This window comes from Castanea sativa, chromosome 11, assembly GCF_040712315.1.
Source record: "Castanea sativa cultivar Marrone di Chiusa Pesio chromosome 11, ASM4071231v1".
Lineage (NCBI taxonomy): Eukaryota > Viridiplantae > Streptophyta > Magnoliopsida > Fagales > Fagaceae > Castanea > Castanea sativa.
Genome location: NC_134023.1, coordinates 20,264,213 through 20,336,301, shown reverse-complemented (window position 1 = coordinate 20,336,301; position 72,089 = coordinate 20,264,213). Strand labels below are relative to the sequence as shown.

General features: G+C 34.4%; 2 protein-coding genes and 1 pseudogene across 2 annotated transcripts; all 3 read right to left on the bottom strand.

Annotated features, from left to right (window-relative positions):
• Window positions 1-36,561: 36,561 nt before the first annotated feature.
• Window positions 36,562-37,374, bottom strand: LOC142616200 (uncharacterized). The gene is made up of 2 exons (XM_075789084.1): window positions 36,852-37,374; window positions 36,562-36,755 (listed from the first exon to the last, which is right to left on the bottom strand). The coding sequence occupies exons 1-2, from the start codon at window positions 37,372-37,374 to the stop codon at window positions 36,562-36,564; spliced, it is 717 nt and encodes a 238-aa protein (XP_075645199.1).
• Window positions 37,375-37,551: 177 nt separating this feature from the next.
• LOC142616199 (uncharacterized) lies at window positions 37,552-38,130 on the bottom strand. Its single transcript, XM_075789083.1, has one exon. It carries the CDS (start codon window positions 38,128-38,130, stop codon window positions 37,552-37,554), a length of 579 nt encoding a protein of 192 aa, XP_075645198.1.
• A 3,510-nt stretch (window positions 38,131-41,640) lies between these two features.
• LOC142614653 (cytochrome P450 CYP72A219-like) lies at window positions 41,641-46,971 on the bottom strand (annotated as a pseudogene).
• Window positions 46,972-72,089: the final 25,118 nt, after the last annotated feature.

Below are 72,089 nucleotides of genomic sequence, written 5' to 3'. Positions count from 1 at the left end.
TCATTAGATGCTCCTCTTGAGGAAAAACAGCGATATGATCGTTGGCAGAAATCTAATGAGTTGGCCAAGTGCTACATCCTAGCATCTATCTTAAATGTTCTACAGCATCAAATGCAGGATGTAGAACTAGTTTCAGACATAATGCTTAGTCTGAAGAAGATGTTTGGTGAGCAAGGCCGTTCTGCAAGGCAAAAAATCATGAGACAAATTTATAATACCAAAATGGCTGAAGGAAGTTCAGTGAGGGAGCATTGTCTTAGGATGATTGCTAATCTGAACACATTAGAAGTTTTAGGTGTCGACATTGATGGAGAATCCTAAGTGGATATGATACTCCAGTCACTACCGGAATCATTCAAGGAATTCAGACTCAATTATAATATGAACAAAAAGATTTATTCTTTGTCTGAATTAATGAATGAGTTAGTGGCGGCGGAAGGCATCCTTGGTACTTCTAGTGTTGAAGCCAATGTGGGTGAAGCTTCTACTTCTCAACCTAAGTCGAAAGGCAAGGGTAAGAAGAAGAAGAAAAAGGACTTCACTAAGAAAGATGGTAAACAAATTGCCTTAGGGGTTGCCAACAAAGGAAAGAAAACCAAAGGAAAATGTTTCCATTGTGGTGAGAAAGGACATTGGAAGAGGAATTGTCCAACATACAAGGCTGCCAAGAATAAAGGTATGAAAAGTTCATTTCTTCTTGAAATATGTTTGGTACAGAATCCAACAGATTCCTGGTGTGTGGATTTAGGTTGTACTAATCATATCTGCAATTCTTTGCAGGGGTTCCAGGAGACCAGAAAGTTGAATGAGGGAGAACTATTTCTTACTTTGGCTGATGGGAGCAAGATTCCGGTTGAAGCTATTGGAGTGTTTAATTTGTGTTTTAAGTCTAGAGTTTTAATATTAGAAGACTGTTTGTATGTACCTAATGTTCGTAGGAATTTAATTTCTGCAATTTACTTAGGTAAACATGGATATTGTGTTATCCTGAAAGACAATGTTGTAATAAAGAAGGATAAAGTGGTTATCTGTTCTAGCAATATTGTAGATGGTCTTTATATTTTAACTCCTGATAAGCATGAATTATACAATTCTGAATTAGATAGTAACTCTCATGTGAAATCATTAAAGAGAAAGTTTCCTTCTACTAGTGATGCATATCTATGGCACTTGCGTTTAGGTCATATCAATTCAAGTAAGATTCAAAGACTAATCAAAGATGGACTTTTACAGCCCATGGACTTTGATGGTTTTCCAGTTTGCGAATCTTGTTTGGAAGGTAAGATGACCAAACGACCTTTTAATGCAAAGGGTAGAAGAGCCCAAGATTTGCTAGAACTAGTGCATTCAGATGTATGTGGTCCTATGTCAATCCAAGCAAGAGGTGGCTATGAGTATTTCATTACTTTCACTGATGATTACTCTAGATTTGGTTATGTGTACCTAATGAAACGGAAGTCCGAAGCCTTTGAAAAGTTCAAAGAGTTTAGGGCTGAAGTTGAAAATCAATTGGGTAAACACATAAAGGCCATTCGATCTGATCGAGGTGGCGAATACCTTCTTGGTGATTTTAAGGATTACTTGACTGAAAATGGGATTATATCCCAATTAACCGCACCTGAAACTGCACAACAAAATGGTGTAGCAGAAAGAATGAATAGGACTCTTTTAGATATGGCTAGGTCCATGTTGAGTTATTCGACTCTACCAATTTCTTTTTGGGGATATGCCTTAAATACTGCAATGTATCTTCTGAATTTAGTACCTTCGAAGTCTATTCCTAAAACACCTGTAGAGTTGTGGAATGGGCGTAAGCCTAGTATGAGACATCTCCACATTTGGGGTTGTCCAGCACATGTGTTGAAAGGAAAGTCTGACAAGTTACAGTCTAAAACAGAAGTGGTATTTTTTGTAGGGTATCCAAAATGAACAGTTGGAGGTTTATTCTATAGTCATAAGGATAATAAAGTGTTTGTTAGCACAAATGCCAAATTCTTGGAAAATGACTATATGAATAATTTTACTCCTAGAAGTAGAGTTGTCTTGGCTGAAATGAATGAACCTGTGGTTGAACAACCAATGGATGAAACTAGGGATGATGTGGCTGTATTAGATACACCACAAGATACTACTTATGAGATGTCTAGTACACAGGTGCCTCGTCGTAGTGGGAGAATTGTTCGGCCTCCTATAAGATTCATAGGTTTGGGAGAAACTTATGAGGCTATCTCAGAAGAGGCTGAATCGGATCCTTACACTTATGATGAAGCAATGAGTGATATAGATGCACATCATTGGGTCCAAGCTATGAAATCTGAATTGGATTCTATGGATTCCAATCATGTATGGGATCTTGTAAAGGCGCCTAACGGCATTAAACCTGTTGGTTGCAAATGGGTTTACAAGAGAAAGAGAGGGATAGATGGAAAGGTTGAAACCTTTAAAGCAAGACTAGTGGCGAAAGGGTACACACAAAAAGAAGGTATTGATTATGATGAAACTTTTTCGCCAGTAGCCATGCTTAAATCTATTAGGATTCTCTTATCCATTGCTGCTTATTATGATTATGAGATTTGACAAATGGATGTTAAGACTGCATTTCTTAATGGCAATCTTGAAGAAGAAATATACATGTTGCAACCAGAAGGTTTCATAGCAAAGAACCAAGAGCATATGGTATGCAAGTTGAATAGGTCCATTTATGGACTTAAACAAGCATCTAGGTCATGGAACATCATATTTGATCAAGCAATCAAGTCATTTGGTTTTGAACAAAATCTTGATGAACCATGTGTGTACAAAAGGCATCGAGACAAAGTAGTAATGTTCCTAGTGCTTTATGTTGATGATATTCTACTCATTGGAAACGATGTAGGGGTAATGTCATCGGTTAAAGTTTGGTTGTCAAGCTAATTTGATATGAAGGACTTGGGTGAGGCTAACTTTATTCTAGGGATCAAGCTTTGGTGAGATCGCAAGAATAAGATGTTAGGCTTGTCACAAGCTGGATATATAGATAAGGTTCTAGAACGGTTTAGCATGCAAAACTCCAAGAAAGGATTGCTTCCTTTTAGACATGGAGTTCCTCTGTCTGATGACCAAAGACCTAAGACTCAAGAGGAAGAAAATATGATGAGACAAGTTCCTTATGCTTCTGTAGTGGGAAGTCTCATGTATGCCATGCTTTGTACTAGACCAGATATTTGTTATTCAGTTGGCATGGTCAGCCGATATCAATTAAATCCAGGACCAAAACATTGGCAAGCTGTAAAGCATATTCTCAAGTATCTTAGGAGAACGAGAGGTTATATGCTTGTTTACCATAGTGAGGATTTGATTCCCATTGGCTATACAGATTCAGACTTTCAGTCAGATTTAGATTTTAGAAAATCCACTTCAGGATGTGTTTTCACCTTGGGAGGTGGAGCCATAAGTTTGGAGGAGTGTTAAGCAATCTTGTATTGCGGACTCCACCATGGAAGCCAAGTACGTTGCTGCTTGTGAAGCAGCAAAGGAGGCTGTTTGGCTTAAGAAATTCCTTTCTGATCTTGGTGTTGTAAGAATGGAGCAACTTCCCATCACATTGTTTTGCGACAATAGTGGAGCGGTTGCACAATCCAAAGATCCAAGGAATCACAAGAAAGGAAAGCACATTGAGAGGAAGTACCATATCATTCGAGACATTGTTGCTCGTGGAGATGTTGTGGTAGCAAAGATTGAAAGTGCAAATAATCTAGCAGATCCTTTTACCAAAACCTTGCCTCAAAGGACTTTTGAGTCACATTTGGAAGCAATGGGAGTTAGATTAGTGCACAATAGTCTTTAAGGCAAGTGGGAGATTGTTAGGATTAGTGCCCTTAAATCCTATTGTATGATGCTATGTATGATATTATGTATGACATTATGTATGACATGATGTATGACATGATGTATGACTTAATATTGTGATTGATAAAGTTATTTTATTATTATCTAAAATAATGGTAACATGAATATGAGACATTATCATATAGTTCATGAGATGCATTGTATGTGATTTATGTGAAAAGTCACAGAAGATGTAAATCACAAGTTCTTTGTAAACTCAGAATTTATAGTTCGTAGTCGGTGATGAAATTGGGCATTTCATCTGCGAAGACTATAACATGACAACTAACATGATTTGTCTTGATCATGGAAGTGGAAACTTCTAGTTGATATGTTGATATGTTTTAAGAGTTGAAACATATTGAACAGGACCGTTGTGAGATTTATTATTTTCCTAACGACTGTCAAATGAATAATAAATCTCACAACTTCTATTTGCATGAACTCTTAATCTTGAGAGAATAATGGACCTGATCATGAAGTGTAGGTTGCTTTGATATATCAGGAGTGAGATCTAAAGTTACGGTCAAAACCTCAGTATGTTGGGCAGCCACATTTAGTGTTGATGGAACATATATTCTCAAGATGGAATTCACAGTCTCTTGATGGAGATATAAAATATTCCCTTGAGATAAGTTTAATGGGTTCAGTTATTCAAAGAGTTAGGCCTAACAACTTTAGTAAGAAATTGCTAAAGTATATATTTATGAAATTGGATTTCATAAATATATAATGAATAACTTTAAAGAATTAAACCGGGTACTCAAGGATAAGATGTAGTAATTTACAAAGTGGCAGTCTACATTTATGACTTTGTGTTACTACGAATATTTTATGAAGGGGTTACGTGTATAATAAAGTCTTGGGATATAATTTATTAATATGGCCTAGAGTGCAATTATATTTATATAGTGGTATTAAATATAATTAATGGTAACTTTGGACTTGTCAAGAGTTGACGGAAAAGTCCAAAGCCCATTGGAGCTAGTGTCTTATTGGTCCCTTTTGGTCCCACTCCAAGCCACACACTAAAGCCCAATTGGAAAGGCCCAATAGGCCAGCCCAATTAGATAATAAGTTAGTTATAAAGGGAGAAACATACAGAATTTTTATTAGAAGAGATTAGAAAAGAAAAAGAAATGGTGTATGAGAGAGTGTGAGACACACTTTCATTCTCCCTTTGAAAAACTGATTGAGAGACCACACATCTTGGGCGTAAAGTGGAATTGGAGTGAAGATTAAAAGTGTTCCCAAGTGCTTCTAATCTTTGTTTTGAATTTCTCCACACCAAGGTACGCCATCTTGTTCTTAAATTCTGAAATTTACATTGTGCACGTTATCAATCATGAATGAAATAGACCCTAGTTCGTCGCTTCCGCTGTGGGTTTTGTATGAGATGCAAAACCAGAATTTTTCCTTCACTTACTACATCCTTCAGCACTCAACACTCCCCCTAACAAAAATGTCCCTATACAAACTCTCCCTAAGCATGACTACTCTCATGTAACCCAAAACTACTTCCCTTTTTTGTCACGAGTGACAAAAGGTAGAGTGTCAAGTAGACATCTCATCGGTAGAGCTAGCATCTCCATCATCATCATCATCCGAAGCATCATCGTCATCACTATCATCATCCCCAGACATGAAAGCCATAGGAGGTGGTGGAGGAGAAGCCTTAGGAGCAAAACCACCCATGGTTGCCTGTCGCCTAGCAATGCGACCAACACGAACATTCACCTGATACAACTCTGTAGAGAGAGCATCGAGGTGAGCATCAATGCGCTGAAGCTGTGCCATGATATCTCCTAGTGACACATCGCTCGTAGAAGAGGAGGGAGCGGATGAAGCACGAGCAGATCTGGATGGAGAGGAATGGGAGGAGGGAGTGATCAAACCTATCTGACGTGACCGAAACTGTGCCTCACTACATTTTACGGTAGCGGCATCTATGGCAACCATAATAGAAAAAGGGTCAGAGACAGGAAAAATGATAGAGAAATGGCATAAAATTCTCGTGATTGTGGAAGGAAAGATGAGCTTATCACGGGTAGCCGTATCCTTATACACATCTAAGACAGAAAAGATGAAATGTGAAGGAAAGTTAATGGTAAGATCCTCAATAAGAGACAACAGAAAACGAGCACAAGGCTCTGTAATAGAGTTGTAGTGAGAAAGAGGATGCAAAACAAACGTCATTACCATGTTCAAGAAACGAGGACCTTTAGCAAAAGGTCAACATGACGTATACTGGCGCTCACCCAAATCAGAAGGGCGCTCACAGAAAGCAGAAATCATCTTGTCTTTGGACACAGTCCTTAGACGCTCACAACCAGGGTAGTCAGGATGCGCAACCCTCGGAACATGGAGCACATCGGATACCAACTCCGTTGTGACGACAATGCGCGTACCTCGAACGCGAGTGATAAAGAGAGGTACTGAATAATCAAATCCATGCATGTTTGAGTAAAACTCCTGAATCAGCACAGAAGGACAAGTGACCGAGACGTCACACAATGACTCCCATTCCCGTTTGTGAAAGACATCGGGAAGGTTAGTGTCGGCAAAGTCTGCCAGAACAACGTGGTGTTCCGAATGAACACCTCGTTTAGAGAAGTTCTCCAAGAAATCCTGATGGGATTTCTTATCATGGAACCGAACAGAGATAGGAGTGGAATTAGAAGATGAAGAGGCCCTAGAACGAAGAGGGTTTTGGGTCGGAATAGACTTACGTTTAGGTGCCATAGACACTATTAACGCAACCAGAAAGAGAGGGGGAAGACAGAAACAATCAAAAAAGTCCCAAAACAGTTCAAATATAACAAGTATATTGAAAAGAAAGGACGTATGCATGGGGAATGCATGAATATGGGACATGCACTATGAACATCATCATGGGCTCAGCCCAATCCAATCCTACCAGCACACAAACATATTTCACACATCTAAATGCATGAAAATACAGTTATAATGCGAATGTGATGCAATGCATGGAGTTTTTAAGATAAAAACTACAAAACCCATCCCAAAAATTTCAACAAAAACTTATCAATTTTGAAAAACCCCAAAATTTTTCAAAAAGCCCAAAATCTAGGTTTCAAAAACATGAAATGCATGTAGAATGATGAATAAGAAGCTTACCAAGTGAATAAAAACTTGAAGAAGCTTTGTGAAACCTTGAGAAAAGATTTGGAGTGAGAGAGAGAGTTTGAGAAGTTGAAAAGACAAATCTGTCGAGAGAGAGATCGAGAGAAATGAGAACCGGATCGCACAGAACCTTTAAATAGAACATCAGTAAATCTCTACAGATGCAGGTATCGAGAGGTGTCGAGACATCTATCGAGGTAGGTGTCGAGAAATACAGGTCAACAGATCCAGCTATCGAGAAGGTGTCGAGAACCAAACACAAACAAGAGAGCTGAAGCTCGATCAATCCACCAAGTGTCGAGAAGCTATCGAGAGGATAGAAAGTTTCTCGATCAATCCAGAAGGTGTTGAGAAGCTATTGAGATTGTGATAAGAAAAAGCTGAGAAGCTCGACCGACAGCCAGGTATCGAGGAGGTGTCGAGGCAACTTTTCAAAACAGTTTTTCGAGAAGGGAAAAACACAAACATGAATGCAATCAATCATGCAACTCAACCGATGATCCAATCAACATATAAGACTCTCAAAAACATCTCTCAACAACAATCTTCAGCACATGGATCTCAAAACATGCACTCACACACTAAACAAGTCTAACCAATTTTATTTTTAAAAAAAAAAGTTAAGACAGTTTAGTGAGCATACATCAACGCATGTAAACCTTGTGATGGACAAATCACATTGTACCTGCACATGTATCAAAAGTAGCAAAGAATATTGCGTGTTATGTGTGAAAAACATCGCAAGATTGCACAAGTGTCTCTATCTTTTGACGATTTGAGATATGAGAAAATCACTTTAACTCACACACAATCATGACTGTTTGATGGAGACTATCACTTTTGAGGTACATCCTATAACTCCCACATCTCCTAGACAACACGCTTGCAATCATATTTAAAGCATTTTTGATCGTTTTGCTTTTATTTTTTTTGCATATTTTCTTTTTATTAAGCAAACCATGCATGGGTATATAAACGAGAGAGAAGAAATACCTAGTTATGTTAAGCTTTTGACATTGCACTTTTGCTATGCCGAAGCATACAGATGTCATATAATGATTGGCGAGTAACAGTGGTGAGATAGTTATTTATGCATTTCTCTTAGGATTTTCTAGTTCAACCCGTCAAAAAGAGTGATACGAGTATTAAGTTCAAGAGATCACTTAACCTTACTCATCACAAATAAAGAGCTACAAAGCTCACTTGCTTAGTTGTGCATAGAGAAATGCTCATCTAAGTTACAAGAGATACAAATTTTAGAAAACGCTGTTTCAATGGCCATTTTAAGGTTCACAAGAACCGATGTACACAAAACACACACTGTTTTTGTATTTTTCTGATTTTTTTTTTCAATTTTTTTTTTAATTTTAAACAAAACTGAAAACACACAAACAAAAACATATTAAACAAGACAAAACAATGCATATAACTAGACTGACTCAAAAACATTTAAGCAAAACACACAAGTAATGCAAAACAAAAACAAGAAGGGGAGAGAGAGAAAAAGTGAATAAATTACTTGGAACCTTTTTCCTTCCACACCTTGGAAGAACCTTTCCTCTTAGCAAATCCTTGAATCGAGGATAAGGGGGAAGGATTGAAACCGTTCAAGTTCGAAAGGAACATAAGGGCTTTGAGAAGATATTCAAGAGCAAGAGAGGTTTGAAGCTGATTCTGGTTCCCAGATCCTATCATGCCATTGCTCGGTTGGGTGGCTAACCACTTATAGCAATTTGGTCGAGTATAACCGGAAATATCACAATGATGACAGAGATGCTGCTTCTTCTGTTTAGACTTTTGAGAGTTAGCCTTCTTAGTCATAGGGTTTTTAGTGTCCTTCTTCTCAAGTTTAGGGGGTGCTCCTAAGATAGATTTACCTTTATCTAAGTTCTTACTAGCTAATTCAGTTTTAACATCATTGTTCTCAATTTTAATATTATTAGTAGGAGGAACACAAACAGTAATACTAGCAGAAGCAATATTAGAAGAAGAGAATTCATACCTCAATGCTATTCGATCAGAAGCAGATTTCTAAATGCTGAGCATCTCATCCAGCTTCGCACTTGATACCCTCTCCAATTGAGCTCTAACTTGAAATATCTCCGCTTCAAGCTTCTTGATCTTCTCAGCCAAGAAGTTGTTCTCAAATCTTAGTGCCCCAATAGTTTGATTAGCTTCATCAAACTTTGTGGAAAGTTCCTCATGGTTAAGTTCCACATCACTGAGCTTCTTGGTGGCTAGCCTATAGAGTTTCTCAGAAAGCTTGTACAGTTTCTCATAAGCTGTATGGATATCATCTTGATCATCCATCTTTTCAAACTTGGATTCCACAAATTCCTCTTCTTCATCCACATCTTCAACAATCCCTTCAGTAGGATTGACAGTGGCAGTGAAGGCATTCAAAATTCCGTCATCTTCATTGTCAAAATCATCTTCTGGCTTAGTGTCGCTCAAAGTAGTAGCTAATGCCTTGCTCTTCCCAATGCTCTTGAGATATGTGGGACACTCTTGTTTCATGTTACCGAAGCCTTGACATCTGAAGCACTTGAGTCCTGTGGGAACAGTGTACTGACTGCCATCCCTAGCATCCTTCTTCCCTTTATCTTAGCTCTTGAACTGAGAAGAACTAGATTGCCTACGGTCCTTGTCGAAGCCTTTTCCATTGGTATTTTTCATGAATTTCTTGAATTGCTTGGTGATGTAGGATTTCATCTTAGAGTCTTCATCGTCTGATGACTCATCTGTCTCACTGCTCTTGCCTTTTAGTGCCATGCTTTTGGTTTTTCCCGACTTGCCAATTCTTGTTAACCCTAGCTCATAGGTTTACAGATTACCAACTAGCTTAGTTAGAGGAATCTTGTCAATATCCTTTGATTCCTCTATCGCCGTGATCTTGGCATGGAATCTCTCGGGTAGAGATCTAAGCACCTTTCTCACAATCTTGGATTCAAGAATGGTTTCCCTAAGATTGAAGGCTGAGTTCACTATGTCCTTGAGCTTGGCATAGAACTCATCAAATGACTCATCCTCCTCCATCTTAATTTCTTCGAAGCTTGTAGTGAGCCTTTGTAGCTTCGAATCTTTGACAGCCTTTGTTCCCTCATAGGTTGTCAGGAGGATGGTCCGTGCTTCCTTAGCAGTTTCAGTGGAGGATATCTTCTTGAACTCCTCATTAGTGACTGCACTAAATAAGGCATTCAATGCTCTGCTATTGAAGTTTGCCGCCTTGATCTTGGCTTCATCCCAATCGGCCGGCGGTTTTTTAGGCTTGGTCCAGCCTATCTCCACAGTTTGCCACACCTTCTCATCTAGAGACTGCAAGAAAGTTTTCATGCGTACTTTCTAGTATGCATAGTTAGTACCATCAAACAAAGGAGGTATAATAAGAGACTGACCTCTATCCATGACAAATAGGGGTCAATGGATCACACACAAAGATAAACCCTAATCAGAGTGTGCCTGCTCTGATACCACTTGATAGGCTAAAAATGTATTGACCTCTTGTGATGGATTAATTGATTAATCAAATTAACATGCAAACGAGTGATAGCACAAACAAATCACCAATAAACTAAAGTATGCAGCGGAAAATGAATGACACGGTGATTTGTTTACGAATGGGTAAAATCTACACGGCAAAAACTCCACCGGGTGATTTTAAGGTCACCACTCCCGAAATTCCACTATTATCACAACAAGTGGTTACAAGTAAAGGAATCCCAAGTACCTTACCAACCTACAGTTGAACCCTTACCCCAATACCTAATTGGACTTGTTCTGTAGTGACAATTTCTCCTTTTGATGCACGGCTCCCAAGTATGTGACTAACCAATTGCACGGATCCCAGTACGCGACTCCAATCACCAACTAGAGAAGATTTGTTGGCTGCAAAGTTCTTCAATTCATCCACACGATGAAGATCAAGAAGATGCTTGGTTACAAAACCCTATGGTGCAAAGACACAACAACTTCTTCACAAGAAAGATGAACTAGGGCAAGAACTTCGTCTCAAGTTACAATTTGCATGAACAAGGAATTCTCAATGCTTGTGCAACTTGCCACACTTTGACGGCCCTTAAAATAATCCTTTTATATGTCTAGGGTTAGGAGAAAAGAAGGCCCAAAGACACATCCATGGATTGGAATTTAAACAGAACTAGGAATCTGTTTTTCTTAAATCTCAACAGCTATAGGTGTCGAGGCGCTATCGAGCAGCTGTCGAGCCTTGGGGCTAGAACAACTTTTTAAAGCTCGATAGATGCAGCTGTCGAGCTTTAATGAAAAGCACTTCTCAACTTGTTTCTTAGACAGACCTGCATGGCTTTAACACTTGATCTTGAAACCTTGTTTCTTGAAGCGTTAACCTCATCCTAAATCTACCCAATTATAAGTAAAGTGCGTTTTGACAAAGGATTAGCCAATTACATAAATAATGAATGACATATGTTCTAAACAAGTGAAACACATATGTCCTAACAACATGTATAAAGAAAATGATCCAAACTCTTTGATATAAACCTAGGCGTATAGATGTAGGCCTAGACCACAAGATCTAGATCTACACCCAACCTAAAGGGCTAAAACACAAGAAAGAGGTACATCAAGAGACAAAAAGGCTATAGAAGAACATGGCATAGCAACCAACATGTAGATCTAGACACATGAACATGGCATGGAGCACACAAAGATGTAGATCTAAGCATAAGCACAACAAAGAGCACATAAACAAGTAGATCTAAGCATAAACATGGCAAGGATCACATAAACATATGGTCTTAGCATAAACACAATATTTAGGCATATCCTAGCACAAGAAGGCTAGGCCAACATCATTAAAGTGATAAAATATGATAGAAAGTAAGGAGACATGCTAGAAAAGCTATAAAACATGCTAGGAAGCAAGATAAAGCAAAGATATACTATGGAAAGCAATAAAACATGTAATAAAGCAAGATAAAGAAAATGGTGTAGATTGTAGCCAAAAAGCTACATCTACATGAAGGAAAAATTCTGGTTTTGTATCTCATACAAAACACATAGCTGAAGCAACAAACAAGGATCTATTTCATTCATGATTGATAACGTGCACTATGTAAATTTCAGAATTTAAGAACAAGATAGCGTACCTTGGTGTGGAGAAATTCAAAACAAAGATTAGAAGCACTTGGGAACACTTTTAATCTTCACTCCAATTCCACTTTACGCCCAAGATGTGTGGTCTCTCAATCAGTTTTCAAAGGGAGAATGAAAGTGTGTCTCACACTCTCTCACACACTGTTTCTTATTTCCTTTTTTCACTAAATAAAAATTCTGTATGTTTCTCCCTTTATAACTAATAGATTATCTAGTTGGGCTGGCCTATTGGGCCTTTCCAATTGAGTTTTAGTGTGTGGTTTGGAGTGGGACCAAAAGGGACCAATAAGACACTAGCTCCAATGGGCCTTGGGCTTTTCCATCAACTCTTGACAAGTCCAAAGTTACCATTAATTATATTTAATACCACTATATAAATATAATTGCACTCTAGGCCTTATTAATAAATTATATCCCAAGACTTTATTATAAACGTAACCCCTTCATAAAATATTCGTAGTAACACAAAGTTATAAATGTAGACTGCCACTTTGTAAATTACTACATCTTATCCTTGAGTACCCGGTTTAATCTTTTAAAGTTATTCATTATATATTTATGAAATCCAATTTCATAAATATATACTTTAATAATTTCTTACTAAAGTGGTTAGGCCTAACTCTTTGAATAACTGAACCCATTAAACTTATCTCAAGGGAATATTTTATATCTCCATCAAGAGACTATGAATTCTATCTTGAGAATATATGTTCCATCAACACTAAATGTGGCTGCCCAACATGCTGAGGTTTTGACCGTCACTTCAGATCTCACTCCTGATATATCAAAGCAACCTACACTTCATGATCAGGTCCATTATTCTCTCAGGATTAAGAGTTCATGCAAATAGAAGTCGTGAGATTTATTATTCATTTGACAGTCATTAGGAGAATAATAAATCTTATAGCGGTCCTGTTCAATATGTTTTAACTCTTAAAACATATCAACATATCAACTAGAAGTCTCCACTTCCATGATCAAGACAAATCATCTTAGTTGACACGTTATAGTCTTCGCAAATGAAATGTCCAATTTCATCACCGACTACGAACTATAAATTCTGAATTTACAAAGAACTTGTGATCTATATCTTCTGACTTTTCACATAAATCACATACAATGCATCTCATGGACTAGATGATAATGTCCCATATTCATGTTACCATTATTTTAGATAATAATAAAATAACTTTATCAATCACAATATTAAGTCATACATCATGTCATACATAATGTCATACATAATATCATACATAGCATCATACAATAGGATTTAAGGGCACTAATCCTAACAATCTCCCACTTACCCTAAAGACTATTGTGCACTAATCAAACTCCCATTCCCTCCAAATGTGACTTGAAAGTCCTTTGAGGAAAGGCTTTAGTAAAGGGATCTGCTAGATTATTTGCACTTTCAATCTTTGCTACCACAACATCTCCACGAGCAACAATGTCTCGAATGATGTCGTACTTCCTCTCAATTTGCTTTCCTTTCTTGTGATTTCTTAGATCTTTGGATTGTGCAACCGCTCCACTATTGTCGTAAAACAATGTGATGGGAACTTACTCCATTCTCATAACACCAAGATCAGAAAGGAATTTCTTGAGCCAAACAGCCTCCTTTGCTGCTTCACAAGCAGCAACGTACTCGACTTCCATGGTGGAGTCCGCAATACAAGATTGCTTAACGCTCCTCCAACTTATGGCTCCACCTCCTAAGGTGAAAACACATCCTGAAGTGGATTTTCTGAAATCTAGATCTGACTGAAAGTCTGAATCTGTATAGCCAATGGGAATCAAATCCTCACTATGGTAAACAAGCATATAATCTCTCGTTCTTCTAAGATACTTGAGAATATGCTTTACAGCTTGCCAATGTTTTGATCCTGGATTTGATTGATATCGGCTGACCATGCCAACTGAATAACAAATATCTGGTCTAGTACAAAGCATGGCATACATGAGACTTCCCACTGCAGAAGCATAAGGAACTTGTCTCATCATATTGTCTTCCTCTTGAGTCTTAGGCCTTTGGTCATCAGACAGAGGAACTCCATGTCTAAAAGGAAGCAATCATTTCTTGGAGTTTTGCATGCTAAACCGTTCTAGGACCTTATCTATATATCCAGCTTGTGATAAGCCTAACATCTTATTCTTGCGATCTCGCCAAAGCTTGATCCCTAGTATAAAGTTAGTCTCACCCAAGTCCTTCATATCAAATTGGCTTGACAACCAAACTTTAACCGATGACATTACCCCTACATCATTCCCAATGAGTAGAATATCATCAACATAAAGCACTAGGAACATTACTACTTTGTCTCGATGTCTTTTGTACACACATGGTTCATCAAGATTTTGTTTAAAACCAAATGACTTGATTGCTTGATCAAATCTAATGTTCCATGACCTAGATGCTTGTTTAAGTCCATAAATGGACCTATTCAACTTGCATACCATATGCTCTCGGTTCTTTGCTATGAAACCTTCCGGCTGCAACATGTATATTTCTTCTTCAAGATTACCATTAAGAAATGCAGTCTTGACATCCATTTGCCAAATCTCATAATCATAATGAGCAGTAATGGATAAGAGAATTCTGATAGATTTAAGCATGGCTACTAGCGAAAAAGTTTCATCATAATCAATACCTTCTTTTTGTGTATACCCTTTCGCCACTAGTCTTGCTTTAAAGGTTTCAACCTTTTCATCTATCCCTCTCTTTCTCTTGTAAACCCATTTGCAACCAACAGGTTTAATACCGTTAGGCGCCTTTACAAGATCCCATACATGATTGGAATACATAGAATCCAATTCAGATTTCATAGCTTGGACCCAATGATGTGCATCTATATCATTTATTGCTTCATCAAAAGTGTAATGATCCGATTCAGCCTCTTCTGAGATAGCCTCATAAGTTTCTCCCAAACCTATGAATCTTATAGGAGGCCGAACAATTCTCCCACTACGACAAGGCACCTGTGTATTAGACATCTCATGAGTAGTATCTTGTGGTGTATATAATACAGTCACATCATCCCTAGTTTCATCCATTGGTTGTTCAACTATAGGTTCATTCATTTCAGCCAAGACAACTCTACTTCTAGGAGTAAAATTATTCATATAGTCATTTTTCAAGAATTTGGCATTTGTGCTAACAAACACTTTATTATCCTTATGACCATAGAATAAACCTCCAACTGTTCTTTTTGGATACCCTACAAAAAATACCACTTTTGTTTTAGATTGTAACTTGTCAGACTTTCCTTTCAACACATGTGCTGGATAACCCCAAATGTGGAGATGTCTCATACTAGGCTTATGCCCATTCCACAACTCTACAGGTGTTTTAGAAATAGACTTCGAAGGTACTAAATTCAGAAGATACATTGCAGTATTTAAGGCATATCCCCAAAAAGAAATTGGTAGAGTCGAATAACTCAACATGGACCTAACCATATCTAAAAGAGTCCTATTCCTTCTTTTTGCTACACCATTTTTTTATGGAGTTCCAGGTGCAGTCAACTGGGATATAATCCCATTTTCAGTCAAGTAATCCTTAAAATCACCAAGAAGGTATTCGTCACCTCGATCAGATCGAATGACCTTTATGTGTTTACCCAATTGATTCTCAACTTCAACCCTAAACTCTTTGAAATTTTCAAAGGCTTCGGACTTCCGTTTCATCAGGTACACATAACCAAATCTAGAGTAATCATCAGTGAAAGTAATGAAATACTCATAGCCACCTCTTGCTTGGATTGACATAGAACCACATACATCTGAATGTACTAGTTCTAGCAAATCTTGGGCTCTTCTACCCTTTGCATTAAAAGGTCATTTGGTCATCTTACCTTCCAAACAAGATTCGCAAACTGGAAAACCATCAAAGTCCATGGGCTGTAAAAGTTCATCTTTGATTAGTCTTTGAATCCTACTTGAATTAATATGACTTAAACGCAAGTGCCATAGATATGCATCACTAGTAGAAGGAAACTTTCTCTTTAATGATTTCATATGAGAGTTACTATCTAATTCAGAATTGTATAATTCATGCTTATCAGGAGTTAAAATATAAAGACCATCTACAATATTGCTAGAACAGATAAACACTTTATTCTTCTTTATTACAACATTGTCTTTCAGGATAATACAATATCCATGTTTACCTAAGTAAGTTGAAGAAATTAAATTCCTACGAACATTAGGTACATACAAATAGTTTTCCAATATTAAAACTCTAGACTTAAAACACAAATTAAACACTCCAACAGCTTCAACTGGAATCTTACTCCCATCAGCCAAAGTAAGAGATAGTTCTCCCTCATTCAACTTTCTGGTCTCCTGGAACCCCTGCAAAGAATTGCAGATATGATTAGTACAACCTGAATCCACACACTAGGAATCTGTTGGATTCTGTACCAAACATATTTCAAGAAGAAATGAACTTTTCATACCCTTATTCTTGGCAGCCTTGAATATTGGACAATTCCTCTTCCAATGTTCTTTCTCACCACAATGGAAACACTTTCCTTTGGTTTTCTTTCCTTTGTTGGCAACCCCTAAGGCAATTTGTTTACCATCTTTCTTAGTGAAGTCCTTCTTCTTCTTCTTCTTACCCTTACCTTTCGACTTAGGTTGAGAAGTAGAATCTTCACTCACATTGGCTTCAACACTAGAAGTACCAAGGATGTCTTCCGCCGCCACTAACTCATTCATTAATTCAAACAAAGAATAAATCTTTTTATTCATATTATAATTGAGTCTGAATTCCTTGAATGATTCTGGTAGTGACTGGAGTATCATATCCACTTGGGATTCTCCATCAATGTCGGCACCTAAAACTTCTAATGTGTTCAGATTAGCAATCATCCTAAGACAATGCTCTCTCACTGAACTTCCTGTAGCCATTTTGGTATTATAAATTTGCCTCATGATTTCTTGCCTTGCAGACGGCCTTGCTCACCAAACATCTCCTTCAGACTATGCATTATGTCCGAAGCAAGTTCTACATCCTGCATTTGATGCTGTAGAACATTTGAGATAGATGCTAGGATGTAGCACTTGGCCATCTCATTAGATTTCTGCCAACGATCATATCGCTGTTTTTCCTCAGGAGGAGCATCTAATGAAGGAAAGTTAGGACATGGTTGAGTAAGCACATATTTGTGCTCTTCAGCAGTAAGAACAATGTCCAAATTTCTTTTCCAGTCAACATAGTTGGATCTAGTCAGTTTGTTTTGGTTAAGAATAGAAACAAGTGGGCTAAATGATGCCATGATAAAATCTGAAAATAATAAACATGAATATAATAAGCAAACTGGACATTATCAATTTAGCATATAAGCATATAATATGGAACCTTAATAAAACCATAAAATAATATATGCAACGACAACCCAATCTCATATTTAATATCCCTCACATAGAGTGAACATAAAATACTATAATTGATTGAGAACTATTCTCATTATTAGTGTTATCATGATAACTCTTATCAAACACTAATAATATGCCATTTTTCATTTAGTCTCTAAGTAATAATAGTAAGAACTCAGCATAGAGGATACTATAATACTTAGTCTAGTGTATACCATTGTCTTGAATCATGTGTAACCACATTTCATCCCTTTAACAGGCTTATTTTGTAGTACCACGATAAAGCACCCTCTGCATGGAATGCAAAGCTCGAAGCTAAGACAAGGTATTTATCAAACAACTATAAACCAGGAAATTCAATCTTGTAGAACCATGAAATAAATACTCTCCGCATGGAATGCTAAGCTCGAGGCAAAGACAAAGTATATATTTCACACTACTATGAACCAACAATGGAGGCCGTGAGATCCAACCCTTGTATCTCTCTCCCACTAGATATTTTAAATTAAAGGTTTTTAAGACGAAGAACCATAATAATGCTAGACACGTGAAAAACATAATCCTTATCTCATTAAGAATAAATTTTATTAAACTAGCATTAACATATATAAATATATATATAACGTAATAAAAAAAAAACTCATATATTACAAAACTATATTATATTATATTATATATATATATAATACAATATATAATATATGATTATTATATTATATATATAACTTACTGATTGTTGACTCTTACTTTAATTCATGCAAGATGGCCAAATCAAATATATATATATATTCGTACAAACCAAGCCATGCAAATTAAATCCAAGCCTTACAATCACACTCCAAGCCATGCAACAATATGCAAGCCATAAATTGAAATCTTAGCCATGCAATAAAGTAAGCCATGCAATAAATTTTCAAATGATGCATAAGTCTTATACCACTTCCTTATACACGGATTGGATGAACATTTATTGTTCCCAAGTGATACAATACCATCCAAGCGGTGCAAAAGCATTAGCATAGCACGGTTATTCATTCAATAACCATATCAAGAACACGGCATCTCCATATGCATATATTAAACATTTATAATGATGCCGACTTGGTGTGGATATGGAATCGAATAGAAACAAAAAATATATATATATATATATATAACAGCTATTTCAATACCAATTGAATAACTACATATCATTGGCAACAATAACTTTATGTAGAAATTTGAAACTACAAAGATAACGGTTTTCTTAGATTCTGAAACTCAGTCACACGCTATATAATCATGATATGAAAACTTGGCTCTGATACCAATTGAAGGAAAAATTATGGTTTTGTATCTCATACAAAACACATAGCGGAAGTAACAAATAAGGATCTATTTCATTCATGATTGATAACGTGCACTATGTAAATTTTAGAATTTAAGAACAAGATAGCGTACCTTGGTGTGGAGAAATTCAAAACAAAGATTAGAAGCACTTGAGAACACTTTTAATCTTCACTCCAATTCCACTTTACGCCCAAGATGTGTGGTCTCTCAATCAGTTTTCAAAGGGAGAATGAAAGTGTGTCTCATACTCTCTCACACACCGTTTCTTATTTCCTTTTTTCACTAAATAAAAATTCTGTATGTTTCTCCCTTTATAACTAACTGATTATCTAATTGGGCTGGCCTATTGGGCCTTTCCAATTGGGCTTTAGTGTGTGGCTTGGAGTGAGACCAAAAGGGACCAATAAGACACTAGCTTCAATGGGTCTTGGGCTTTTCCATCAACTCTTGACAAACCCAAAGTTACCATTAATTATATTTAATACCACTATATAAATATAATTGCACTCTAGGTCTTATTAATAAATTATATCCCAAGACTTTATTATACACGTAACCCCTTCATAAAATATTTGTGGTAACACAAAGTCATAAATGTAGACTGCCACTTTGTAAATTACTACATCTTATCCTTGAGTACCCAATTTAATCTTTTAAAGTTATTCATTATATATTTATGAAATCCAATTTCATAAATATATACTTTAGTAATTTCTTACTAAAGTGGTTAGGCCTAACTCTCTCAATAACTGAACCCATTAAAGTTATCTCAAGGGAATATTTTATATCTCCATCAAGAGATTATGAATTCCATCTTGAGAATATATGTTCCATCAATACTAAATGTGGCTGCCCAACATACTGAGGTTTTGACCGTCACTTCAGATCTCACTCCTGATATATCAAAGCAACCTACACTTCATGATCAGGTCTATTATTCTCTCAGGATTAAGAGTTCATGCAAATAGAAGTCGTGAGATTTATTATTCATTTGACAGTCATTAGGAGAATAATAAATCTCATAGCGGTCCTGTTCAATATGTTTTAACTCTTAAAACATATCAACATATCAACATATCAACTAGAAGTCTCCACTTCCATGATCAAGACAAATCATCTTAGTTGACACGTTATAGTCTTCGCAGATGAAATGCCTAATTTCATCACCGACTACGAACTATAAATTCTGAGTTTACAAAGAACTTGTGATTTACATCTTCTGTGACTTTTCACATAAATCACATACAATGCATCTCATGGACTATATGATAATGTCCCATATTCATGTTACCATTATTTTAGATAATAATAAAATAACTTTATCAATCACAATATTAAGTCATACATCATGTCATACATAATGTCATACATAATATCATGCATAGCATCATACAATAGGATTTAAGGGCACTAATCCTAACACTACACCCTTAGAACCTCAAATCCAAGGTCCTAAGACCAAGGAAAAGGCAAATAGTGCAAGAAACCTCTTGATTGTTGAGAAAAGATAGAAATCAAAGGTTTTTTGGTGTGTTTGGGAGATAATTTAAAGAGGAAAAGAGAGAGAATCTACCAAAAAAAGTGCTCTAATCTACCCAAAATCTAGGGGTTTGGGAGCATTTATAGGCCAAAAGTGGCCTTTCAACTTTTGGCGTCCACTAAGCCGCTAGTTGGGGTTGGCAACCCTTCAATGGTCGCCAGGTCTAATGCTAATATCTGTAATCTTGGCTTCTTCCCTAACTTGGCTTCAGATGCATATTTGAAGGCCTTATCAAACTCCAATTGAGCTGATCCTGATGTCCCTGGAAAGCTCTAGATGTCTAGTTTTCATAAAACTAAAGAAAATGAAATTCTAATGGTTGGATCAAAATTTTTGGCTCGAGAAGTGAGCTGACACGCTTTGCACGATTTTCAGGATATCTCAACCGTTTTAACTCCAATTTATTCCCTACAATCAGCTTGCTAGTGGAAAATGCATACATGACTAACAATTTGCACCATTGGCATGCCCGATGTTAAAAGATAAAAGAAGATACTAATGTGTATAAATTTTAATGGCCACATTAGTGCTTAGATGACAATCGAGTACTCGAAGAAACTACAAGATGGTCGTGTTGGACAATTGGATTTTGTAAAGAAGGCACATAAGCAGATCAAACACGGTGTGATAGACTTCTAGTTAAATTACGTCTTGTCCCAAAAGTTCAAGCTGTTGGAAAATGGTAAATTTAATCATTTATCAACATAATTCTAAAACTCCACCTCAAGTGTGAGCCGAAACTACCATTTTAATAGGTGAGGCCCAACACGTGGGATATTAAATGGGAGGTAAAGTGGAGGAGATGGGGATCAAACTCAGGGCCTCCTACTCTGATCTCATGTCAAATTACCGATTGTCCCAAAATCTTAAGCTATTGGGATATGGTAAATTTAATCATTTAACCACACAATTCTAACACTTCCGTATGCTTAACTTTACTAGTTGGTGCAGATTTTTCCTATGTATGATGTTAATTTTTGTATGGGAAAGCCCAGCTATGTGGCTAGTCGAAGCTTTCCTTTCAACAAGGTGAGATGGTGATGGAATTGAGACATGGGTGAACATAAAAGAATGGTCATGGTTTCACATGATCCAAAGCTTCTGTCGTATGCTTCCTCAGCAAATGGGGAATGGAAGAATGTTTGCAAAATGACTATAAATATTTTCACAAATGTCCACATGGTAGGCTATGAGTGGTGGATAATTAGTAGTAGGTTCATGTAAAAGTGAGAAGTAGTTAGTCTCAGTCTTCAACGAAAAATAGTTGTGACAAAAGCTGTGGCTTTTATATGGTAATATTTCTTGTGATCATATTGACAAAGATTGGTTATAGTGTGATTGATGATATAATCATATAGTTCATTGTGTGGACAATGTTGAAATACAAATGTGTTACGAATTTTTACTATTGGTGCAGTTGGATTACACACAAAGATAGAGACTATGAGCATGAGTCATCTTAGGCAAGGACTATCCTTTGACTGTGTAGGTTGTAATAATTAGTGGGAAAAGTTAACTGATGCTTTAAGGGCATTGGATTATGAAATATTTTAAGAAAATTTTTATGAAAAGAGAGAAAAAAAAAAAATTGATTTTGCTGACGGCTTTCTATATTTCCCACAAAAGTAGTAAAAAAAATTCTTAAATGGTCCATTAACAAATTCCAATAGGGTATCCATTAACCAGACTCATAATCAATGCTTTACTTTTTTTTTTTTCGGGTTGACTTTTTCAAACATTTTTTATTGATTTCATTTTGTAACTTTTTAGTTGAGATAAAGATTTTGATTGATCTGTTAATAATTAGGGACAAAGCCAAGACTTGGAGTTGGAGGGGGGGGGGGGGCTCTACTGCTGGCTACGTGCAGTAACTCCATCCTATGGCTCTTCTACTGTCTCTCCCCTACACATATGCACGTAGGGTACACAACCTAATATTAGTTATGCAAAACCCAAACTTCTCAATGAAGAGGATTCACAATTTAGGAATAATACCTCACCAAAAAAAAAAGAAAAATCAAAATATTTAAAACTAATCAGCCCCATACATTTTAGACAAATCACATGCCCCACAAATTAGCATGTTCCAAATTTTCAACAAAATTTCTTAAAGCAAACTTCTCTGTCATAATGTTTTAACTTTTAATGTGAAAAACTTGCATTTTTGTGCACACACAGGGAGTATAAATTTAACTATAATAGTGTTTTTCGTACTTTCAAAAGGATAGGAAGATTTTTAAAAATGGGACAAAGGTTAATGTGTATAATACCATCCATATGCCAACTACTAAAAGAAACTATGAATAAAGATATTAACTTTATCTTATAACAACTTCAGTATTATCATTTAATAGCCAATTTACTGAATGAAAATAGTAAACATGAAAGGAAGATGCGAGTATGCGACACTTTGCCAAAAGTCTCAATATACATATTGTTAAGGACATATTTTATGTAGTTGGCTAATTCTTTGACAAAACACACTTTACTTGTATTTGGGTAGATCTAGGATGTGTTTAATACTTCAAAGAATATGTTGTTCAAGTCTAGTATTAAAGCCATGAAGATTGGACCAAGAAACAAGTGAAAAAAAGGTGTTTACTGAAGCTAGACAGATAGATGGACACCTGTGGACACCTGCGGACGCCTGTGGACAGCTGCTCGACAGATAGCTATCTATCGTGGTTTAATGAAGCTCGACACCTGCTATTTATCGAGGTATCTATCGAGGTTACGGAAATCAGAATTTTCAGATCTGATTTTTGGGCCAGACTTTTGTATTCGTGTAGGGTTTCTTTTCTCATAACCCTAGACATATATAAGACATATTTTAGAGGCCGTCACATAACAGAATACAATGAGAACATATGTAAAAGGTGACCGAAGCCTTATTCTCTCTGAAAGAAGCTACTGCGCCTTTGCACCTTAGGGTTTTGTAACCAAGTGCTTCTTGATCTTCATTGTTGATGAAGTGAAGAACTTTGCAGCCAACATTCTTCTTTCTCAAGTTGGTGAGTGAGTCACGTACTAGGATTCTTGCAAAGGAGTGAGTCACATACTGGGATCCGTGCATCAAAAGGTGGCGTTCATATATTGAACAGTTTAGAGGTTCTGAAGCGGTAGAAGGTTTCTGCTGTGAGTTCATCTACGGGAATTGTAGAGTCTAAGGACAAAGGTTTTGTACTAGATCTGAAACTTCTCTTTACTATAGTGAATTGCTTTTCAGGAAGGTTTCCCCTTAGGTTTTTTACTGTGAAACTGGTTGGTTTCATTGGTTTTCTTAGGTCATCATATCTTGTCTTATTTACTTTTTCACTGCATATTATTTGTAACATGATATTGGTGTTTTTTTGTTTTAACAAGTTTTTTGCATAATAAATCTAATTAACAACTTGGGTTTAAAACTTGTTAATTCTATCAACCGGGGTCTAAATTTTTCAACAAGTGGTATAAGAACGGGTACACTTTGATTGGATTAATTTCCTGAGTGTGATCCTTGACCCCCATTGTCATGGAATATCTTGATTGCTTTGATTTACATGATCTTGTGTTGAATGATGATGATGATGTTCAAGATGCCTATTGCAAGCTTTATAATACTTGTATGAAATCTCTTGAGTGTTCTACAAAATTAAAGGCTAATTTTAAAAAAGTCAAACTTGAAAGAGATGATTTGATTGCAAAATTGGATGAAGGAAATAATTTGAATGAGAATTTTAAAAATCAAATTTCATCTCAAGTGGACAAAATTAAGAGTTTGGAAGAGCAACTAGTTGAATTTAAAACTGAAGTTGAAAATTTAACTAGTGTCAAACTTGTTGTTGAGCCTAACTCAAATGAAAAAGATTTTTATATTCCTCCATTTAAAAGGAATGATCAAGAGTTGAAGGCTAATATTGATAGGATAGACAAAGGTAAATAATCTGATGTTAACCTTAAAGTTTCTAAACCTATGTCTAAAACTCCTCCTAGGATGAAAGAAAAATCTGTTTTTGTCCTCACTTGTCATCATTGTCACATTGTTGGTCATATTAGGCCAAATTGTCCTAAGTTGAGGTCTTTGTCAACCTCTAAGGTTAGACCTCCTTCTGGGAAGCCGAGTAGTTCTAAAACTGCTCATGTTTGTCACCATTCTGGTGTTTCTAGACACACTTGTTCTAATTGTTTCAAGTTGTTTCCTCATAAGCGAGTGTCCAATAGGTCTCATCCTTTGTCTAAAGGCTCTGTACCTATTCTTGGTGAGTTATTAAAAGTTTTGAGTTTTTTAACTCAATTTCGGGAGAATTTTAATTCTTCCATGTCCTTTAGTAGTCATACTAGGACACGTGTCTTTTCATCTTCACGGCCAAAGACTCGTGCTGTGTGGGTGAGAAATAAGTCTAAGACTTAATTGTCTTTTCTGTTTATGCTCTGCTTTAATTCTTTCTATCTAAAGTAGGACTTTCTTTGCTTAATTTCTTATCTACTTTTGAAATCATGTTTTCATGCATCTGCATCTTTCTTTCATGCTTTCATGTTGTTTTTCTGTTTTTGTTTGGTTGTTTAGTTTTTATTTTGTTTTGTTTTCAAAAAAAAAAAATCAAAAATCAAAAAAATACAAAAACAGCGTATGTTTGTGTACATCGGTTCCTGTGAACCTTAAAATGGCCATTGAAACAAAGTTCTCTAAACTTTGTATTTCTTGTAGCTTAGATGAGCATTCTTATGCACAACTAAGCAAGTGAGCTTTGTGGCTCTTTGTTTGTGATGAGTAAGGTTAAGTGATCTCTTGTACTTAACACTCGTATCACTCTTTTTGACGGGAAGGACTAGAAAATCCTAAGAGAAAGGCATAAATAACCATCTTAGCACTGTTACCCGCCAATCATGATATGACATCTGTATGCTTCGGCATAATAAAAGTGCAATGTCAAAAGCTTAACATAATTGAGTATTTCTTTTCTTTCTTTTGTATACCCATGCATGGTTTGCTTAATTAAAAAAAATATGCAAAGAAAATAAAAGCAAAAAGAACAAAATGCTTTAAATATGATTGCAAGCTTGTTTTTTAGGAGACGTGAGAGTTATAGGATGTACCTCAAAGGCGATAGTCCCCATCAAACATTTATGATTGTGTGTGAGTTAAAGTGATTTTCTCATATCTTAAATCGTCATAACCTTAAGACACTTATGCAATCTTACAATGTTTTTCACACACAACATGCAATATTCTTTGCTACTCTTGATACATGTGTAGGTACAATGTGATTTGGCCATCACAAGGTTTACATGTGTTGACATATGCTCACTAAACTGTTTTAACTTGTTTTTGAAATATAAAATTGGTTAGACTTGTTTAGTGTGTGTGTGTGTGTGTTTTTGGGAGCTATATTCTTAACTCTTTGTTGGTTGAGAGATGTTTTTGAGAGGTTAAAATGTTGGTTGGATCATTGGCTGAACAGCATGTTTGATTGCATTCATATCTATGTTTTTCTCTTCTTGAAAAGCTGGTTTTAAGCCATCTCGACACCTCCTTCACACCTCTCGATACCTGGCTTATCTGTCGAGATCTTCAGTTGGTTTTTTATCACAATCTCGGCACCTCTCAATAGCTAGGTGGATCGATCGAGAAAGTTCCTGTCCCCTCGATAGCTGTTCAATCCATTGAGGTATGCTTGATAGCTTCTCGACACCTCTCGATTCATCGGGATCCTTTGCATGCATTGTTTTTCACATGTTTTGCATGTTTCTCTTATCTTGTCATCTATAGCATCTTGTTTCATTACATTCATGCATTTTTATGGATTCTTTTTGCCTCCTTGATCATCCTTGATCATCGTTATATTTCTCGGGTGAAGCTTTCTAGCTTCTTGTACCCTTTGTCAATCATGACAAAAAGGTGGAGAAATTGTGGAAATATGAGGTTTCTTTTTAAGATTCTACATGTTAGGGGGAGAAATACATGCCTCTGTAAGGGGGAGATGTGTTTCATCTTGTTAGGGAGAGTGTTTACCTCCTTGTTGTTGTAGGAGCTACTTTTAGCTTCTTGTTCTTGTATCTTAGATCTTGTGACCATGTTTACATACATTATGCTTATCTTTGATATATATGTGATGATGTATGTTTTATTCACCTACCTCTACATGTGTTTTTTTTGTTCTTTATTTATACACATGTTTCTTTGTTTTGTATGCAATCTATTATTTTTACTTCACATAAAGATGCCTTGATGTGTTTTGCTTAAAGTGTTTCACAAATACAAGTTGTCAAAATCTACTTGTCATGAACTTTCTTCTTGCAAAGTTTTTCAAGAGTTTGTATTAGGGTAGATTTTATTGTATTCAACAAGTGAGTATGAGTTGAGTGTTTTATTTGACTTCTCTCATATGTTGATTTGTTTGTTGTGGTTTTGTCACGGATTGCCAAAGGCGGAGATTGTTAAGGACATATTTTATGTAGTTGGCTAATCCTTTGACAAAACGCACTTTACTTGTATTTGGGTAGATCTAGTATGCGTTTAATACTTCAAAGAACATATTGTTCAAGTCTAGTATTAAAGTCATGAAGATTTGACCAAGAAACAAGTGAAAAAAAAGGTGTTTACTAAAGCTGGACAGATAGTTGGACACCTGCGGACAAATAGCTAGACACCTGTGGACAGCTGCTCGACAGATAGCTATCTATCAAGGTTTAATGAGGCTCGACACCTACTATCTATCGAGGTATCTATCGAGGTTACGAAAATCAGAATTTTTGATCTGATTTTTAGGCCACGCTTTTGTATTTGTGTAGGGTTTCTTTTCTCACAACCCTAGACATATATAAGATATATTTTAGAGGCCGTCACATAAGAGAATACAAGGAGAACATATGTAAAAAGTGACCGAAGCCCTATTCTCTCTGAAAGAAGTTACTGCGTCTTTACGCCTTAGGGTTTTGTAACCAAGTGCTTCTTGATCTTCATTGTTGATGAAGTGAAGAACTTTGTAGCCAACATTCTTCTTTCTCAAGTTGGTGAGTGAGTCACGTACTGGGATCCGTACAAAAGAGTGAGTCCCGTACTGGGATCTGTGCATTAAAGGATGGCGTTGATATTTTGAAGAGTTCAGAAGTTTTGAAGCGGTAGAAGGTTTTTGCTATGAGTTCATCTATGAGGATTGTAGAGTCTAGAGACAAAGGTTTTGTACTAGATCTGAAACTTCTCTTTACTATAGTGAACTGCTTTTCAGGAAGGTTTCCCCTCAGGTTTTTTACTGTGAAACTAGTTGGTTTCATTGGTTTTTTTGGGTCATCATATCTTGTCTTATTTACTTTTCCGCTGCATATTATTTGTGACATGATATTGATGTTTGTTTGTTTTAACAAGTTTTATGCATAATAAATCTAATTAACAACTTGGGTTTAAAACTTGTTAATTCTATCAACCGGGGTCTAAATTTTCCAACACATATGAGATGTTATATTTGTCATGAATGCAAAGCTTATTTAACAGCAATTGATATTTTATATTCTAGAGCTTATGTAGAATAATATGAGCACCATATTGTGGTTGAAGAGTCATGATTGAGAAAGGAGCTTGAGCATAAGATGGGTAAGGCTCAAAGGCAAAGTGTTGTAGAATCATTGACAGAGTCATTTTGGCTTCTGTCATAGAAAAATGTTGTCCAATGCTTATTCGGGGACCCCATCTGAATGGGAAAAATGAAATTCCTGGTCATGATGAACAAGGATTGTTGGTAAACAGACTTGAAATATAGCTGGTAAAATTAAATTTCCGAGTTTTGTTGCCTCATGATCAATTTGAGCAAGGAAAACTACTGGTGGATATAGCCTTAGAAACTCATACAAGCGAGGTGCATATCAAACTCATTTAATAAATCTTTGGTAGAAGTAATGGCATTGCAAAAATGCTGACTTCAAATCAATCAATCAATCAATATATATATATAAACAGAGACTTCATACGAGAGAACATGAGATTCTACCATGTAGCGCACTTTATGAAGAAAATTGAAATACGCTTAGGCCATATTAGAGATAAGAACAAATTTAAATGTGGAGACTCTTTATTTCCTTTGGTTTAATATTTCAAGACTAATTTTTGTTACTTTTTTTATTCAATATTTTAAGACTACTATTTGTTTAATTTGGTTTAATGTTTCAAGACTTTTCATCTCTCACACACAAAAAACTCTTTGCATTTCCATTCATCCGTTTCACTTTTACTCCTTTAAATACACATGTCCACAACCTTTCATACCATCCCATCTCAAATATACTTTAGACAAAAAATGATGTCATTTACCTTCAACCTTTCAATGACACCTACATAACTTCAACGTTGCGGTATCATTTATTCGTAACCCATATGAGTAGGCTATGGCCCAAGAAGGGGGCTTGCGTTTTTATTTAGTGATGGTAGATTACAATTTTGATATTGAATTTAGACATTGTAGATTTTGTGAAGGTTATGATTCACTTGGAGTCTTTGGGTGTTTGAGATTTTGGTTTGGGAAAGTTGTAAATGTATTTTATTTTAGAACTAAATAAAAAGAAAAAGAAACATTCTAATTGATTATTTATGAAGTTAGCTTTTTTTTTTTTTTTTTTTAAATTTTGTGTTAGAATTCATAATTTGTAGGTTTCTTTGTAAGTTTTTTACTGCTATTTTGTGTGGTATGAGCCACAGTGATAAAAAATAAATAAATAAAATCGATGGTGAATTAAAAGTATTTTTCACTTTTTTTAAAAGGATACGGAAGTCCAACTAAAAACAATTGAATTTTGATAAATGAATATGTTTTTAGCAAATTTCTCTTTGTTTAATCACATTCTCTTTATGTTGGTGCTTACAATGATTTCTTTAATTTCATTGAGATAATTACTTGGCTGTTTGTGATCAAGGTCTCCATATTTGGTTGTGAGAATAGAGTGGTTGAGAAAGTATTTGGTAGGTTGCTTAAATTTTTGTAACTAGGAAGTTGCCTCCATGATGCGCATATAATGCTATAGGCTTTTATGTAAGATGATTTTGAAAAATGTAGTACATATATTATAACACAAATGGTGGATAGTTCATTGCTAAAATCACCTACAATTATAGCAAAAACTTTAGACCAAGTAGGCATTATATTTTGTTCCCTACAATCAGTTGATCATGAACTCAATTAACTGCAAACATATGTTGTACATATCAGACTTGTTGAACCTATCACTTTTCATATGAAATATCTGACCAAGGCATTGATCTCATCAACCATCCTTAATAATATTTTAACTATATATAGCAATGTCAAGGTCACATAGCGAGTCATGTCTAGGCAAAGCACTTAGCCCATTATCAATCTCTTTGGCACCTTTTCAACAAAAAAAAAAAACTCTTTGGCTATGCAAAACGGGGTTTTTCTCCAACTATCAGAAGTAACGACCCAATTTTGTGGTGGTTTTGGACATTCAATTGAAAGATGTAAGAATTTTTTTCTTCATTAGGGCATCGACACTCTCTCTCATAGAATTCATTGAAACATGGAGTTGAACCTCCTTATATTAGCCTTATAATGCTAATTAAGGATGTTTAAGGTATTAGCAACTGATCTGCATAAATATAATTCCACCTATTTTAAATAAATATATTTAGATATAATTATCCTAAAATCTAGCCCAAAAACTTGTTCTTAACCCACAATCCATCTTCAATACATGTATAAAATAAACTAATTACTGAGTATAGTCACTCAACCAATTACTCAAATTTGAAAACAATTTATAGGAAAGCAAAAGTACAAATTTATTTAGGAAGTTAATGTTTGATTTAAGATAAAAAGAAGTAACAGTCACACTAAAGTTAATGTTTCTATAAAATTCAAGCTTATAGTACTTACGGTCACACTAATAAAAATAAAAATGGAATGAATTGACTTGTAATATATATATATATATATATATATATATATATATATATATATATTCTTAAATGTTTTGAATTGTTCTAATATCACTCATACATACACAATCAAAATGTTGCAAAATGGCCATCATTTAAGATAAATTTCATAGCTACATAATTCTTGTCTTATTTTTTTTATTTTGTTTTGGTTTAGTGAAAAATTATCAAGTTAAGCAAACCATAAACATTATAGAAAGGAAAGCAAAACCAAAATAGTGTTTATTTGAAGCAATTTGCAACATTACTTCTGATTCTCTTAGGTTCAGATCTATAGATCATCAGTTGCAATATACAAACATCTAGTCTAAGAGGAAAATCTTTAGTGATTAGCCTTTGTTATGTTTACTCTAACAAATTTGGTATCGGGCTAAGTATACTTCACATATGCTGTTATTCAAAGTTTTTGTAGTTCCTTTATGGCATTGTGAGAAGTTTTACCTGTCTATATCTCTATACACACATTCATTTATGTGTTTGTTTTGTGTTTTAGGAAAGACTTGTACACTCTATATTCAAGACATACTTTCTTCTTCTTGTAGCTTTCTAGAAGTATGTTAAGTTTGTAGGGTTGTTAGTTAATGGCTAATTGTTTTGAGTCTTAATTGTATGTTGCTTTTGTCATGGATTGCTGAAGGAGGAGATTTGAAGTCTATATTTTAAGGTTGGCAACCATGAACAAATTGTAACCTTTGGAACTTAGTTTTTGTCTAGTTTTAGTCTAGAAATATTCAGAAACAAGACAAATGAAGTTTTGCACAATTGAAGACTCAAGGAAGTAAGAAAAGATATATGCAGAAATAGTCCCACTTATCTTGACTGGTCAAGATTTATGCAAATCTTAAATCTAACTTTCTTCCTTAGCTATTGGATCTAAGGTTTTAATGGATCTTGAGGATATTTAAATGAAGCCCTAGAACACATTTTCAACAGTTTAGGAAGGAGTGTTTTGTACACAGATCTAGAGTTTTCCATACCCTTTTGAAGTTACAGCTAAAGAGCTTGTGGAAACAACAAATCTGGCTTTAGAGGAAAGTTGTTGAAATCAAATCAACCATAGTTGATCTAAACCTTTGAGTAGAGTCTCAGAGTCATAAACAAGAGAGTTTGTGTGCAACAGTTTTACAATAGAAGACTCTGTGGATTTGGAGCTACATGTGGTTATGCCAATAAGTACTACATAAGGTAGCAGTAGATTTAGGGCTAAGTCTATTGTATAAACATCAATTCAATTCTATTAGTGAAATGTTGCCTTCGCGATTGTTAAAATTAAATACTCCCCAGGTTTTTTACTTTGAAGCCACAATTTCAAAAGTTTTCCTAGTTCATCATTCTTGGTGTCGTGTGGTTTGTGATTATGTGATGTTTGTTTAATTCAAATTTAATTCAAATTTATTTGCTTAATTAATCACATTAATTAATTGGTTAGAAATCTGATTGTATTTGACTCAACTGGGTCTAAAACCCAAACAACAACACTTTTAAAAAAGTAAAGGGTAAAATAAAAAAAAAAATTATATGGGCTTGATACAAAATTTTCTATAAAAATGTATGCCCTTGACTGTGCTAGAAGCATAAAGCTTAATTTTTTTTTGCACATGATGTATGCCCTTGATTATGCTAGAAGCAAGTAACCATTTTGGAGATGTGGGAGTCATATGATGTACCTTGAAGGTGATGTACTTTAGTAATTAAATTGAATATTTGCGGTCCTTTATTTCATAATTGATAGCTCTTGTACACTAACTAGGGATTCACACACTCTAGCATATTCCTTGCTAAATTTGATTAATCTTTTGATTACTTAGTTCTTGAGTTCATTGTATTTGAGTTTATGAGATTTGAACATTGTTTGTTGAGTTGTGTGAAAATTTGACCAAACTTGATGTGAGCACATAGTGATATATCATGTTGATTTTGTTGCATTTGTATGCATTTTTTTTTTTCATGTTGCCTGTTTATTTTTGCACATATTTCATGAAAATTAGCTCTTTAAACCTTTTTTTTTTGGGTATTTGTGCATTCGGCACCTGGCTCAACACCTACCTCGATTGATCGAGAATCTCGACACTTGAAGCTTGACTGCTTCAACTGATTGAGATTTGCTTAAAAAAAACCGCTTGAACGTTCTGCCTGCTCGATACCTTCTCAACACCAGCTCAATCGATCAAGCTTCGGGGCTATATATTTCTACAGGTAAGTCCATGGGTCATTTTTTCACTCTCATCTTACTTCTCTTTGACACCTCTCTTTTTGTCTCAACTCCAATCTTCACATACGACAAAAATTTCTGTTTCAAGTCAAAATGCTTCAAGGTTTTGTCGTCTAGTGCTTGCTAAGTCATTCTAAACTCTCCTTTTTCAATTTTTTCATGTAAAAATTAGGGATTTGAGGTTTGAATGTTCTTGCGAAAAAATTGGGGTTTTTGTTTGACTGTTGTAAATTGATGAAATTAATCATATACCCATGCTTGTTTAAGTATTTTTGAGGGATATAAGTAAGATTATATAGTATTGTTGATATATGTTCATTATCTAGGGTTCTAAATTGGGAATTTTTTAATTTTCATGTATGAACACTTGGATTTTGTGTTTTTACTCTAAACACTAATATTTGTACTTAAAATGATTCATGCATCATCAAATTTACTTAATTGAGTAGCTTCATGCATATATGCATATTTTTTTTTAAAAAAACTCTCATTACTCATTGTGCTCCTTGTGTTTTTGGTGTTCTTGTATTTTCATTGATTTACTCTTTTTAGCCTTATGACTCCTCGGAGAAAAACCACTAGTGGTCACACCAATAGTTCTGTTGTACCAGGAAACACATATGATTCTCTGAGGTTCAGATCTATAGATCATTAGTTGAAATATGTGAACATTCAGTCTAAGAGGAAAATCTTTTGTGAAAGAGAAATAAAACTTGATGAATTAAGGCATCTGTGTATTCCACACATCTTTGAATAACAACATTGGTTGAACTTGTGTTCTAGCTTTCCTATAGTTCTTGCTAAGATTATTCTTGAGTTCTAGGCAAACATGTTTTATTGTAGCTCCTTAGAGAATCGTTTCCATGTTTACATACATGGAAACACATTCACTATTGATGTAGTTATCATTGCTGCTACTTTAGAGATTCCCCGTGTTGCTGAACTAGGTTATCCATTTAGGAATGATCCTGATATATAGAGATGTTGTTCTTATTTGGTTTTGTGGATGTAGGCGCCGTTAGGGAAAGGGTGCTAATGCTAAAACAATGGCTTTATTGATGAAGTCCGTATTCTAAACAAAATCATGGGATTTAATCTCAATCCCCTTTCGAATGGTAACACCATTACCATTGAAAGAGCAAATCTACTTTATGCTCTTCTCATTGATGTCTCCATTGAGCTTCCATCTATTTTGTGTTTGTCTTTGTTGTCTGCATTCTACTCTCATGACTACAGCCATGATCTGTATCTTCCTGTCTCTATCCCTCGTATCCTTATTTATTTAGGCAATCATCTACCTACACCTTTCATAGAACTCAAGCCTAGGTATATTTTTGGTTCTGGCACTCTAAAGAAAATGCAAGCACAATTAACCAAGAATAAGGACGATAAGAGACAAAGAAGTACTTCAGAAGTTGATGATCATGAAGATTCCAATGATGAACCACAACAACAATCATCAAATGTTCCTCCACTTGATACATCTATCTATGCCACACGGTGCCTCTTAAAGCTATCATGACACAATTGCAATTGCTTAATCAACATGTGAATGTGATCATGGATACACAGTTGGCACATGGACAGGTTATATCCTCAATGGCTAATAATTTGATGATTTGAGGAGGTTAGTGAGACCTTTTGGTGGTGCTTCTTCATCTAGTCAAGGTAATGATACTTTCGATTTTGATGATGAAGATGAGTGAACCCTTTGAGCATCATGACAAAAAGGGGGAGATGATGTTGAAGGGGAGGTATGCTTGCTTTAAGGGGGAGCTTGTTTGTTGTTTTGCTTATTTAATTTAAATTAAGAACAATTTGGTTGGTTCATACCTATTTTGTTTTAGCCTTGGTTATGATTACTCTAACAAATTTGGTATCAAGCTAAGTATACTTCACATATGCTCTTATTCAAACTTTGTTATAGTTTCTCTATAGCATTGTGATAAGTTTTATCTGTTTATATCTCTATATACACATACATTTATGTGTTTGTTTAGTGTTTCAAGGAAGACAGGTACACTCTATATTCAAGACATATGTTCTTCTTCTTGCAGCTTTCTAAAATTATGATAAGTTTGTAGAGTTGTTAGTTTATGGCTAACTGTTTTGAGTCTTAAGTGTATGTTGGTTTTGTCATGGATTGCCAAAATGAGAGATTGTAAAGTCTATATTTTTAAGTCGGCAACTATGAACAAGTTCTAGCCTTTAGAACTTAGTTTTTGTATAGTTTTTAGTCTAGAAATATTCAGAAACAAGACAAATGAAGTTCTGTACAATTGAAGACTCAAGGAAGTAAGAAAAGATAAGTGCAGAAACAATCTCACTTCTCTCGACCAATTGAGATGCACATCTCGACCAATCGAGATTCATGCAAAACTGAAATCTCACTTTCTTTCTTAGCCATTGGATCTAAGGTATATATCTTAAGGATATTAAAATGAAAACCCTATAGCACGATTTCAAGAATTCAAGAGGGAGTGTTTTGTACACGAATCTGGAGTTTTCCAAACCATTTTGAAGTTACAGCTGGGAGACCTTGTGCAAGCAACAGATCTAGCTATAAAGGAAAGTTGTTGAAATCAAATCAACCACAGTTGATCTAAACCTTTGAGTGGAGTCTCAAAGTCACAAATAGGAGTGTTTGTGTGCAACGGTTTCATAGTAGAAGAGTCTGTGGATTCAGAGGTATGTTTAGTCATGCCAATAAGTACTACAAGAGGTAGTAGTAGATTTAGCGTTAAGTCTATTGTATAAACTTCAATTCTATTAGTGAAATGTTGCCTTGAGGATTGTTTAGGTTAAATCCTCTCTAGGATTTTTACTTTGAAACCATAGTTTCAAAACATTTCCTGCGTCATCATTCTTGGTGTTCATCTATTTTGTGATTGTGTGATATTTGTTTGATTCATATTTAATTGCTTAATTAATCACTTTAATTAATTGGTTAGAAATATGATTGTATCTAACTTAATTGGGGTCTAAAATCCTAATAGAATCTTCATTTTTTGATTTCAAATGATAGATTTACCCTGTCACATATACTATTTATCTATAAAAAGTGCAATCGTTATCACTTGAAGAACAAGTTCCCCTATATTTTAAGCACCACAAAATTATTTTTGACTGAAGAAGAGAAAAATTACCCTTGTCCATCATATAGCAAAAGAAGAGAAATTTACCATTGTCCATCAAGCCAGCAACGTCCATGTGATGAATAACTACATCAAACATTAAATAAGTTTTCCATAAATGACATGAGTAATAGTTAACTTACCGGAAAGGCAAAAGCGTAACCAACGGACCAATGAGCAAAAGACCATTGAAGTCTATAATGCCTCCACATTCAATACTATTGAGTGTTAATCAAGATCGTCCATCTCTCGATGGTTGAATTAAATGCAAGGCGTAACGTACAAACATCAATAATGGACGAAGCCATAAAAGATATTCAATGCCTAAGACAGCTAAGGAATATCATACGGGCACCAATGGATGATTAGCCGTTGGTAGACAATAAAAGCCAGCCATTAATACCAACGACTCCATATCTCATAAATGCAGATTTTTCATTCAGACAATGAATACAAGGGCTATAAAACCCACACAAACCAAAGGAAGGATGTAGACAATTCTCACCCCAAAAACTATTCTCAAGTTGAATTCTTTTGCGATATGCTCCAATTGAATTTCATTCTAACTTAATCATCAGAGGCCCTTTGGCATACACCACACTGGTGTATTTCTTTTTCTCTATTTCATATCTTATTGCAGGTTCGTCTCTGGAAAAATCCAATGCCTTCGTCCATTTGTATTGACAAAGAGCAGGGACGGAACTAGGATTTGAATCTAGGGTGGGGGCCAAAGCTTAAATTTTTTTTTTTTTTTTTTTATGAAAATAAAAACTAACACCTATTTTATATTCAATAAAATACTACATATAAAATAAATATTTCTTAAACACTTGATATTATAAAAATGTTGACAAAGTATAACATACAAAATAAGTGTTTTTCAAACATTTCAACACATTTATCAAAATGGAACTCGACGCTCTTTTAAGTCTCGAAAGTCATCTATGATTGATTCTGTACCAAATTTTGTAGGAATCTCCTTCTCAATGTACAAAATCATAGAGTCCATTAGAAAATCATCTTCCATCTTGTTGCAAAGCCTATTCTTGATAATATTCATGGCTGAAAATGCTCGCTCTGTAGTTGCAGTAGAAACTGGAAGAGTAAGCACAAGTGTAATCAATCTATAAATATATGGGTAAAATAATGATTTTTGGGTTTTTACCAACCATTGGCACAACTCAGAAATACTTGATAGCTTCTTGAAGTCCGGATGCTGAACTACATTGTGCTCATAATGATCAACGTCTGTCTTTAAAAGTGTCATTTCTTGATTTGTGAAGTCTTTTGGATAAAACTTGCTTACTAACAACAAAATGTCTATACTTCTAAAGGACTCATGTGCCTCTTTAGGATCAAGAGCTGAACTAAGATTAAGCAATTCCATTGCATGCTTACTAAACCGATGATTTAATTCTTGTAATATAGAATCTATTGCAACATAAAAAATATCTACCTGATAATGATGCTCAATTGTGAAGTCATCTTGTTGATAACGAGTTGGACCTCCTCTCTCAACATAACGAGCATTCATATCAAGGACATCTATGTCACGTGCCCCACAAAATGGTTTCACGATGGTAAGTAAATTATCCCACTCTTCATCTCTGAATTTTTGAATAAGTGCTTTAGTGGATGAAACAAAATTCATCGCATTTAAAATGTTTTGAGATTGACACTGCAAAGCTTGACAAAGTGCATCAGTGATCTTCATAATTTCTTTCATGAGATGCAAAATGAACACAAATTCAAAAGAAATCATAGCATGATAACATGTGTATGCTGCTTCACGTTGGGAAGTAGTATTTCCTTCCTTGATGATCTTAAGTAAAATTTCACATGTTGGACTAAATATATTTACCAAGCTAGAAATCGATCTCAAGTGAGAACCCTAACGAGTATCTCCAGCCCGTTGAAATGTGCTAATCTGATTAAGTCCTCTTCCAGTTTCAAGCTCACCAATTTCAACAAAATATGCAATTTGATTAGCATAAGCTTTTTTTAGTTGCTTTGTACGCTTGCATGAAGCACCGACAACATTGACTATAGATGATAATCTATTGAAAAAACTTTGAACAAGAATAACTTCTTTTGATGCTGCCACTAATGCTAATTGCAAGCGATGTGCAAAACAATGAATATAGTAAGCATATGGACAATCATTCGAAACCAAAGCTTTTAATCCATTCCACTCACCTTGCATATTGCTTGCACTATCATATCCTTGCCCTCGAATATCTTGAATATCCAGATTATGATGTGACAAGATAGAATATATTTCATCTTTTAAGGTTAATGCCGTAGTATCGGGGACATGAACTACCCCAAAAAAACGTTCTCGAACAAAACCATCTTTGTCTACAAATCTTATAACAATAGCCATTTGCTCCTTCATTGACTCATCACGAGCTTCATCAACAATTAGGCAAAACTTTGCATCACCAATTTCTTCATGAATTGCCTTCTTCATCTTGTTTGAAAATACATGTAAGATTTCCTTTTGGATTTTTGGTGATTTGTAAGAGGCATTTTTGGGAGCTTTCTCTATCGCTTCTACAACATATTCATTATATGATACCACCAAATCCAATATTTCAAGAAAATTCCCACGATTAATTGAATCAGAACTTTCATCTCATCCTCTAAAAGCAAGTCCTTGAAATGCAACCACTTTGACAACATCAATTGAGGCCTTTAACCGCAATCGATTGCTTGCAATTTGATCCGAATTGAAATTTTCAAGCACCTTTTGTATGTGTTGAGACTGGTTCATCAAATCTGTCATGGCTTGCTCAGAAGCTCTATGAAAAGAGTTAGGTTCTTTCCCTATATGATTCAAAAAGGAACAATTATTTCCATCATAAACTTTCTTCCAATTCCGAAATCCATCCTTAGTGAATACATGACTCCCAAAATTCCCAGTTGGTTTGTCAAAGAGAAAGCATGGTAGACAAAAAGTAGCATCTTTACTAGGTGAATATTCAAGCCATGTACTAAATTCCTTAATTGCAAACCATGAATGTTTAAATTTAAGATAGTGACTTCCAAATTTAGTTTTCTTGTAGTCATCTAGTTTAGGTTGGTATGGACCAAGCTTAATGTAAGCTTGTCAAATTTCATCCCGTTCATTAGCATCATATTCCCATATTTGCTTACGCATTCCAAGATCATGCACAAAACCTGTACTTTCGTCAATAATGACATTTGGAACTTCTGTTTGAAGATTTTCAGAAACTGGGACTTCAATGCTAGGGGTTGACAATCTTACATCATCAGCTATGACTTCAAAATTATTTAGATTTTTTCTTTTGAAAACATTTAATATTGTAGTGGACTTACTCATGATCTACAAATTAAAAAAAAAAAAAGTTTCATTATCTCCATATTTTGTAGTTCTATACACCAACTAAAAAAAAGGAACTTCTCAACCAAAAAAAAAAAAAAAAAAAATCTAAAACCAAAATAATCACAAACAGACAAGCGCAAGTCTATATATATATTACTAATATTAGCCACATCACACAAAGTGACATAGTTAAAGTTCACAAATTCATATATATATATATATATATATATATATATATATATATATCACAAATATTAGCCCTATCACATAAAGAGACAAAGACAGGTTTTTTGATAAAACCAAAACAATACCAAAGACTTGGTCAATTAGTCTCACAAAAAAAATCATTTAGGACTTAGCAAAGATTAGTCTTCACTCTTCACAGTTAACAATACTCACAAAAGACAAAATAGTGACTACCAAAAGACAACTGTCACAAATTCATTACCAAATATTCAGTAGGATGTCGCTGACCTGGTCCCACTTTATTTCTTTAATTCATTAGAGATAAAACCAAGCAACCGGTCCACACAATCACAAAAAGCCACAGCCACACAATCAATTACATAGTATACAAAGACACAAACACAAACAATTCTTGACACAACCCACCAGTCCATAAAAAGCACAGTTCATATAAAAAAAACATAGAGCCGCAGAGGGCTAACAGAGGAGAGAATATAGCAAAGACAAAAAAAACAAAAATATGAACTTGAGAGAAGAGAGAAATTTCTTAGATTTATCGTGTGTGACTGTGATCAAAGATTTGAGGAGGAGCAGCAGCAGACTAGCAGTCAGGATGTGATCTCGGACAAACAACAGCAGCAGGCAGCAGCAACAGCCAGCAGAGGAGGCGTTGATGCTTGATGAGGTTGAGTGGAGGAAGAGTGAGATTAGGGTAAAATTTTGAGAGTTGTAATTTATGTTTTCAGACTTCAGTCCATATTTATTTTTTAATTTGTCGGTGATTTTTTCAGATTTATTCATATACCAGTTTTTTTTTTTTTTTTTTTTTTAACTGAGGGGTGGGGGGGGCAATTAGGATGAAAGTTTAATATACTAGGCTTTTTTCTTTTTTTTTGGGGGTACTAGCTTTTTTTTTTTTTGGGGGGGGGGGGGGGGGGGGCTTTTGTTCCTCGGGGAGAATCAATATCCCTCTCTCTCTCTAGTCTTTTCTCTTTGAACTTGTCAATCCCTTTTCACTGATTCTTCTTTATCTATTTATAGCCAAATTTAGTGGAATGGTCATTGTGCGTCCCGAAATTGGGCTCGTGGACCTCGCAAGGATTTGGGCTCACAATCTATTTATATAGTGGGCTTTTGGATTTCCTTCAAATGGTAGTGTTATGTCCGGCAGGCCCGTATACTAGGCTTCCTTCCCCTACTTCTCACTGTCTCTCCCTTCTCTTCCTCGGGGGGAACTGACACCGCTCTCAGTCTCTAGTCTTTTCTCTCTTCTCTCTCTCTAGTCTTTTCTTTTTGAACTTGCCAACCCCTTTTCACTGATTCTTCTTCGTCTATTTATAGCCAAATTTAGTGGAATGGTCATGATTATTCTCCTGATGGGTGACTAGTATACGGGCCTGCCGGGCATAACACCACCCTTTGTAGGAAATCCAGAAGCCCACTATACAAATAAATTGTGAGTCCAAATCCCTGCGAGGCCCATAAGCCCAATTTTGGGACGCACAATGACCATTCCACTAAATTTAGCTATAAATAGACAAAAAAGAATCAGTGAAAAGGGGTTGGCAAGTTCAAAGAGAAAAGACTAGAGAGAGAGGGATATCGATTCTCCCCGAGGAACAAAGGGGAGAGATAGTGAGAACCAAGAGAAGGAGGACCAGTACACGGAGCTGCCGAGCACAACATTACCCGTGGTAGGAAATTCAAAAGCCTACTATACAAATAGATTGTGAGCCCAAATCCCTGCGAGGCCCACGAGCCCAATTTTGGGACGCACAATGACCATTCCACTAACAAGGAGTTTAACAAACGATTTTCTGCATCATCAGTTATAAAGCCAGATAAGAACAACACCGAAAGCTATAAAGCTAGAGAAAAACAGCATCAAAAGGTTCGTCTTTGGGAAAAATGTCTTTGTCCATCTATATTGACAAGGAGTTCAACTAACGATTTTTTGCATCATCATTGACAAATCCATGAAGTAATAAAGACGGCTCTTTCCCTACAAAAGAAAAATCATCCCTTTCGATTGAGCACTGTCAATTCAGAATGAGATGATTTTATATTCTGATAAACCAAAAAACCACATAAATGCAACTTATATGAACAACCATATCATTACTATACACTCACGCACATCTGTCATAGTGTTTAAATGCGAGATCCCCTCACACACACAGATTATAAGTTTAACTATAATTGTGTTTTTAATACTTTCAAAAGAACATGAACCATTTTGAAATATAGGATAGAGGTTAATTTTAAGCATATAACTAGAATTACTTTCTCTTTTAACAACTTCAGTACTATCATTCAAAAGCCAATTACTAAAGGAAAGTAGCGGCTGTGGAAGGAAGATACAACACTTTTTTAAAAGCATCAATATAAATATGAGATGTTACTTTTGTTATGAATCCAAATCTTGTTTGACAACTGATAATTTGCATTCTAGAGCTTATGTAGAACAATGTGGGCACCATATTCTGGTTGAATAATCATAGTTGGGAGCGGAGAATGAGCATAAGATGGGGACAGCTCAAAGGAGAAGCATGGTAGAATCATTGATAGAGTCATTTTCGCTTCTATCATAGAAAAATGTTATCCAATGCATATCCGAGGGCCCCATCCAAATGTGAAAAATGAAAGTTGACCCCTTGTTGCTTTCAAAACTCCTTCTGCAAATATCTGGATTGAAGTCATTTGCATCATCACCCCAAAGCTCATGGTCATGATGGACAAGGATTACCGGTGTGCAGACATCAATTCCAGCTGGTAAAAACAAATTTCCGAGTTTTGTTTCCACATGAACAGTACGAGAAATATTAATTATTGGCGGATATAGTCTTAGAACCTCATACAAAATCATGGTCACCTGTTGCATGGCACATTGTGATATATAGAGTAAAAATGCATTAGAAAGTGATATGCATATTATACTCAATTAATAAATCTTTGATAGAAGTAAATGCCCTTGAAAAAATGCTGACTTCAAAAAAGTTTAAAAAATAAAAATTTCAACCTTGTCAACGATAGAATGTATTTGAATAACTCATTTCCGGACGTTGTATAATAATTAGTAAGTTATCCGTGTAATACACGGATAATGTTGTAGTAAATTATGTAAAACGGTTTTGGATAATGTTGTATATGTATTACAACATAATAATTATAAAACTTTATTAATAATGAATTTATCATAAAAAGCATAAATTATAAATTACACACACATATCTACTATAATTATTCAATTGAAGTAATGAGAAATATTTATAATAAAAAAAACAACTATGGATGAATATTATAAAATAAATGTTAATAGAGAATGTATTTTTATCTTTCTCCTTAATTCTAAAAACAAATATACATTCCAAACACCCACAGTCAATCACATTATTTACAAAACCCACAAATCCACAACATCTGACTTTAACATCAAAATTGCAATTGCCGTTGTCGCTTAATATAAAATGCAAACCCCCCTTCCTTGATTTTATCCAACTCATATAGGTTAGGATTAGATGAGACAGAATGTTAGAGCTTGGTAGGTTTCGTCGAAATATTAAAGGTAAGTGACATCAATTTTGATATTTATGTATTTGACATGAGGTGGCATGAAGGACTATTAATATATATATATATAAAGGGGTAGAAATGCAAGAGGTAAAAATGGTGAATTAAAATGCAAAGAGTTTTGTGTGTATGTGTGAGGGATAAAAAATCTTGAAATATTGAGCCAAATGATACAAAGAATATTTATTTTTTAATTAGAAAAGTCTTGAAACATTAAACCAAATGAAACTAAAAGTCAATATTTAATTTGTTTTTATTTCTGATATGACACTTGAGAATATTTCAATAATCTTTACATAGAATGCATCATTTGGTAGAACCTCATGCTTTCTCATATGAGACCTTTATATATATAATCAAGATATATTCCTGTAAGAAAGATATGATGTAAGGACTGCATGGTATAAATCCTTTAGGAAATAATCTATTTCTTCTAGAAAGAAATTCAAAGTAAATAAATCAAAAGTACTCACAACTTTTAGGTGATTTAACCCATCAAATTCTGGTTTGTTTTTTCCAAAGACTTGCAGGACCTCTTCTCTTGCACGCGCTTGCCAACTTGGATACCTACCCAGAATTATCATCGTCCAAACAAGCAAAGCTGCAGTTGGCTCTTGCCCCGCAAAATAAAATGTCTCACATTCATCAATTATATCTTGGAGATTCATTCCAACGTTCTCGTTGTTCCCATGTTCTTGAATTTCTTTAATGTTGGACTCAAGAAGTACACCTAGTAAGTCATCAGCTCTAGCTTCACTTGCTTTTATTGCCTTCTCTCTTTTGTTGATAATGCCTTTAAGTGAAGCTCGTATTTCTTTGTCAATTTTTTTCATCCTCTTATTTATTTTAGTTGGCAGAAACCTACATGTGAAGCATTAATGAGACAAGAATAAAGTGAATTACACCCCTCACTAAAAAGAAGGGGGTTGGGGGGGAGTGAATTACATCAATAAGAATTGAATCTTCTCTTCTCAGGCTATGGAGAAGAGCATGAATATATAATGATTTAACATATTTATTTTGGGTAGAAGAACCTTATTACATATATTATTAAATTAGAGTAGCTTTTTTATTTGTTTCTTTTGATAAATGAACACAAGTCTATAAGAAAATTTTGATTATTAATTATTAGCAGATATGAAATGTTTTGGTTTCCTCCAACCCGGAATGTAAATAAACTGCAGAGTTTTCATTGCAAGCTCAGCTTGTTCTTTTTGGAGTTCAGAAATACTTCTCCCTTCTTCATAGCTACTCCCAAAGGCTGTCCGAGAAATCACATCACTTGTCAAAGTTTGGAGATAAAGCCATACATCTAACTCAATTGATCCCTCTTTAGACACCAAACTTTCCCATTTGCGAATCATGTCATTGCAACACTGATAAAATGCAGTTGACATATTCTACAGCAAACAACATGAAAAAATTTCAAGTATTGTACTTAGTAGGCACATCTACTTACATAAACTATATGAAAAAAAATACAGCAAGCATATAAAATACCCAGATATAAGAACATTTCAAGTATATTTTAGTAAAAGCTATGGCCAAATGTCAATGTGAACTGTGGTTTGTACTTAGTAGGCACATGTTTTCACGCGCACACACATAATCTTGGTGTTATATGTAACTAATTGAAGCATATATATGCCATATTTGCAAATATTTCTGCTTTACGTTTGTTGGATCCACACCTGGAAAAAGATGTAATTAAATTCGAGAAAATATTTTAATAAATTTTTGAGAAAAGATAAATATTCATGACCTACAATATATTCACCACCATTTTAATCATTAGTTTCACTTCAAACACCATTGTGATTAAACGAACAGCAAACAAATGCCAAGAATAAAGTAACCTTCAACTTCTCATGATGGAATGCTGGATTAATAATCTTTCTGTGTGTTGTCCATTTCTCACCCTCATGCCATGAAAGTCCGTTTCCTAGCAACTTGATATATGGATTTGCACTTGGCTTTCGGAAGTCACATATCTTGGAGAAGATTTCTTTTGATTGTTCAGGGTTCATAATGTTCACTAGGGGTTTGGGGCCCATCCATGTAAAAGAATTTTTACCTGCATACATACATACATACATACATACATATATATATATATATATATATATATATATATATATATTTTGTTACTGTAGGACAAGTTGAGAGAACATATGAACTATGGTTGTTGACATAAGCAGATAGATAAACTCACGAAGATATCAATTAACACAAACACATCACTGGAATTACATCAGTTCATTGGGATTTCATAATTTTTAAGTGTAATTACATTAGTTTAAAATATTTAAGACTTTTATGTATACTGTTTGTCTCTAAAAGGTTTAACAGCAATTTTTAGTTTCTGAAATTTGAAGTGATTATTTTTAGTCCAATAAATAATGTGACCAAACTAAAAAATTGGTACATCATTGCTTCATTCAATATATTAAGGACTAAAATAAATCAATTTAAGTTTGGGAGAACAAAAATCAATCGATTTTAGTTTGTTAGGGACTAAAAACCACGGTCATATCAAACTTTAGTGACTAAATTGTTCATAGCCTAAAGTTCAGAAACCAAAACATTGTATTTTCCCATAAATATATAAATCTTAATACAAGGATAGTTAGAAAAGTTATCACTTCAACAGTATCAATAGTAAGAAGGAATGTAATTGATCATCATTTGAAGAAAGATTGGTTTCTATCAAGAAAAAGTCAAGTTGCACTTGATATTCTCTGATTACCTCTAGGGACGTAAAGTAGGTTTTACAATATTCTTGTATAGAGAATTAGAGATTCACGGGAAAAAGAGAAAATAGTAGAAAAGAATACCAGGAAAATTAAAAAGAAATCCATTATTTCGTAGTGGTGTTGCCACGATAGGTATAGGATGGCATCAAGCTACTTGAATTATTCGAATTTATCCATCACACGCATAATTCATGATAAACCTCATCTAATGATGGGTAGGGGTGGCAAAATTTGACATGACTCACGAACCCGACACGACACGACATGACACGAAATTAGCAGGTTATGAGTTGAAGCTTAACGGGTTCGTGTCATATTCGGGTTGACACGGCTAACCCGTTTAATAAACGGGTTGGGTTAATGTTGAACACATAGAACCTGTTTGACCCGTTTAATTAAATGACATTTTACCAATATACCCTTCAAACTCTAGGTATATAAACGTATTAGTTGTTGTGATTTATTTTCTTTGACATATTGTGATTGATTATTTATGATATTAGGATATGCTTTAGTTTTGAATGATTATTTTTGATGTAGTTACTCGTTAGTTTTGAATTTTATATTAAAAATATTTATTTGTTTGGTTTTCATTAATTTTTATTTTTTATTTTGATAAAATCTGATAAACAGGTCGACACGACTGACCTGTTCAATAAATGAGTCGTGTTAGGGTTGAGGAATCTTGACCCATTTAATAAACATGTCGGGTTAGTGTTGACCTATACAGTCGAATACTCATGACTTGACACGACACGAACCCGACTCGCAAACACGAATTATCACCCCTAAATTGATGGGTTCATTAAGGCCCACCAAATATGGACGCTAGTCAGTAGGATTAAAAACCATTATTTAGTTTCTAAAAAAAAAAAACCGTTATTTACTTGTAGAAAAAAAAATGACAAAATTTAAGTACTATAGTATATTAGGTTTTCCAATTAGATTTAGACAAATAGCTGGATTGCATTAACTTTTGTTGGGAAAGATATACTACTTATGCTGTACTGGCTAATGAAGACAAATATTTAAATTTAATTAGTGAATCTAATATATTACACTTAAAAAACTATATATAAGTTTTTTCTCTCAGAGAATAAAAACTTCATGCACTGTGTTTAAATGAAAATAAAAATAAACAAATAAAAATTTCATCAAGCAAAACCATGAACATACCATAATTGGTCACAACTTGATGGATCAAGGGTAAGACACGTGGTGCAATGTCATGGGTGAAGTTGATGGGTTTAGACTTGGCTTGACTACTCATCTTAGACCACTCCTTCAAGTCTCCAAACAAAAGCCGGTAGGAGTTGCCGCTCAAACCTTGCTCTCTCAGGCACCTCTCCAGCTTCTTTTGCCTTAGCCACACCCAATTCACCACTCTCCATGCCCATGTTATTAGTACCACAATTGAAACTAAGGAAACTGCAATTCTAAGCAATGATATTTCCATGTTTTGAGATAATAGAGTGAGTGTGAATCAATTTAATTAGAGGGGATGCCTTTTATAGTTCTTGTTTTTCGAGAAAATCTCTCTCTACCTCTAATTTTTCAATTTGATTGATCAACTACAAAATTCCAAGTTTATTATATATATATTAATAAACTTTATTTGATAATTATGATAACTATTAATATAAATTTATTATATTACATTGATATATGAAATATTAAACATGAAATTTGATAATTCATAGTTTTTAATGAGTATTTATTATAATTGCGTTTTTATAGATATTTATTTTAAATATTACTATTAATAGATATTTACCATAATAATTAATAGGAATTTATTGTAATACTTATTAATATAAGATTATGGCATCTATTACTACTAGCCTCATCACAAGGCTTTTTTTTTTTTTTTTTAGTATTATAGTTTTTCCTTCATTCATCTCTTTCAATGTCATAAATTTCATTCTCTTGTGTCTAAATTTTCACTTTGATTGATCTACTTCAAAATTCCAAGTTCATTGTATATTGATTAATAGACATTATTTGATAATTATGATAGTTATTAAATCAATTTATTTTGATTATATTTGTATATATGATATATTAAACTTGACATTTGATAATTCATAATTATTTAATGATTATTCATTGTAATTGTGTTTTTATAGATATTTATTTTAATAATTAATAGATACTTATCATAATTCATAATAATTAATAGGTATTTAGTATAATATGGACAAAACTTAGGTACAGTACCTTAGGTACTGTTCCTTAGGTTCCCCTCTTAAGATTCAGTCACGAGTCTATTTAATTAAAAAATACACTGTCATCCCATGAGAAAAAATCTACAAGCAGAATTTGAAAAAGAGAACCTAAGAAATAGCATCTAAGTACTGTACCTAATTCTTGCCCTTATAATAGTTATTAATATTATTATAGCAACTATTAATACAAGCTATTTTGCTTTGCCAATTTACTTCGATGTTCTTCTCCAAAAGAAAAAAAAAGGGGGGGGGGGATTTTACCTCAATGTTTTAAAGGAATTAACTAAGCTCGAACCCAAAAAAAAAAAAAGGTAAATTGCAAATTGCAGCCCAAAATTTTGGGGGCGATTGGATTTTACACACTAAGATTTCAAATTTTGGATTTTATCTCCTAACGTTTGGAGATGTTTAGATTTTACATTCAGACGTAGTGGCGTTTGCACTACAACAAATGTATTTTTAGCAATGAAAATTAGTGAGAAAATATTTTTCGTCGCTAAAGATACAGATTTAGCGATGAAAAATGAATTTTTTCACTAATAATGAAAAAAAAAAATTATAACATTTAGCAACGAAAAATAAATTTATTTTCTATGGTGATCTGAAAAATGGGTGCCATCATGGGAAACTTTGGTGCGAACTTAAGTAATCTATAGCGACAAAATATTTCATTGCTAAAAGTTGAAATTTTTTGTAACGAAATATTTCGTCACTGTTGGTATTGCTGTGGATAGTATTAGCAACAAAAATCCTTTCGTCGCTATAAGGAAGAAGTAGCGACGGAAAATAATCGTCGTTGAAAATAATCTTGGTTTTTGATTTCATTGTTTTAGCAATGAAATCACAATTCACCACTAAAAGTATGCTCTAGTGATGAAATATTAATTTTTTCACTAAAAATCATAACAAAATTTGGGCTGTTTAGTGACGAAATTGACCTTCGTCGCTAAAAACTTAAAAACCTGATACCTTTTGCCACGACAAAGTAGGCATTGGCGACGGAAAAGGTTTGCCGCTAAAGACTTGTGTATATTACTTCACTTACCCCCTTTTATTTTATAACTTCTCCCTTTTATTTCAGCTCCCAAAAGCCCTTTTATTTCAGCTCCCACCGATTCCGATTTGAACCACCAACGCCGAACCATCACCGTTAAAACCAGCAATACCTAAAGTCGATACCTAAAGTCAACCATTTGCAACGATTCACGACGATTCTTGATGATTCAGACCATTCGCGACAATTCCTGAAGTCGTCACCGCTGTCTACTTCGAAACTCCCACCTCCAATGACCCTTCGCCGTAGCCTCCCTTCGCCAATTCAGCTCATACATTTTGGGTTTTTTATTTTGCTTTTCTTTTTTATTTTCTTTTTTGGGTTTCTTTTTTTCAATTCCAAAAGGGGAGCGAGTTTGGCCATTGACAAGCCGAATTTCTACAATCAGAACCTACCTGGATTTTCTTTTTCAGTTGTAAAGGTAAGAGTGCTTCTTTTTTCTTTGGCAATCAGAACCTACAATGTGTCGCTTTTTGGTGTGGGTGTTCTTATACCTTTTGGGGCTTTAAGCTTAATTTTGGGTTTATTCATTGTTAGACCATAGCAAAAGAAGGAGATTATTTTAGTTTGTGAAGATCTTTGACTGAATGTCTTATTAGAGAATCCCTTGAGAGTATTTGTCTGATCGGCAAAGTAATTTCATACCTATGCTCATATTTGATTCTTTTTGTTATGCTTTGTTATGGGGTGGATGAAGAGTTTTCAAATTCAAAACCACCAAAAGAGTTTTAGTATCTTCATTATATTCCTCTTTGCTCACAGAAGTGCAACTCATACAGGCTTTTCTCAAAACAAGAAAAAGCCCCACCAAAAAGGCTTCCAAAATTATCTTGTTACATAAACATCATGCAACAATGTAAGCACTACATTTTTTTTTTTTTTTTTGTTAAAGATAACTTTCCCCTCATCACTTTTCTGATTGTAGTAAGCACTACCTGTATTACATGTGTATGCTATGAGATTGTGTAGTAATTTATGAAAGGATCATTTCAAGACTGACGTACTTATCAATTTAACATTTCTTTTGCAAGCTAAATACACATTGTTTGTAATAACTTTGGATTTTTTCTGAAAGTTGTAAGCTTAGCTTGAGCAAAGTAAGTAAATTTTAATTAAAAACCTTATAAAACTCTATACTTATGGTGTTGGAAATTGGATTTGTGGTGGTATGTTGTGTTGGAGAAAGTGGGCTACTTGCATAGTGTTATAAGGTGGTTTAAATACATATTTGGAGTGTTTTTCATTTCTTGCAAATGTGAATGGACCTTGTTAATTAGATGTGATGAATATTACTTTATTCGATTTTAATACTTGTTAGCATTGTACTAGTGATGTTTGTGATTGGTTTTGTAGCGGGTTGTTGTTTTGGATCGAGCAGGTGACTTGCATGGTGTTATAAGGTGGTTTAAATTCATATTGGGAGTATTTTTCATTTTTGCAAATGTGAATGGACCTTGTTGATTAGATGTGATGAATAGTACTTCAATTGATTGCAATGCTTGTAAACACTCTATACTTGTGATGTTTGTGATTGGTTTTGTGGTGGGTTGTTGTATTGGAGCAAGCGAATGGTTTGCATGGTGTTATCAGATGGTTTCAATTCATATTAGGAGTGTTTTTATTTTCTTGCAAATGTGAATGGACCTTGTTGATTAGATGTGATGAATAGTACTTTAATTAATTTCAATACTTGTAAACACTCTATACTTGTGATGTTTGTGATTGGGTTTGTGGTGGGTTGTTGTGTTGGAGCAAGCAGGTGGCTTGCATGATGTTATAAGATGATTTAAATTCATATTAGGAGTGTTTTTAATTTCTTGCAAATGTGAATGGACCTTGTTGATTAGATGTGATGAATAGTACTTTAATTGATTTCAATACTTGTTGAAAGATTGGATTTGTGTTAAAACACAAGAGCTTGTTTAGACCCCAAATTAAAAATTACAGCTCGATTGATTTTACTCTAACTTATCTAAGTGTGGAAACAAGAGTAAATGCAAGCGAACAAACAATAAAACTACTCTAAAGCCATATTCAAAAATCACAGCAGTAAAATGAAAGCTAAAAGAGTATGGAAGAGAGATGCAAACACAAGATAACACGCCGATGTGTTATCGAAGAGGAAACCGAAGAACTCGGCGAAAAACCTCACCGCCGCCCTCCAAGCAATAAATCGATCCACTAGACAATAAGTTGGGATACACGAATAGCAAAAGACCCTCCAAGCCTAGTCTACCCAATGCACCTAAGCCCTTCAAGCTCCTACTCCAACAAGACTTCTCGGAACCGTGTCTTGTCTAGCTTTCTAGATCTCGTAATGCGCCCGATTGCGCCCGATTGCATCTGCCAAAGCTTGGCTTCTTCCAATGCTTCCTAGAAGCACCAAAACTCACTAGACACTCAGTATGGATGTGGTAAGTGTTTGGGCTATCAACCTCTCAAGAATATAGAAATGGAGAGGCAGGAGTAGAGGAAAACCACAATGGATTGGTGGGTAGAATTGTGGGTATGACAATCTCACATTCTCAAACGTTGAGGCTAGGGTTTTCTCTTCTGAAAAGCTCTCTACTCAATATGTGGATAATGATGGTACATATTGTGTGTATGCGGATGTAGTGTAGCTGATAGGACAAAATAGCAAAACAGACTGTTTCGCGGGTATCTTGCGGGAAGGCCTTACCCGCGAGACACTCGCGAAAACCAGTTGTCACCATCTGTCATGACTTTTCGCATTTCAGTCATGTGTAGGGCACATGCATCACTTCGCGGGATGCTTAGTCGCGAGCTACCTGTGAGAAATCTTCTGTCTTCAAATGCTTGAGTCTTCACACTCTCTCTCTCTATCACACAACCCTTACAATAAAATCCCACATAAAGTACAGGATATAAAAGATTGAACAAAATTACAATCAAATTTGGCACGAAATTAAAGCCAACAAAAAATAGTTGTAAATCACAACTTTACACTTGTAAACATTTTATACTTGTGACGTTTGTGATTGGTTTTGTGGTAGGTTGTTGTGTTGGAGCAAGTGGGTGGCTTGCATGATATTATAAGATGGTTTAAATTCATATTGGGAGTGTTTGTAATTTTTTGCAAATGTGAATGGACCTTGTTGATTAGATGTGATAAATAATACTTTAATTGATTTCAATACTTCCAAGCATTGTACTTGTAATGTTTGTGATTAGTTTTGTGATGGATTGTTGTGTTGGAGTAAGTGGGTGGCTTGCATGGTGTTATAAGGTGGTTTAAATTCATATTAGGAGTGTTCTTAGTTTCTTGCAAATGTGAATGAAACTTGTTGATTAGATGTGATAAATAGTAGTTTAATAGATTTCAATACTTGTAAACACTCTTTACTTGTGATGTTTGTGATTAGTTTTGTGGTGGGTTAATGTTGTGTTGGAGTAAGCAGGTGGCTTGCATGGTGTTATAAGGTGGTTTAGATTCATATTGGGAGTGTCTTTAATTTCTTGCAAATGTGACTGGACCTTGTTGATTGGATGTGATAAATAGTACTTTAATTGATTTCAATACTTGTAAACGCTCTATACTTGTGATGTTTGTGATTGGTTTTGTGATGGGTTGTTGTGCATTCAGGAATGAGATAGAACTTTATCTAAGTAGCTTATAAACTTAGATGTTAGAATACATTATGCATAAGTTGTCCTTATTTTACTAAAATAGCATTCACTTTGCAATTGTAGTCAAACATGGATAAAAGTTGGATGACAATGGGTAAGACACCTGATGGCAAATTAAGTCATCCATATATTGACGGGGTCAATGCATTTATTAATTTTGCAAGAGTGGTTGTGGACTTGAGTGATAATATTTTGTGCTCATGTATTCACTGTGTGAATTTATATCGATAATATCATCTGTGCGTATCCATATGTTTCATAGTGGGATTATGCAATCTTACATTAATTGGTATAATCATGGAGAACCTCGTGTATTGAACGAGAACATTCATGATAGTGAAATGTCAGATGGTGATCATATAGATGGTATCAATACCTTGGTAGGTGACCAAATTAGAGGGGCACCAAGAAATGCAATCGAAGATGAGAAAGTGTGTAATTTTGACAAACTTGAGGAAGATTCAAAGCGTGAGTTGTATCCCGGTTGCACTGATTATAGTATCTTGAAGTTTGTTATTGAGATATTGAAAGTAAAGGCAATGACCAACTTTTGTAATAAGGGATTTGATATGATGCTAGAATTGGTAACAAAGTTTTTACCGAAAGGTAACTTGGTTCCAAGGTCAACTTATGAAGCAAAGAAGATAATACGTGACTTGGGCATGTCATACGAGCATATAGATGGATGCATGCAAAAAAATGATTGTGCACTATTTTGGAAGGAAAATGAAAGCCTTGATAAATGTTCGGTGTATGAGGCGCCTAGGTACAAGGATACATATGCCCAAGGTAAGAAGATTTCTCATAAGGTATTGCGTTACTTCCCGTTGACACCGAGACTAAGGAGATTGTACATGTCAGGCCAAAGAGCTAAGGACATAAGATGGTATATAGACAAACATGTAGATGATGGGATAATGAGGCACCTAGCTGATAGTGAGGAGTGGAAGGAGTTTGATTTGCAACATCCTGATTTTGCCCTCAAACCTCGTAATGTAAGGTTGGGGTTGGTTATAGATGGATTTAACCCTTTTGGAAATATGAACAACAGCTATAGTATATGGCCTATCATACTTATCCCCTATAACCTACCGCCTTGTGATAGGCCAAAAACGTATTGACCCTTTGTGATGGATTGATTGATTAATTAGCCAAGTTTATTAATTAATCAAATTAACATGCAAACGCGTGGTAGCACAAACAAATCACCAATTAAACTAATTATGTAGCGGAATATAAAAGACACGGTGATTTGTTTACGAATGGGGAAAACCTACACGGCAAAAACTCCACCCGGTGAATTTAAGGTCACCACACCCGAAACTCCACTATTATCACAACAAGCGGTTACAAGTAAAGGAATCCCAAGTACCTTACCAACCTATAGTTGAACCCTTACCCCAATACCCAATTGGACTTGTTCTGTAGTGACAATTTCTCCTTTCAATGCACGGCTCCCAAGTACATGACTAACCAAATGCGCAGATCCCAGTACGCGACTTCAATCACCAGCTAGAGAAGATTATTGGCTGCAAAGTTCTTCAATTCATCCACATGATGAAGATCAAGAAGATGCTTGGTTACAAAACCCTACGGTGCAAAGACACAACAACTTCTTCGCAAAAGAGATGAACTAAGGCAAGAACTTCGTCTTAAGTTACAATTTGCATGAACAAGGATTTCTCAATGCTTGTGCAACTTGCCACACTATGACGGCCCTTAAAATAATCCTTTTATATGTCTAGGGTTAGGAGAAAAGAAGGTTCAAAGACACATCCACAGATTAGAATTAAAACAGAACTTGAAATCCATTTTTCTTAAATCTCGACAGCTATAGGTGTCGAGGTGCTGTCGAGCAACTGTCGAGCCTCGGGGCTAGAACAGCTTCTTAAAGCTCGATAGATGCAGCTGTCGAGCTTTAATGAAGAGCACTTCTCAACTTTTTTCTTGGACAGACTTGCATGACTTTAACACTTAATCTTGAAACCTTGTTTCTTGAAGCATTAACCTCATCCTAAATCTATCCAATTACAAGTAAAGTGCATTTTGACAAAGTATTAGCCAATTACATAAATAATGAATGACATATGTTCTAAACAAGTGAAACACATATGTCCTAACACCTTGGTTGGTTATGAATGAGCCATATTTTATGTTGTCCTTGCTTATTCCTGGTCCCCATCAATCGGGAAATGAAATTGATATTTACTTGAAACCATTGGTTGACAAGTTGAAGGAGTTGTTAGAAGGTGTAGAAACTTATGATGCTTATAGTAAAGAGTATTTTCAGATGCGTGCAACTTTGTTGTAGACAATACATGACTATCCTAAATTTGGTAACGTGTTTGGGTGGAGGACAAAGGGTTATCATTCTTGTTACACTTGCAACGATGAACCATATTCAGAAGCTTTGGAAAGTAAAATTGGATTCATTAACCAGTGAGCTTATTGGCCTATGGAATATCATTGGAGACATAATCGGTTGCATAATGGTTTATCAGAGGAACGGAAGAGATCTTTATAGTTGCCGGTGGGAAAGATACAAGAGCAGCTATATAGAATGCCAAATATAACTTTAGGAAAGCATCCAAATAACAATAAGAGACAACTCATTGGGGAGCCAAATTGGTCAAAGGTAAGTACTTTGTACAAGCTTCCATACTAAAAAAATAAGAAGCTTAAGCACAAGATTGATGTCATGCATGTGGAGAAGAACATTAGTGAGAGTATTTACGGTACTTTGTTGGGCATTGAGGGGAAAAACAAGGACACTGACAAGGCACGAATAGACTTACAAAATATGAACTTTAGGTACACTTTGCATTTGAAACAACATCCTGATGGATCATATGACAAGCCTTGGGCTTTCTTTTCATTAAGTCAAATGAAAGGGATGGTTTTTATGACTTTTTGAAATCAGTCAAGTATCCAGATGGCTATGCAGCCAACATATCAAGGTCAGTGAATGCAAAAAATGGTAGGTTATCTGGTTTGAAAGCCACGACTGTCATGTGCTACTACAACGAATTCTTCCAATTAGGTTACGAGGGTTTGCACGTAAAGACATTAGTATTGTATTGTTTGAGTTGGGTAGCTTCTTCCAAGACTTATGCTCAAGGACCCTAAAGCGGAGTGAATTGGAGAAACTAGAAGAACGTATAGTTTTTATACTATGCAGGCTTGAGAGATTCTTTCCTCCAGCATTCTTTGATGTTATGGTCCACCTTGTTGTTCACTTGCCTCGAGAAGCAATTCTAGGAGGCCCGATATAATATCGGTGGATGTATCCAATTGAAAGGTAATTAGATCCTTTGATGCATCCATCAATTGCATCTTTCCCATGTGGTATACAATCACATACTCCAAATTTGTTTTCCTCGTAGGTACCTTGGAAAATTGAAAAGATATGTTTCCAACCGAGCTCGACCAGAAGGTTCGATTGCAGAGGCTTACATTCTCAAAGAATGTATTAACAACTGGTCTTTGTATATTGATGGGATTGAAACTGTGCATAATTGAAGAGAAAGAAATGAAGATTTTGGTGAATCTAGAAAATGATTGATAGTTTTTTCATAGACTGCCCGACCTACAAGTGGTAGGCGGAATGATGTTAACTTGTCTCGTGCATTGCTTGATACTACTCATTGGTACTTCTTGTACAATAGTCCTGATCTTGAGCCTTATTTAAAGTATGTGATTTCATATGCATGTATTGTTTAATCAAGTTTTGAATATTATCTGCAATGCTTAGTTGAAAATAAATCACCTTTATTTTTAACAGTGAACACAAAAGCACATTGCATAATTCTACTGGAGAAGCCATAACTCAAATCCAACGACAAGAGTTTCCCAAGTGGTTCATAGAACGTGTTAGAAATTTGAAATTTAATCACACACTAATAAAAATTAAATATTTAAACACTTTTGTCATTGCTTGTTACTAATTAATATCACTTATTGTATGTCATTATAGATGAATAGATTGAAAGTTAACGAGTCACCAGAAGCTACTAAACAGTTATGGTCATTAACAAATGTACCGAAGGGGACCATTAGGGAGAAATGCACGACTTCTATGGTCATGTGTGCAAAATTTGGAAACTAGAGTATGTGTTTTGCCGTAAAGTTGTTTTGTTCTAGTGTGAATGGTACAATACTAGTACCAATGGTCGAAGGAGAATGATAAGAACCGATGCACACTGCACAATCATTTATGTTACAAGTAGGTGGTATGAAAATGACCCTTGTATACTTCCTAGTCAAGCAAGACAAGTTTTTACCTTCAAGATACCAAATTGGGTGAACTTTGAAAAATTGTGTAATCCATCCAACATAGGAGAGTGTTTGATGTCCCGAAAGGGGTGGAGAATCCAATGATAATACAGAAGATAGTGACGCATTCCAACAAGAAGCGATTGTTGAGATTGTCTCTATCAATGTTAAGGACAACATTATTGAGTATTGTATGGGTGATGTTGAAACTGAGGTTGTTCTTGAAGGTGGAACTTCAAGAGATGCTAATCAAAATGAAGAGCATGACATACCTGATGTTGATCTTGATATGGACCATGATATGTAGAGTTCATAACAATTGTCTTGTATGTTGTGTGTTTGTTTTAAAGTTTTATGCTTGTCTAAGTTGCAATTGTTTTAAAGTTTTGTGTTTATCTTGAACTTGATAAGGATATTGTTGTGGTCATTTATTGTGTTGAGTTAATAGAAACTGTGTTAAAATTTTGCACTTATGAATTGCTGGATATGGATAATGGTGTGAAATATGATATGTAAAGTTAGTAGTAATTATACTTATCTGTTTTGTACTTATCTTGAACTTGATATGGATATTGATGTGGCTATTTGTTGTGTTGACTTAGTAGCAGTTGTGTTCAAATTTTGCACTTGTGAATTACTTGATTTGGATAATGGCGTGGACTATGATATTAAGTTAGTAGAAATTGTACTTATCTTTCATGTCAATACATTGTTTCAAAAAATGCCCAAAAGGCCAAATGCACTCATAAGGTATAAGATGGAAAGATTGGATAGAATGAGGCAAAACTAAAAGAGAATTGATACTTTGGGATTGAAGCACATCTCAACTTCTCTAAAGGATTCTACTCAGTCCAATTGTGCAAAAGGGAAAAGAAGTAGAGCTAGTGTTGTGGTAAATGATGATTATGTACCACCTATTGGGGACGATGACAATGATGATGAGTCATCTAATTCTTTAATCCATAAGGTACAATAGATGCTCCATAGGGTACAATAGATGATAATAACTTTGTTGTTTCATTATTTGTAATGATTTTGTTGTTTCATTATGTGTATGTTGTTAGGATTAGTGCCCTTAAATCCTATTGTATGATGCTATGTATGTTATTATGTATGACATTATGTATGACTTAATGTTGTGATTAATAAAGTTGTTTTATTATTATCTAAAATAATGGTAGCATGAATATTGAGACATTATCATATAGTCCATGAGATGCATAGTATGTAATTTATGTGATTTAGTCACAGAAGATATAAATCACAAGTTTTTTGTAAACTCAGAATTTTAGTTCGTAGTCGGTGATGAAATTGGGCATTTCAGCTGCGAAGACTATAATATATCAATTAAGATGATTTGTCTTGATCATGGAAAATGAGATTTCTAGTTGGTATGTTGATATGTTTTAAGAGTTAAGACATATTGAACTAGACCGCTGTGAATTTTATTATTCTTCTAACGACTATCAAATGAATAATAAACTTACGACTTCTATTTGCATGAACTCTTAATCCTAAGAGAATAATGGACTTGATCATGAGGTGTAGGCTGCTTCGATATATCAGGAGTGAGATCTATAATTACGGTCAAAACCTCAGTATGTTGGGCAACCACATTTAGTATTGATGGAACATATATTCTCAAGATGAAATTCATAGTCTCTTAACGGAGATACAAAATATTCCCTTGAGATAAGTTTAATGAGTTTTGTTATTCAGAGAGTTAGGCCTAACCACTTTGGTAAGAAGTTACTAAAGTATATATTTATGGAATTGGGTTTCATAAATATATGATAAATAACTTTAAAGGATTAAACCGGATACTCAAGGATAAGATGTAGTAATTTACAAAGTGGCAGTCTACATTCATGATTTTGTGTTACTGCAAATATTTTATGAAGGGGTTGCATGTACAATAAAGTCTTGGAATATAATTTATAAATAAGGCTTAGAGTGCAACTATATTTATGTAGTGGTATTAAATATAGTTAATGGTAATTTTGAACTTGTCAAAAGTTGACAGAAAAGTCCAAGGCCCATTGGAGCTAGTGTCTTATTGGTTCCTTTTGGTCCCACTCCAAGCCACACACTTAAGCCCAATTGGAAATGCCCAAAAGGCCAGCCCAATTAGATAATTAGTTAAATACAAAGGGAGAAATATACAGAATTTTCTGTGGAGAATTACAAGAATATCATTGTGAAATGGTGTGTATGTAAGTGTTAGACACTTTGACATTCTCCCATTGCAAACTGATTGAGAGACCACACATATTGGGCGTTAGTGGAATTGGAGTGAAGATTGAAAGTGTTCCCAAGTGCTTCTGATCTTCGATTTTGAAATTTACCGCTTTAAGGTACACTCTCTTATTCACAAATTCTGAAACTTACATAGTGCATGTTAACATTTATGAATGAAGTAGATCCGTTATTTTTCCACTGCGTATATGCATGTTTTGTATGTGATACAAGCATGCATATTTCCATCATATGTTTGTTTGTTACAGATGGCACTAGGACGACTTACACGCTCGCGAGGTGAGGCATCTATCTCGGTGGTCCAATCTACGGTCCAATCTACGAAAACAGCTCCTAAAACAAATCCTCTCGCCCAAAGTTCTTCTAGTGCAAAGGCGCAAGCTACCAGTGCATTAACTAGCATGACTGGTAATTACATAGAATATATTTAATTACAACTGCACCCTGGCTTTACTATTGAGATTATACTTTATTTAATTTATCTATAATGTACATGGAATGTATAATTTTTTGATATTGATAATGTCTAAATAGGATCTACTAGTAGAAATACCTGTGTAACAACACGTGGTATAGAAATACAGGCACTTGTTGAAAAAAGTGGTAAGCTGCCAGTACGTATAGCTGTAGAGTATGCTGCTCCTGTTGGGAAGAATGCGTGCAAGTTTGTCAATCAAATTGACATATAAGTGCAAAGTAATTTGTCCAGTTACAACGTGAAAATTTGGAAAAGTGTTGATGCTGCTACTAGAGACGTGGTGTTTCAAAATATCATAGTAAGTTTTCATTGATAACATCTAACTCGTCTTTTTTGTCACTAAGCATATTAAATTCATATAATAATATTTTTATAATACATATACACTTCATTTTACACAATTAGTTTGAGCCACAAAGAGATTCCAACTTGGTATCGAAAACATTAAATACAAAATGTGGAAGATTATTGAGTTATATCTCCAACAAGTTGCATTAAGCTTATAAAAAGCTTGTACAATCTCATGGTGCTGACTATGCAAGAAGCCACCCACAAAAGAATGCCGCACTTGAGCAGTGGATTAGACTTATTGATGGGAAATGGATCAATAAGGATTGTTTGGTAAATTATTTATGCGTATATTATTATTGTCCAATGTTTACTATATTATAGTGTCAAATGATTAGCTTAATATTTAGATGAAGTAAATGTATACTGTTTTATTCATGATCTAATAAATATCTTAAATGTTCTATATTAGGAAAAATCAAGAAAGAACCCTAAAAATAGGAACAAAATTTCAGGAAAACATAAATGCGGAACACAAGCACTTGTTGTTAGGGTTGATGAGGAGGTGCATTTTTTTTTTCATTTTCTTAAACCTTAGTATATTATGTGTTGTGATTAATTAACTATATCTATTTAACACTCGAATGTTAATTAATCATAAAAATAATAATGGTGGTCAAGTTCTTGAACTGGCAAAAATCTTCGAAGATGTTCATTTCAATCCAAATACAAATATATGGATACACCATGAGGATGAAACAACATATGTATGTGTATCATTCCATCCCTACATTTTTGTAAAGCTATAACATATGTAGTATTAATGTTATAATTGTTTGTTTCTTTCTCTCTTTCAAATGATAGGAAACTATTCTCAAAGTGCAAGAGAATCATTGTCAAGATCTTAATGCAATTCCCCTTACACAAGAGGAGATCTCAAACTTGGTTTTTAAGAAGAAGTCCAGTATTGTAAAAGGACTTGGCATGAGACCTTCCTCTTCTCTAGTAACCACCGTCTCGTCTAGTTCCTCGGTGGAGTATGTCCAACGGCTAGAAAATGAGATAATTGAGCTCAAAGAGACTAGAGCTAGAGACTAAGAGGAGCGAGTTAGGGACCAAGAGGTGCGAGCTAAGCAAGAAAATGTCCAAAAGAATATTCTTAACTTTTTGAGGAGCAAGGGTTATGATGATGCTCTTACCTATGGGGGTGTTTCATCTTCAAGTTAAAACACTTATTGGTTAGTACTTTATTTTAACAATTGACCCGCACTACATGGTGTGACTACTTTTTTTAATGCATTATTTGAATCTAATTGTATTATATTACACTTGAAAAATTGTATTTGCTTTCTACAACTTATACATTAGTAGTTATGATTTTAATTCATTGGTGTGGCCACTCTTAATGCATTGTTAGAAATGTTTCTTATAACATAGTTAATGTTTTTACTTTAAAATTTTAATGTAGTATTGTTTTTATATTTGTGCAGATTTCTTATTGGTGGTTTTTAGGGGATTCACTTTTGGTATTACTTGAAGACATATGATGACATCTTCTGTTAGTTCTAATTATATTATGCTATACTTGTTGTATTGTTATAAAACATCTTGAGTTATTGTATGTGTTGCAAACAAATATTGTATGGAAGGAGTTTGAATTGGATACTTGTTATATTTTTTACTTGTAGAATGTATGGATCTTTTTTATAAATGGGTCGTTGAAATAAATGTGTTATTCAAATGTGAGGTTTTAATAATGTAATAACAAATTACAGCTTAATATCAAAACTATGAAAAAATTAAAAAAATAGAAAATAAGTTTTAGCGACGAATTTTTCCGTCACAAAATATAGCAACAAAAAATAGTTTTAGTGAAGAAATATTTCGTCACTAAATGTAGCAAAATTTTGTAAAAAATGGTTTTAGTGACAAAAATTTTCGTCGCTATATGTGCCTCAATTTTCTTAAAAATAGTTTTAGTGACAAACTTTTTCGTCACTATATGTACCCAAAAATAATTTTAGTGACGAAATTGTTTGTCACTAAATATGATTTAATAAACTAAAGCATTTTTAGTGACAAAATATTTTTCGTCACTGAATAGTGTTTTTAGAGGGGAAAAATCTTCGCTAAAAGTTTATTTTTAACAAATCGGACTTTTAGTGACGAAATTTTTCATTGCCAGGACTTTTAGTGATGGGGTTCAGCGACGAAATGAGTTTCGTCGCTAATTAGTAGATTTCATCGCTAAAGGTCCTTAGCAATGAAAAACTACACTTTTAGTGACAAATTTTTTCATTACTGAAGATACATTTTGTTGTAGTGTTGAGAATTTGGATTTTAACCTCTAAAGTTTGTGAGTGTCTGGATTTTACACCCTCAAATTATGAAAATTTAGGGTGTAAAATCCGAACACCCCTAAACTTTAAAAGGTAAAATCCAAATACCCCTGAAATATAGGAGCTAAAAATTCAAATCCTAAAGCGTCAGAGTATAAAATCCAAACACTCTGAAATATTAGAGGGTAAAGTCCAAATTTTGAAATTTCAGGGTGTAAAATCTAATCAACTCCAAACTTTAGGGGTGTAATTTGCAATTTATCCAAAAAATAAAAATCATGCAAGCACCAAGTGAAAAATAAAATAAATAAATAAATCGACCATACAGTAGAACACATCAAATTTGCGTTAAAAACACTTTAGCTTAGAGTGAAAAAGTTACTAGACAAATCTGACCAATCTAAGTTTATATCCAAAAGTCCAAAACATAAGTTCACAATTAATGGAGAAAATACAAGAATACCTCTCAAGCACCAGTCACGTTCCTTCTTCAATTCGAATCTTCATAGAACACACAAATCACTTTTCAAGAATCATCTGAAGAGGACTCAAATGGAAATGGCGCTGTTGAACCACATGCATGGGACATTTAGATTTATTTATTTTTTCTATTTTATAATTAAAAATATTTTGGTCCATTTGAATTGAAGGAAATAAAATAGAAACGAGTAGAATAAGCTTAACATTAGCATATTTACAGTTAACTCTACTCTACTCTCCCACCCTCTCTCCTCAATCCAAACGGGGCCTTACACCCTACTGGGTTATCTTCTTCTTCTTTTTTGGAGAAACCCCACTAAGTTATCAATTTGTCATTTGTATATGTTAATGAACAAACATTATAATTATTTTTCCTTTTAGAAGAAACATTATAATTAATTTCATTTCTGCCATTGCTCCTTCTAGAATTTCTTATCTGACACACTTTACTATCGAAATAAATAGAAACGAAAAGTAACATATTATTAAATAAACGATTGATCTATATATATATATATATATATATATATATATATATATATATATAAATAATAACTAAAAGTCGAAACATTTGACTTATTGTTAACCACTTCTTATTGCACCACATGGCTACATAAATTTGTGACATGTATACTTTTAAAAATACCGAACAATCATGTCTTTTCATTTTTCAATAGGCGCATTTTCAGTCAATAGTCACTTTTTCTTTTAGTAGGCACATTTTCACAAGAAACACATTTTCGATCAACAGACACATTTTTATTCAATAGGTACATTTTTTTGTCAATAGACACACTTTCATTCAATAAGCACATTTTTGGCCAATAGTCACCTTTCAGTATATCCAATATGAAAGTTTATGAACTTTTAATAGACACATTTTGATACATATATATATATATATAATTTGAAGGGTTATAGCTTTTCAATAGGCACTTTTTGGCACTAAAAAACAAATATTAATGATTGAAATAAATTATACCATTTATTACGTGGATAACAGGCTTGCACTCCTCTTCCATTAAACAATCAGTTCTAAGCCTTAAATGGAATTAGACCTAAAAAGAAAATTAACACGGTTGAATCTTAGAATAACAGAAATTTTTTTTTTTTTTTTGTATAGAAGAAGAACAGGAAAATTCGAAATGAAATCGAAAGAAAACATAAAAAATAAAAAATAAAATCTAAAACACTCAATTTTGCATTTTCTTATAATTTTCTTCATACATTAATTCAAAAACTTTAATCATAAGAGACCTAGAAAAATGATTACGGCACAAAAAGTAAATATGGTAAAAATAAAATTATTGTTCTTTATGACCATGTAAAAAACAAACAACACAAATAGATAATATACACACTGTTTTAAAAATCGGACCGGCAGGTCCGGTCCGGTTTTTAAACAGTGATAATATAAGACTACTACTTCATTTCTAGAAGAAAACCAAAGGCTTTCCCGAAGCCTCCCTCACCAATAGTGTTTATAGGCATTGTCCTCTATAGCTTTTGTTTCATTGTTTTTAGTGTGTTTTTTTTTTTTTTTTTAGAGAAACACACACACACACAAACACACACACACACACACACACACACACATAGGGGAAGGAGGATGAGATAAGGCAATACACTTACATGCCAAACACCAAAACTGTGAAGGAAAAATTTGGTTTTGTATCTCATACAAAACACATAGCGGAAGCAACAAACATGGATCTATTTCAAACATGATTAACAACATGTACTATATAAATTTCAGAATTTAAGAACAAGATAGCGTACCTTGGTATGGAGAAATTCAAAACAACGATTAGAAGCACTTGGGAACACTTTTAATCTTCACTCCAATTCCACTTTACGCTTAAGATGTGTAGTCTCTCAATCAGTTTTCAAAGGGAGAATGAAAGTGTGTCACACACTTACATACACACTGTTTCTTTTTTTATATCACTAATAAAAATTCTGTATGTTTCTCCCTTTATAACTAACTGATTATCTAATTGGGCTGGCCTATTGGGCCTTTCCAATTGGGCTTTAGTGTGTGGCTCAGAGTGGGACCAAAAGGGACCAATAAGACACTAGCTCCAATGGGCTTTGGGCTTTTCCGTCAACTCTTGACAAGTTCAAAGTTACCATTAATTATATTTAATACCACTATATAAATATAATTGCACTCTAGGCCTTATTAATAAATTATATCCTAAGACTTTATTATACATGCAACCCCTTCATAAAATATTCGTAGTAATACAAAGTCATAAACGTAGACTGCCACTTTGTAATTACTTCATCTTATCCTTGAGTACCTGATTTAATCCTTTAATGTTATTCATTATATATTTATGAAATCCAATTTCATAAATATATACTTTAGTAATTTCTTACAAAAGTGGTTAGGCCTAACTCTTTGAATACCAAAACCCATTAAACTTATCTCAGGGGAATATTTTGTATCTCTGTTAAGAGATTCTGAATTCCATCTTGAAAATATATGTTCCATCAACACTAAATGTGGCTGTCCAACATATTGAGGTTTTGATCGTTACTTTAGATCTCATTCCTGATATATCAAAGCAATTTACACGTCATGATCAGGTCCATTATTCTCTCAGGATTAAGAGTTTATGCAAATAGAAGTCGTGAGATTTATTATTCATTTGACAGTCGTTAGGAGAATAATAAATCTCATAGCGGTCCAGTTCAATATGTCTTAACTCTTAAAACATATCAACATATCAACTAGAAGTCTCCACTTCCATGATCAAGACAAATCATCTTAGTTGATACATTATAGTCTTCGCAAATGAAATGCCCAATTTCATCACCGACTACGAACTATAAATTCTGAGTTTACAAAAAACTTGTGATTTATATCTTCTGTGACTAAATCACATACTATGCATCTCATGGACTATATGATAATGTCCAAATATTCATGTTACCATTATTTTAGATTATAATAAAACAACTTTAGGATTTAAGGGCATAAATCCTAACATCTCCCACTTGCCCTAAAGACTATTGTGCATTAATCTAACTCCCATTCCCTCCAGATATGACTCGAAAGTCCTTTGAGGCCAGGCTTTGGTAAAAGGATCTGCTAGATTATTTGCACTTTCAATCATTGCTACTACAACATCTCCACAAGCAACAATGTCTCGAATGATGTGGTACTTTCTCTCAATGTGCTTTCCTTTTTTGTGATTCCTTGGATCTTTGGATTGTGCAACCGCTCCACTATTGTCGCAAAACAATATGATGGGAACTTGCTCCATTCTCATAACACCAAGATCATAAAGGAATTTCTTGAGCCAAACAGCTTCCTTTGCTGTTTCATAAGCAGCAACGTACTCAGCTTCCATGGTGGAGTCTGCAATACAAGATTGCTTAACACTCCTCCAACTTATGGCTCCACCTTCCAAGGTGAAAACACATCCTGAAGTGAATTTTCTGAAATCTAGATCTGACTGAAAGTTTGAATTTGTATAGCCATTGGGAATCAAATCCTCACTATGGTAAACAAGCATATAATCTCTCGTTCTCTGTAAATACTTGAGAATATGCTTTACAGCTTGCCAATTTTTCGGTCCTGGATTTGATTGATATCAGCTGACCGTGCCTACTGAATAACAGATATCTGGTCTAGTACAAAGCATGGCATACATGAGACTTCACACTGCAGAAGCATAAGGAACTTGTCTCATCATATTTTCTTCCTCTTGAGTCTTAGGCCTTTGGTCATCAGACAAAGGAGCTCCATGTCTAAAAGGAAGCAATCCTTTCTTGGAGTTTTGCATGCTAAACCGTTTTAGGACCTTATCTATATATCCAGCTTGTGACAAGCCTAACATCTTATTCTTGCGATTTTGCCAAAGCTTGATCCTTAGAATAAAGTTAGCCTCACACAAGTCCTTGATATCAAATTGGCTTGACAACCAAACTTTAGCCAATGACATTACCCCTACATCATTCCCAATGAGTAGAATATCATCAACATAAAGCACTAAGAACATTACTACTTTGTCTTGATGTCTTTTGTACACACATAGTTCATCAAGATTTTGTTCAAAACCAAATAACTTGATTGCTTGATCAAATTTGATGTTTCATGACCTAGATGCTTGTTTAAGTCTATAAATGGATCTATTCAACTTGCATACCATATGCTCTTGGTTCTTTGCTATGAAACCTTCTAGTTGTAACATGTATATTTCTTCCTCAAGATTGCCATTAAGAAATGCAGTCTTGTCATCCATTTGTCAAATCTCATAATTATAATGAGCAGCAATGGATAAGAGAATTCTAATAGACTAAAGTATGGCTACTAGTGAAAAAGTTTCATCATAATCAATACCTTCTTTTCGTGTATACCCTTTCACCACTAGTCTTGCTTTAAAGGTTTCAACCTTTCCATCTATCCCTCTCTTCCTCTTGTAAACCCATTTGCAACCAACTGGTTTAATGCCATTAGGCGCCTTTACAAGATCCCATACATGATTGGAATCCATAGAATCCAATTCAGATTTCATAGCTTGGACCCAATGATGTGCATCTATATCATTCATTGCTTCATCATAAGTGTAAGGATCCGATTTAGCCTCTTCTGCGATAGCCTCATAAGTTTCTCCGAAACCTATGAATCTTATTGGAGGCCGAACAATTCTCCCACTATGACGAGGCATCTGTGTACTAGAAATCTCATGAGTAATATCTTGTGGTGTATCCAATACAGCCACTTCATCCCTAGTTTCATCCATTGGTTGTTCAACTACAAGTTCACCTAATTCAGCCAATACAACTTTACTTTTAGGATTAAAATTATTCACATACTCATCTTCCAAAAATTTGGCACGGGTGCTAACAAGCACTTTGTTATCCTTATGATTATAGAATAAATAACCCTTGGTTTCTTTTGAATATCCTAAAAATATGCATACTTCTGTTTTAGCTTCCAAGTTATTAGACTTCCCTTTCAACACATGTGCTAGACATCCCCAAATGTGGAGATATTTCATACTAGGCTTACGCCCACTCCACAATTCCTTAGGTGTGTTGAGAATAGATTTTGATGGAATTAAATTCAAAATATGCACAGCAGTTTTTAGTGCATATCCCCAAAAAGAAACTGGTAAAGTTAAGTAACTCATCATGGACCTAACCATTTCCAAAAGAGTCCTATTCCTTCTTTCCGCTACATCATTTTGTTGGCGAGTTCTAGGTGCAATCAATTGGGAGACAATCCCATTTTGAATTAGGCAATCTTTAAAATCCCCAAGAAGGTATTCGCCACTTCGATCAGATCGAATGGCCTTTATGCGTTTACCCAATTGATTTTCAACTTCAGCTCTAAGCTCTTTGAACTTTTCAAAGGTTTCGGACTTCCATCTCAGTAGGTACACATAACCATATCTTGAGTAATCATCCATAAAAGTGATGAAATACTCATAACTTCCTTTTGTTTGGGTTGACATAGGTCCGCATGCATCTGTATGAACTAATTCAAGCAACATTTGGGCTCTTCTACTTTTTGCATTAAAAGGTCGTTTGGTCATCTTACCTTCCAAACAAGATTCGCAAACTGGAAAACCATCAAATTGAAGTTTTACAATCAAATTTAACCCTAAATCTATTGCTACCTCAAGTAGTAACTTACTAACACGACCACATGCAAGTTCCAAATCCATGGACTCCTTCTCTTCTTGGACTTACTGTAACACAAGCACCCATGCTTGTGACTTTGAGATCTCACTCAAAGGTTTAGCAACACAAACTCTCTAGTTTGTGACTCTAAGACTACCCTTGAAGATTTAGATCATTAGCAGTTTTTGATCTTGTTGCTGTAACTTCAGATCTACTGGATCTAATGATATGAGAATGATTTTCGGTAGTGACTTTGAAAGAGGAAGGTACAATTCCTTTTAGATCTTACTAGAGCACCTCCAAAGCCTCTCAAAAGCCCTGAAACTATAGTTAGAGTTTTCCTTTATATACAAGAACTGTTTTACTTGAAACCCAAAATGTTTAAGTAGAGTTTGGGCTGAAATAGAATTCTACAGAAATTTCATGTTTGTGAATTTTGATCGGTTGAACCTATTTCTCGATCAGTGGAACTCTTCAGAAATTGAATTATCCTTTCTGCAGCTTGAATTTTCTTGTATTCTAACTTTAAACACCTCAAGCATTTTTCTAATCAAACCTTTGAACTTAGGAATCTATATCTTGACAAGTTTATGCTCACAGTTTGCCAATTATTCTAAAGTTTTAGAACCTAACAATTTCCTCCTTTGGCAATCTGTTACAAAACTTATATACAATATGAAATGCTTAAATACAAGAACAACACTATTACAATAATATGTCCAATTACATCACAAATCCCAATCTAAGACTCCTAACCTAAAAGTTGCAATAAGAGGCAGAAGGTCTTAATCAGAATGTACCTGTCTTTCTTGAAACACTCAAAGGAGGACATCACCGCATGTGTGGAAATAAAGACAGATAAACAATAAATAAAAAATATGCAATAACAACAAATGACAAACATGGAAACTAACTCTCCCCCTAAGTTAGATACATAAAAAAAAAAAAAAAAAAAAAAAAAAAAAAAAAAAAAAAAAAACTTTCATTTTCTCCCCATTTCAAAAACAAATTCATCTCCCCTTAAATAAAGACAGATATAAACCATTTCCAAATTTCATCTATTTCTCCCACTTTTTGTCACGTATTTACAAAGACAACTTAATCAAAAGGTAGACAATAAACAACAAGAGAAAATAGAGAATCTAGAAATACAAAACAATTTAGCTCTATAAAAAATAGAGGCAACTCTCCCTATGAAGAGCAACAACTCCCCATATAAACAGCAGAGGTTTAAAACATTTTGAGGAAAATTTAGGAGGTGGGGAAAACTAAAAAGACACAAACCAAACAAAAAATAAGTTGAGGATACACATGAATACAAATATTCTCTCGTTCAATATACGCAAACTTGATACTATGTGACCCATAAACAAGTGCTTGCAAACACTTCAGGCACAATAAATAAGACTATGTTAGGATATGTGCCCTTAAATCCTATTGTATGATACTATGTATGACATTATGTATGACTTAATGTTGTAATTAATAAATTTGTTTCATTATAATCTAAAATAATAGTAACATGAATATTGGACGTTATCATATAGTCCATGAGATGCATAGTATGCGATTTATGTGAAAAGTCACAGAATATATAAAACATAAGTTCTTTGTAAACTCAGAATTATAGTTCATAGTCGGTGATGAAATTGGTCATTTCATTTGCAAAGACTATAACATATCAACTAAGATGATTTGTCTTGATCATGGAAATGGAAAATTCTAGTTGGTATGTTGATATGTTTAAAGAGTTAAGACATATTGAACTGGATCGCTGTGAGATTTATTATTCTCCTAACGACTGTCAAATGAATAATAAATCTTACGACTTCTATTTACATGTACTCTTAATCCTGAGAGGATAATGGACCTGATCATTAAATATAGGTTACTTTGATATATTGTGAGTGAGATCTAAAGACACGAACAAAACCTCAGTATGTTGAGCAGCCTTGTTTAGTGTTGATGGAACATATATTCTCAAGATAGAATCCATAGCCTCTTAACAAATATACAAAATATTCCCTTGAGATAAGTTTAATGGATTTAGTTATTTAGAGTGTTAGGTCTAACCACTTTAGTAAGGAATTACTAAAGTATATATTTATGAAATTGGATTTCATAAATATATGATGAATAACATAGACGATTAAACTGAGTACTCAAGGATTAAGATGTAGTAATTTACAAAGTGGCAGTCTACATTCATGACTTTGTATTACTACAAATATTTTATGAAGGGGTTGCATGTATAATAAAGTCTTGAGATATAATTTATATATAAGGCCTAGAGTGCAACTATGTTTATATAGTGGTATTAAATATAGTTAATGGTAACTTTGGACTTGTTAAGAGTTGACAGAATAGCTCAAGACCCATTGGAGCTAGTGTCTTATTAGTTCCTTTTGGTCCCACTCCAAGCCAAACACTAAAGCCCAATTGGAAAGGCCCAAAAGGCTAGCCCAATTAGATAATCAGTTAGGTACAAATGGAGAAACATACAGAATTTTAAGTGAGTGTGTATGACATCATTGTAAAATGGTGTGTATGTGAGTGTGAGATACTCTCTTATTCTCCATTTGAAAACTGATTGAGAGACAACACTTCTTGGGCGTAAAGTGGACTTAGAGTGAAGATTAAAAGTGTTTACGAGTACTTTTGATATTTTGTTTTGAATTTCATCGCACTAAGGTATGCTCTCTTGTTCTTGAATTCTGAAATTTGTATAGTACATGTTAACAATTGCAAATGAAGTAGATCCGTTAATTTTCCACTACGTATGTTTTGTATGCAATACAAACATGTATTTAACCAACAGACTATACAATATAGATCACAATGATATAAAAATTCAGCATGTAATGTTTTCATGTGCCAAGGTATTTAGAACTCAAATCAACCTCATGAGTAGCGAAAATATTTTCACATTTAATATCCACCATATCCCAAAAAAAAAAAAATCTGCAGTTCACACATAAAAAATAGCATTTACTAAAATGTACAGAACTCAAAAATTAATCAATTAATTTTTAAAGGACAAAGTTTAGTTACAAAATTGGTTGTAGCATTCGGCTACAAACTTACTCAATATTTTTTTATTAGAGGTGAATTTTGACAAATCCATCATTAGATTACATCTTCTTCTTATATCTTCCATACTTGCAAAATTTCAAGAAAATTAAATATCAATAGCTATGTCATCAATAAATTTTTTAAATTGCAAGTTTTTGTAATTTAAAATTATGCACAAAATATAAGCTTATAAATCATATAGTAAATAATATCCGATTGACACAAAATTTAACAAGTGTATTAAGAGCATAAAGAACATGCAATTTAACGGTTAGATTTTCAAAATATGTTGTAGTATTTATTTTATTGAGTGAGTCTGTAGCCTTAAGCTACAACCAATTTTGTAGCTAAACTTTGTCCATTTTTAAATCAAGTTGAGTACCCAATTTAGCAAAGTGTATGTGTGCTGTGTGTGAAAACAATGAGAGATATGACTGTAAAAATGCAAGATGGATAAAGAAAACAATACAATGCATGTCCTAATCGAAATGTGCAATGCATGAAAAGACTGATCGGTTAAAAACTTAAAAACTGAAAATTTTCCAGTTTCGATCGGTCAAACATCGATCGAGTCAAGCAAAGAGTTTTGAACATAAAAGCTCACATTTTCGATCAGTCAAGGGAGATTTTCGATTGGTCGAAAAATGAAAATTTTTAAAACTTAAAAATCTGGAAATTTTTTTGTGGAAACATTTATAAACCAGTTTTTATGATATGATACGCATGTTCATGATTCCAAATGTTTTACAAAAACAATCTTTCCGAAAAAAAGAAATCTTAGCCAAGCCTAAGCAAATTTCATCAAACACTTCTTTCCTCACACCC

What these genes read in the sequence shown, in the direction of transcription:
- LOC142616200 (XM_075789084.1), bottom strand. Translation starts at nt 37,374, where the DNA reads ATGAAGATCACTGATGCACTTTGTCAAGCTTTGCAGTGTCAATCTCAA. An exon ending in GGACTTCAAGAAGCTATCAA is followed by an intron (nt 36,756 to 36,851) that starts GTATTTCTGAGT and finishes TTACTCTTCCAG; the next exon opens with TTTCTACTGCAACTACAGAG.
- LOC142616199 (XM_075789083.1), bottom strand. Translation starts at nt 38,130, where the DNA reads ATGAAGAAGGCAATTCATGAAGAAATTGGTGATGCAAAGTTTTGCCTA.